At 35.0% G+C, this 70,609-nt stretch overlaps 7 protein-coding genes and 1 long non-coding RNA gene across 13 annotated transcripts; 5 read left to right on the forward strand and 3 right to left on the reverse strand.

Moving 5' to 3' along the window:
- The first annotated feature begins 7,233 nt into the window (after positions 1-7,233).
- LOC122307855 (DNA-directed RNA polymerases II, IV and V subunit 6A-like) lies at positions 7,234-11,422 on the forward strand. Its single transcript, XM_043120965.1, has 6 exons — positions 7,234-7,387; positions 9,593-9,626; positions 9,729-9,898; positions 10,010-10,061; positions 10,947-11,014; positions 11,169-11,422. Exons 1-6 carry the CDS (start codon positions 7,353-7,355, stop codon positions 11,236-11,238), a joined length of 429 nt encoding a protein of 142 aa, XP_042976899.1. The 5' UTR covers positions 7,234-7,352; the 3' UTR covers positions 11,239-11,422.
- Positions 11,423-14,310: 2,888 nt separating this feature from the next.
- LOC122306681 (F-box protein PP2-A12-like) lies at positions 14,311-17,376 on the forward strand. The gene is made up of 3 exons (XM_043119143.1): positions 14,311-14,891; positions 15,295-15,413; positions 16,542-17,376. The coding sequence occupies exons 1-3, from the start codon at positions 14,559-14,561 to the stop codon at positions 16,984-16,986; spliced, it is 897 nt and encodes a 298-aa protein (XP_042975077.1). The 5' UTR covers positions 14,311-14,558; the 3' UTR covers positions 16,987-17,376.
- Positions 17,377-18,953: 1,577 nt separating this feature from the next.
- On the forward strand, positions 18,954-20,151 carry LOC122307840. The gene is made up of 2 exons (XR_006241836.1): positions 18,954-19,076; positions 19,600-20,151. It is a non-coding gene; the product is annotated as an uncharacterized LOC122307840 (long non-coding RNA).
- Positions 20,152-20,745: 594 nt separating this feature from the next.
- Positions 20,746-21,231, reverse strand: LOC122306190 (RING-H2 finger protein ATL34-like). The gene has a single exon (XM_043118629.1). The coding sequence runs from the start codon at positions 21,229-21,231 to the stop codon at positions 20,746-20,748; it is 486 nt and encodes a 161-aa protein (XP_042974563.1).
- Positions 21,232-25,663: 4,432 nt separating this feature from the next.
- On the forward strand, positions 25,664-34,997 carry LOC122307040 (F-box protein At4g00755-like). Of its 3 annotated transcripts, none has more exons than XM_043119643.1 (6): positions 25,664-25,823; positions 26,545-26,710; positions 32,732-33,148; positions 33,232-33,428; positions 33,827-33,945; positions 34,603-34,997. In XM_043119643.1, the coding sequence occupies exons 2-6, from the start codon at positions 26,575-26,577 to the stop codon at positions 34,811-34,813; spliced, it is 1,080 nt and encodes a 359-aa protein (XP_042975577.1). In that variant the 5' UTR covers positions 25,664-25,823; positions 26,545-26,574; the 3' UTR covers positions 34,814-34,997. The 3 variants fall into 3 exon arrangements, with proteins under 3 accessions (XP_042975577.1, XP_042975581.1, XP_042975580.1); XM_043119647.1 differs by having other exon boundaries at positions 33,253-33,428; XM_043119646.1 differs by having other exon boundaries at positions 25,665-25,823; positions 26,549-26,710.
- A 165-nt stretch (positions 34,998-35,162) lies between these two features.
- On the reverse strand, positions 35,163-50,338 carry LOC122307039 (probable transcriptional regulator SLK2). 3 transcript variants are annotated; one of them, XM_043119640.1, is made up of 10 exons: positions 50,186-50,338; positions 48,288-49,552; positions 47,448-47,579; positions 47,083-47,131; positions 44,283-44,497; positions 44,143-44,211; positions 43,136-43,236; positions 37,132-37,225; positions 36,958-37,027; positions 35,163-36,331 (listed from the first exon to the last, which is right to left on the reverse strand). In XM_043119640.1, the coding sequence occupies exons 2-10, from the start codon at positions 49,209-49,211 to the stop codon at positions 35,427-35,429; spliced, it is 2,559 nt and encodes an 852-aa protein (XP_042975574.1). In that variant the 5' UTR covers positions 49,212-49,552; positions 50,186-50,338; the 3' UTR covers positions 35,163-35,426. The 3 variants fall into 3 exon arrangements, with proteins under 3 accessions (XP_042975574.1, XP_042975576.1, XP_042975575.1); XM_043119642.1 differs by having other exon boundaries at positions 48,288-49,145; positions 50,186-50,290; XM_043119641.1 differs by having other exon boundaries at positions 48,288-49,268; positions 50,186-50,265.
- Positions 50,339-61,623: 11,285 nt separating this feature from the next.
- LOC122307672 (protein COFACTOR ASSEMBLY OF COMPLEX C SUBUNIT B CCB2, chloroplastic-like) lies at positions 61,624-66,697 on the forward strand. Of its 2 annotated transcripts, XR_006241796.1 has the most exons (8): positions 61,624-61,886; positions 61,977-62,095; positions 62,200-62,271; positions 63,118-63,261; positions 63,380-63,533; positions 64,796-64,993; positions 65,234-65,349; positions 66,103-66,697. XR_006241796.1 is itself a non-coding variant. In XM_043120703.1 (7 exons), exons 1-7 carry the CDS (start codon positions 61,712-61,714, stop codon positions 66,105-66,107), a joined length of 867 nt encoding a protein of 288 aa, XP_042976637.1. In that variant the 5' UTR covers positions 61,624-61,711; the 3' UTR covers positions 66,108-66,697. The 2 variants fall into 2 exon arrangements, 1 of the variants encoding a protein (XP_042976637.1); XM_043120703.1 differs by lacking the exon at positions 65,234-65,349.
- LOC122307671 (dihydrodipicolinate reductase-like protein CRR1, chloroplastic) lies at positions 65,942-68,957 on the reverse strand. Its single transcript, XM_043120702.1, has 10 exons — positions 68,730-68,957; positions 68,513-68,635; positions 68,310-68,384; positions 68,146-68,211; positions 67,956-68,051; positions 67,697-67,813; positions 66,935-67,027; positions 66,497-66,598; positions 66,315-66,401; positions 65,942-66,211 (listed from the first exon to the last, which is right to left on the reverse strand). Exons 1-10 carry the CDS (start codon positions 68,838-68,840, stop codon positions 66,179-66,181), a joined length of 903 nt encoding a protein of 300 aa, XP_042976636.1. The 5' UTR covers positions 68,841-68,957; the 3' UTR covers positions 65,942-66,178.
- Positions 68,958-70,609: the final 1,652 nt, after the last annotated feature.

The raw sequence follows: 70,609 nt of genomic DNA on the forward strand, positions 1-70,609 counted from the left end.
GAGATAGCATAAAGAATAAGACAAACTATTGTCTCTTCAAATCTTATTTAGTCAAAAGAAATACAAGATATGCTGGATAAACATTGTCAAAAGTTTTCTTACTAAGCCAACGAGATTAACAGTAGATTGTCCCTATTTTTCTAGTAAACGATGAACCTCTGCTGTTATCTGCTGATGTTGACCTTGTATCTGAACCCTTTCTCGTTCCAGCTCCTCTATTCGTGGTTGCAGATCATGAGCATACCAATTTGTAAATTTTTTCAACTCTTGGTTTTCTTGCTTTAGTCTTTTATTCTCACTATCCTTATTAGCAAACTTCTGTCGTAACTCAAATATTTGCATGTTAAGATGATCAATCTCACTCACCCTCGCCATTAACCTCCGAGACATAATTGTAACAGAGACAGCATATTCACTATTGAGTATTCTTGATTCTGCAATAATCTCAGAATCAGCCTTACTTGAAAAACTGTTCTCTGCTCCTATCATGGTATTGACGGCCTCATGAGAGAAGATTGATGATTGATGCGTCAAGGGTTCCTGATTCAAGTCTGGAACTTTAGTGGAAGAGAATTGCTCAGCCATTCTATCGTTGTGGAAAAACAAAACTCAGGTTAAGAAGCGATGTATTTTTTTGGCATTCGATAGATGAAAATGCTCATTTTTTTTATAGAAACTCAGAGCCTTCAATCACGTTTGTCAACAACATCAGGCGATTGTTTAAATCTCCAGCCGCACTGAATTCATAGAGTTAGGCCTTGAGACTTTGTAGCATTTGTCGGGTCACGTACGGCTCCTTTTTCAACTATCTACAATGACTATTAAACGCATCGTTTTCTTTAATCCATTTACTTGCTGCCGATCCTTTTTAATGATGCCAAAAGGGGGAGAAGTTTTAGACTAGAACATTAACATTGTTTAAATTGCTAAACTTGTTATATATGCTTGGAATTATATTTATACTTTTGCTTGAAAAACTAATGCATATTTTCAGTGAGAGTTTAAGTATTAATACAGGTTTCAAATTCTATCAAGTATTTGTCATCATCAAAAATGGAGAGATTGTTGAACCCAAGATTTCAAGTTTCATGTGATTATAAATCTATACATGGATTTTGATGATAACAAATGAATTCAAAGAATAAAGGAGTTTCAAACTCAAGTTGTCCACACAATGGAGTCAAGCACATCAAAGAACCAAGCATGAGCAAGAAGGAAATAAGTTCACATTAAAGTCATAGAGTAATGTTGTAAATCTCTTAAAATTCAAAATTAGGATTAATGCTCAAAATTAATATTTTATCATAAAGCATTAAAATATATTTTCCACATGTGTATGAATATTTTTGAAAATTAAATTTGAAAATTTTGAAAGATGATTAATTGTCATCTTTTACATGTGCATGCCTTGATTAAAAGGTTGAACTTTGAAAATATTAAAGATGATTGATTGTCATCTTTTACATGTGCATGCCTTGATTAAAGGGTTGAACTTTGATGATTGATTATCATCTTTCACATGTGTATGTTTTATTTGAATATTTTCAAAAGTGATTGATGCTTTTTTAGATTTATACAAAAGGTAGATGATTTTGTTTTGAAAATTTTGAAAAGTAAAGTGTGCTCTTTTTGTCATATACAAAAAGTAAAAGATTAGGTTTGAATTTTTTGAAAAGGAAAGTGTGCTCCTTTTGTCATATGCAAAAAGTAAAAGATTATGTTTGAATTTTTTGAAAATGAAAGTGTGCTCCTTTTGTCATATGCAAAAAGTAAAAGATTATGTTTGAATTTTTTGAAAATGAAAGTGTGCTCCTTTTGTCATATGCCAAAAGTAAAATATTAGGTTTGATTTTTTTTTTTAAAAATTAATGATGTTGTCTTTGACAATTGAAAAAGAAGAATCTTTTATTTGAATTTTTTGAAAAAGTGAATGATGTTATTTTTGACATGTGAATATTTTTTAATTTGAATATAAAGTCTCATATGCCTATAAATAGATCATTTGAGAGCTTCACATTCACAACACCAAGAGCATACAACATTCATTCAAAGCTTTCATTCTCTCTTCTCTAAGCATTGAGCCTTAATCCTTGTTCATTTTGAGAGATATAGTTTGCACTGTATTGTTCTTATTTCACTCATTGATGAGTGTTTTCTGATAACCTACCCACTATCAGCTCTTGTATCAGAAAAAGGGTGTGTATAACCCTTGTGCATGTAGAAAGTATTCTACATGAGGAATAGTTGAATCACTACATGTAAGGTGATTGCAAGTGTAGAAGGTGTTCTACACGGATCCTTTGTAGTGGTGTTGTTCAAAGGTGTAATAGGTTTCTATCTCCACTTGAAGGAGGTTGAATAGTGAATTTGGAAATTCTCAAGGGGTAGCTTGAGGCAAGGATGTAGGCAGTAGGGCTGAACCTCGTTAACATACTGAGTTTGCTTCTCTCTTACCCTTACTTTTTATATTTATTGTTATTTCATATTTTGTTTATATTTTATATTATATATTTGATTTATAATTATTATTTTTTTTAATACAATTCAATTCACCCCCTTCTTGTGTTAGTCATCTGGACAACATACACCATTCCACGGCCAAAAATGCCATTGATGCCCTCCTCCTCCACCGTGCAAACACCACTTTGCCCAATGCGAGATTTAAAATGGAGGATGACTTCGGGCTCCTTGACCGGGAGGTAGAGCTATCGACCACCGAAACCGTTTGGCGTTTTATTGTAAATGGAAAAATTAAAAGCAAAAAAAGAGAAGATTGAAACTAAAATAGACTGAAAAACAAAGAGAGATGGAGGGAGGCAGACAGAAAATGCTGCCTTTTTTCTAGAGAGATAGAAGAGCTCCTCTCAATAGGGTTAGTTGTCCGATTGGGTGGAATCTAAGTAATTTGTTTATTATCTTAGTTGGCTTTCTGGGTAAAATGATGAGGTGCCTGCACGTTGTTGCTCGATGCTGCAAATCAGTTTTTAAACTTTATATAATCAAATAGCTGTCCCTGGTTTTGTATTTTCATAATCAAAGAGCTGTGTCCCTGGTTTTGTTTTTTTGACACTTGGTCGTCTGTGACGACAGTGGAAAATGGGAATAAGACCCAACTTGTTGTAGGTTGAAATCTATTCGGTTGGATAGAAAAACAAATATTCCATTTGTGTCCTTTATTAATGTTATTTATAGTCTTAGTTGTACAACTGTCGTGTATTTATTTTTTAAAAAAAAATTTAAAATATTAAAATTTTTTATGTAAGTATGTACGTAACACTTGTACAACCTATTACTATATATATATATATATATTTTTTTTCTATTTGTCAATTTATTTATCCCATTTTTTCCTCCAGGGATTTCAAAGCATAAATGAGTCAAATCTATATTAACAAGCCACCAAATACCAATCATGTGCCGCTCCGAGAGATTATCACCACCTTGCTATTTAGGCTGTGTTTGGGTGTTGAAGTCTCTTCAACACTTCTCAACATTTCTCACTACTATTCATTACTTTATTATTACTTTTCACCTACTTTTTTTACTATTCATTACTTTTTACCTACTTTTTATTACTATTCATTACTTTATTATTACTTTTCACCTACTTTTTTTACTATTTATTACTTTTTACCTACTTTTTATTACTATTCATTACTTTATTATTACTTTTCACCTACTTTTTATTACTATTCACAACTCTCTTCAACACTTCTCAACACCCAAACCCACCCTTAGTTGCGTAAAAGAGTCTCGTTTGATTATACATCACATCTCAATATCTTTTTTTATTTTATATAATTATTATAATTTTTTTAAATTTTTACGTAACAAATTTTTTTAAAATTACGACAAAAATATTAAAAAGTGTTTAAATAATTTTAAAAACTCTTTAATAAAAAATTATTTAAGTGTTATATATTAAAATATTTTTAATCTCAAATAAACTAACAAATCTCAAATGTATTTTTCCAGATAATATAGAATGTAATTTAAATTTTAAAAAGTCTGTTAATTGATAAAAATATTCATATAATTTTAAGATAATTACAACTTTTAAACTTTTAATGATATAGTTATAATCTTTAAAAATTTAAATAATCTTCATTTCTACATCAGAAAGTACTTTTTAATTTGTATCCTGACAAACGTAATATGTTTAAAAGTGTTTTAAACATATGGTTATCAAATAGTAAATAACTTTTTAATAGTAAAATTTATTACTTAAATTATAATCTATATTTTTTACCGTAATTCTAAACATGCACAAAATATAATAAACTATTTAATTTTTTAAAATTTTAAAATAAAAATAATATTTAGAATTATATTAAAATAATAATTTATTTAATTTTTAATTTATATCTCATTTCATCTGTAGAATGAAATGAGGTTTTGAACTTTCAACCCGTGTGTTTCCCATGCACCGCCTTCTTCGCTCGCGACTCAATTGATTTTTTTCATTTCTTGTGGAGGAGCTTCGTGATTCTCTCTCCAGAAATGTGGGCACGTCATTTTATAAAGAGTTTTACTATATACAAGTACAGTCGCGCACTAATCTGTGTACCAATACTGATTTATTCATACTTAAAATTTAAATTAACACTGTTTTCAATAAAATTTATTTTTTGACCAATCACATCACATTGGTGCACATATTAGTACACAATTATGCTTGCAACTATATTTTTCCTTTTATAAAACTACGCTAGGTACGTAGTTACCTGAATTGGAATTTTAGCAAATGCACCCCATAGCAATTTAATATTGGATCTCAACCCCAACGAATATGGAAAAGAAAAAGATATTTCAAGTAGAGAAATGATATTTATAATCGTAGAGTAAATAAATATCATATAATTTTTTTTGAAAAAAAGAGTAAATAACAGAAGTTATATAAAAAAAATTAATTTTTTAATAATAAATTCTACTATTTTTTAAAAAAATCGTGTGGCACTTATTTGCTCCACCACTATAATCCTATTTGGATAGTAAAAACGTTTTATCTCATAATTATAATTTTTTCAAATTTTTATATAAAATATAATAAATAATTTAATTTTTTAAAATTTTAAAATAATAATAATATTAAAAAATAATATTCTAATAATACTCTATTTAATTTTTAATTTTATTTATTTCATTTCAACTCACCATTTATACGGAGCCATGTAACATTATTCTTTCACATAAGAACTTACATTGGGGATCTCAATGTTTCAAATAAATCTCTGCATCAAATTTTATTATGAATAATAAGAAAAATGTTATTTATACTTACAATTTTATTAATATAATTATGAAAAATTATATATACTACACTATCATCATTAAATAAGATATAAAATATTTATTATAATTAAATAATTATTTATCAAATTTTCTTTATCATTTAATGGTGGCGAATGTATCACACTTATTTAATAAAATAAAAATAAGATGAGAGTTTAGTATATAGTATTACTCTATAACCATATATGCTGATGTGTCAGTTATTAAAAATGGTGAAAAATTTGGAATTCAAAATTTAAATTAAAAATAAAGTACAGATAAAATCAGACTGTAAGTAAATAGATATACATATGTATAGCAATATTCAAAAAATAAAGCTGATAGTTTTTTTAATAATATAGTTTTATTTTTGGAGAGTGTTTAGAAAAAAAAAGATATTTACAGTAGTAAAGTGTGCAAACATCACGCAATCCTTTAAAAAATGAATAAATATGATACATATGTGAAAATTAATTTTTTAACAGTGGACATTAATTTTTTTAAAATGACTGTGCAACACCTACATACTCTACAATTATATATAGTATTGAAGCGACTACACGACACTTATCTACCCTACAACTATACATAATATTACTTTTTTAAAAAAGAAATAATCACATACACCTTAGAGCACTAATATTAGACTCAACAAAGTTAAAATTTGGCCAAAGTTTAACCAAAGTGCATAATAAATCACTATAATGGACTTAACAAATTAACAGTAATTATAGCTTAAGGTTATTTCGCTGGCTAGATTAGCTAGCTAAGAGCACTAGTAGTGACCTTAATAAATTTTGGCTAGAAATTTTATTTTTACAAATTTTAACTAATCACTTTTTACTACATTAAATAATAGACTCAACAAATATTTCACAATTCTATTAAAATATTATTTTTTAACTTTCAAATTAGAAAGGGGCAAAATCAAATGATGTATGATAGGGAAAATACTAATAAACAAATTGCAAACAAAATTGAATCGAATAAAAAAAAAATCGCAGCCCATTAAAAATAAAATTAAAATCGCACCAATATCTTACCCAACAACCAAACAATAAAGTGGTAAAAGAAAATAAAATCGCATCATCCAAGCATAGAAGAATCAAATTGAATCCTAGTGTTGGAGTTCGGGAAGATTATTTTTTAGTCTAAAAATAATATTTAGCCAGCTCTTTCAGCTCATCAAATTTGGCCAGCCATATGATCTTAAGTTAAAAATAATGTTCATTTATTGAGCCAGCTACTACATTTTATTTGACACTTTAGTTATTCTTTGGCTAAAATTTAACTTTAGCTAACTCACTATTAGTGCTCTAAATATTATTTTCAGACTAAAATAATTAATATGCCACTATCTCTGCTCTCCCTCTCAAGAAGAAAAAGAAAGAAATTTATGAGTCTGGGTTTCTAGATGTGCTTAAAGATTACAAAAGAAAGAAAAATTTTATTGAGGCTTCTGGAATCTATGTAGAGCCAATTTGCTTTATTTCACTATTTTTTATTCCAAGTCTTATATACATTATAAAAAAAATCTAATAATTGAAAAATCAACCTAAACCACCTGCCTAAATGTAAATGATGTGCAACTCTACCTTTCGTTAAATTAATTTCTTAGCAGTGCTTCAAAAACTAAATAAAAAATAATAAATAAAAATAAATAATTTTGGTTGATAATATTTAATAGAATTAAATTAATGGAAAGTTTAAAATTAATATTTTAATAAAATAATGATAAATTTATTAAATCTATTATTTAATATCATAAAGAATAATTTACTAAAATTTATAAAAGTAAATTTTTTAATCAAATTTTGACCAAAGTTTAGAGACTAATAGGAAGGCTATCCAACATCCGGTGCCATTTAAAGAATAAAAAAAAAAGTATTGCCACATTTAAGTTTTTCAAAAAGATTGGGGGAGGCCGATGGTATATTTAGAACCTTGAGGGAGGTAATTAATATTCACCGAACTGTTATACACAATCGACGAGGGATTTCTAGCAGTTTTCCGACTGGCGAGGGTTTTCGACTTCGAGACCACCAAGAGCAGCGAGGGTAAAGCTTCTTCACCAATCAACGATGGCCGACGAAGATTACAATGATTTGGACATGGGGTTACCTCTCTATCTCTCTGTGCATGGATATATATATATATATATAAGGACGATCCAGGCTTCTATTTTCTTTGTTTTTACGTTTTTTTCTTTTGCTTTCGATTTGCATCTTTCTAATTTCCGTTTGGTTTACTACCACATACTCGATGGAAAAAGTTATCCTCATTCTTCGTTTTTGCATCGTTTTGGACTCGAGAGAACAAATGCCTCGAGTAAAACAGAAGCTGTACTGATTATTTCCCTTTCTGAAACAATAGGGTTTGAGTTTCCTCGGCAAAGAAAAAGTGGGTAACTGGATAAGCTCAGGGTTCTTCGAGCTCTATTTTTTATTTGTTTTCTGTGGGAACTCCTGATTGCTCTGCGTCATTTAAAGAGAATTCCTGATTATTCAGTTTTTTGTTTATCGTTTTATTGTAAACAAATAAGTTAATTCCTGCCGATTGTGAAATTGTCATGATTGTATTTTCTAGATCTCGTTCAGGGTTTTATTTGGATGTGTGGTTGTGATGAAAGCAACTGCCTTCATTTATCGGTGTTTTGTGTACCAAAGAGATGCAAGCACCAGAGAACTAGGGAATATGCGTTTTTTTATAAGCTTGATGATAGAGTTGGTATTCGTGCGAGTATATGTATCACATTTTGTACATAATATTAGGTTAAGAACCTTTTTGTGAGGGCACCCCCCACCAGTAGAAATGTTCTTTTATTAGGAAAATTTTATTAATAAGAGTAGGTGACTAGGTGAAGCCCAATTACGCAAGACATGTACAAGAGTAGACGGTGGACACCTAGTAGAATGAAGAAGAAATAGATACAAGGAAGCCATTAACATTAAGCCCATCTAAATCTATAGCTAATGCCCAAAGAAGTGAAGCGTAGAATAAAATAATTTTGCGGTCCTCCAGGGAACACTCATCTTCGAATTTCCAGGTCGTTCTTTCCACATATATGCATATATAACCTGCAACTATCAAGATTGGTAACTTCTTGTATCACTAGAACACCATTCCCAGGCGTTGCTTTTGTATATGACTCGTGTATTTGGGCTTTTTCCTATTCGTATGATCAATAAAATCTTTTTGTTTTATAATTTGTACCAAGTGTCCGAGAACAAGGTCCTAACTAATCATGAGGGTGCACACGCCCTCAATCGCAAGTGCACCTTGGGTAATTCAAGGGAAAGTTCTCCCAGTCTGGTGGCTCCTAAAAATCATTTGCACCAAAGAGGATTCAAACCTTAGACCTTGAGGGAGCATACCACCAAGACCAAGGCCTTTACTACTTAAGCTCCCTAGGGGTTCCACTTGAGCCAAGCCCTAGGGGTTTGAATCGTTTGATCAATAAAATCTTATTTACCGATGAAAAAAACTTTTGAGATCGATAGCTATATTTAGCATGTCGGCAGACTTAGGAGACAGTCCGTTTAATTTAAGCTGCCATATCTATGTAACCTGCTGTATCCTGTACGTCCAACTCTTCCCCTTCTCTTCCCCTCTCCCTGCTCCTTAAGATTAGATGCATATTGATCATCACCCACCCAACTCTACATTTTTATACATTCACACCCCTTGTTGGGCATTCAAAAGGTGAAAATTCTGGCTTGATCCATGTAAGACATGCACAAAATTTTGACATTCATCTCTTGCTGTTGGTGCAACTATGATGAATATTCTTTAATAGAAACAACATGAGCATTGAAAGTGGTAGGTGTTTGCCTAGAAATTTGTGTAAATGATGTAACCTATGACACACATGCTCTGCATCTTGTACTATTACAAAAATATCACAACATGAGGGTGGTTATTTGTTTTGGATGTCTTTGAAAAATTTTAGGCTATTGTCGATCTAGGCAATAGTTCCAACAATAATATTCACATAGCTCTGCGTCATGATCTCTTTTTTTGATGCACCATTTTGAATGGCACTAGAACCGCTTGCAATTTGTTTTTTCAATCATAATGTTTCTGCAATTTTCTTTGTTGCACTTTTAAGCCCCACATAGGCCATGAAATGTGAAAGCATTGCTAATATTCAATTGTGATTCACTCATGACAGTTCTTGGAGTACCGCATTGATTCATTGCAATCATTTCACATGTCTAGGATCATGCATTTTTAGCTTGTTTCTTTGACATCAGAACTGTACATTCTAATAAAGTTTTTAATAAGAGGTTCCTCACTTTTTCTTTTCTTATTTTTTTTGCAGTTATGAGGATGAGCCACCGGAGCCTGAGATTGAGGTGAGGAGAGAAATATAAGATCTACTTCTGGAAAGAATCTGATGAACTGAAGTTTTGCATTTTAAAACAATTATATCAACATGTTATTTTAATGGTGGACAGGAAGGTGCAGAAGAGGATATAGAGAACAACAACAATGATGACATTCCTGTAGAACCTGAAGCTGATGAGAAAGGAGAAGATCATCCAGTTGAACGCCCTCGGAAGACCTCAAAATATATGACAAAATATGAGCGTGCCAGAATCTTGGGTACTCGTGCTCTGCAGATCAGGTTTTTTTTTTTTTTTTTTTTTTTATATTTATTTTACCAATCAGTCTTTAAGTTTTGCAGAAAGTTGAGTTAGTTTCAATACATACTATCAATTTACTTTTTGGTGATCAGCATGAATGCTCCTGTAATGGTCGAGTTGGAGGGTGAAACTGATCCGCTGGAGGTTAGATTCTTTAACAGCTATGCCATTCTTATACGATCAGGCCTAGATCCATCAGGATACTCCTTATTGTTGAACTCATAGAATGCTCCTATCGAACATCCAACCAACATTGTTTTTGCCTGTTAAGTGCTGGACATGCACATTGTCAACATTTTTTTAACAGAATTTTATTAAACATACACGATGTCAGCATTATTGCATTTATGGGTTGATCTTGGGTTCTTTACCCATATTTTTAATTGAGAATTTGTTGAAGAAGCTCTTTTTTGATTGAAACAAAATGGCATATATATATATATTAAGTAAAATGGCATATCTATAATAGGCTTTGCATTTTGTTAAATTATCAGTCATTTTACTCCATTCTATGTGACAATGTCTTCATAGAAGAAATCCATTTCTAGAGGATGATAGAGTTGGATTTTTCTGTTATGGTGTAATGAACATAACTATGATGTCTAATATGATTCTAGGTACAGAAAATCACACTATAATTCTTCAAAATATCACTCCTTTTGCTGTATGATTTCTTCCCCAATTTGAATCACAGGTGAATTTGCACACTCATTAAGATCCAATCATTAAGTAGAAGAAAAATAAGAGATGTGGAACGATCTTAACGGTTAGATTGTAAAAGTGGGGGTAAATTGCACACAAGAAAGTGACAACTTTAGTAGTTTGGTGATTATTGCAAAAGAAGTGGTAGTTTGAGGGCCTTAAAATTATTCTCCTTTCTATAGAGGAATGGTGAAATAATTTCCTATTAGTTGCGTGCTAGAAATAATTATTTGATATCCTGTGTGGTTATGTATTGAAAGCAGTTGCTAATATTTCATATACCAAATTACTTGGAAAAAAAATGTTTTATATACCAAATCTATCCAGATTGCAATGAAGGAGCTTCGTGAGCGGAAGATACCCTTCACTATCCGCCGCTACCTGCCAGATGGAAGGTAATGGCTTAATTAAAAAGGTTGCTGTTGTAATATAAGAAAAAATATTTGGAAGTTGTGTGCCATTATAATTATTAGTGGAAGCTGCATTTTCTTTTGGAGGGTACGGTCTGATACATTTATTTTTCTGTAATGTTTCTATGAAATTTTCCAGTTACGAAGACTGGGGAGTTGATGAATTGATCGTGGAAGACTCATGGAAGAGGCAAGTGGGGGGCGATTGATCTGTTTATGGGTTAGTCATTAATGGACACTGGAAGTTCTGCATAATGTGTATTGAAACTTTGTAGCTCCTCTTCCTCTTTTGGCCAAAGAAGAAAAGAGTTGATACTCGATAGAGCTGCCGTGTTTAGTATTCACTATTATATACTGCGACTTTATCCCCTTATATATGCTATTTGCCCGAAATGAAGCCGTGTCACTTGTTTCCTTTTATTTATTTATCCCTCTCATTTTCCTGGTAAACCAAATGGTGCACAACTTGACTGGTTGATATGTGTTTTTTATTTTTTATTTTTAAATATTTACAAGTCTAAGTTCTAGAGAGATATATAAAATAGGGCTCACAGTTTTGTTGTATATTTAATGTTGTTTGTGGAGTTTAATTTATATTTATATTTTAGAGAATCGAGTTTGGTTGAGGTGGTCTCCATTTCCAATTCCTGTACGCCTTTCCATCTTTTTTTTTTTTTTCCTTGATATCATCTTCTCGATATCTTTTCCCTTGAAGTAATTCGACGATAAGAAATTTTATAATTGAAGTGATCAATGTGGCTCTCGGCTTCTACGTTCAGGTTTGGGGTCCTATAATAAAGACAAAATATAATAACTTTGCCGATTACTAGTCTCTCAAGTCTCAACCCAACAGGGAAGTTTATGAAATTTGAGAGGTGAGGGGTAATACTGGGATTGTCGAGCCGAATAACTCACAGCAAGTCCATACGATACGTAAACCCTCCGAAGCTTCCTACGGCCACCCAATTTTTCTTCAGTCCACAGTTCCGACGTGCTGCCTGCTCATTTTGGCTGAAAGGGTCATCTTTGAAGTCTACAGCTGATTGTATTTTTTGTTTCGCCTGTGGACAGGGGGAACTGGGGAAGCACGGGAGGCGGGATACTTCGAAAAGAAGGAAAACTACTGAATTTAATAATTTATTATCTCCGATGACTTGACTCAGCACTACTAGATATGGAAATGGGTTAAGTAAGTATCTTGCATTCTTTTTAAAAAATAATTGAATTTATTATTAAAAATTAATTTTATATGTACATCATATATTTATTCAATTTTTTTAAAAAGAGTGTATGGCCGTTGATCACATCGTTTATTTAATTTATATATATATATATAAGCCAATATCTTTTTGTTTCTAAATTATTAATAATAACTAAATTAGAGTAAATATTTCAATTAAAGGTGGGACTATTATAATTAAGTGCATATGTTACGTGGATTATTTATTTACTTTTTTTAAAAAAAGATAAATTATAAATTATTTTTCCCTAAGCCACCCTAGTATAATAAACACTTGATTGAATGCCTAATATATATATTTTTATGCTTTAATGTGTAGTTAGTTGAACCCCCCTGCCTTTAAAATAGAGTTAATAGACAGTGTTAACTGTTAATGTATTTTTTTTAGAAAAAATTCAACTAACAAATTACCGCATAATAATAAATTCATTTTCTTATATATTTATATATATATATATATATATTCCATACGATGGAGCTCCAAATTAAACGCCAATCAAGGAACATTTGGACGTCTTTGGATTTTGCTTTTCAGCATATACCCATGTGATTTGTGATTTGAACCCCTTAATCAACTAAAATATATATTGTCGGTCAATTCCGTTTGTTGAGCTATCTTCAATATCAATTCACCACGTATGCATGCAAACTAATTTCCTGAGCTATCTAGCTGCCTTTCTCTTTCCTATGGTTAGCATTGGAGAAAAATATGTGGTATCAACGAATCAAAATAAGCTAATGTGATGGACATGTTCCGAAGATAATATTCCTGCATCCAAGATAGGGGACAAGTGGATGAGAATCATATATATATATATATATATGTATGTGTGTGTATGTGTGCATGCATGCTAGCTAGCTACATGATATGTTTTTCGACAGTAGTACTCCTGCAGAGAATCAAATCCTACAAAGATTCACAACCATGATCCTTAGATGTTTCTTAGGCAGCATGCGCATACGAAGCATTCATTCATGTTATTAATATATTTTAAATTACGGATCGTCACTCAATATTAATGTTTTCTAAGTAAATATTTGAAGCATGTACAGCCAAATTAAATGGAAAAAAGCAACGGATAACACTAGCAGTATTACTAATAAGTATAATAATAATTAAAAAGAAAAAGAAAAAGAAAAAGAAGTAGGTGATTGGGGGTACTGTTTGCTTGAATGTCTGTTCCGCACGTGTTTTGGGACTATACGATCGAAAAGTATATGATGATAAGAACAAGACTACTGTTGCCGGACATGTGAATCCGAGGTGTCATTTGCTCGAATAATCTAAAGAAAATCTTAATTTATTGATACCTAGTTTTATCGCAGAACACGCGCGAGGGATAATTTTACTTATCAATTTAATTTTTGTAAAACACAATAATAACCAAAAGCTCTATACTGAATGAATACTGTATATTTCCAACAAGCTGGCATCGACATTTATCTTTGGTAAAGGTCGTTTGAAAATTAATTAGGAACTTACAAAAAAAGTAAATTAAAACATCTTGAAAAGAAATTACTTTTGAATTATTTATTAAACCTTCCATAGACCTTTTTTTCCCCCCCAAAAAAAAAAAAAAAAAAAAAAAAAAAGGCAACCTCGTTGCTGGAGCAAAACATGTGATCACTTAAATAAGACGGCCGGGAGAATATGAAAAGTCTTGTGACTTTTTGAGGTGTTGGTTTAGTATTTATTTATTTTTAGTTATTTATTTATATATATATATATATAATATTGGTTCCTAATTAAGCCTGAGATTTGATAAAATTTAAAAAAAAAAAATACTAATCTTCAATACGTTTGACACAGACAAAGCCAGAAAAGACCCTCTACTCTCGGCTGGAAAGTTACGCTCATCACAAAATGTAAAATTGGAATTCAGTACAAACAGGCGAGTCCCACCGATATTAATAAATAATTATTTTCTAAATTATTACCTGGTCCCGAGCCCCAGCCCCGACCCCCTTTTTTTTTCCCACAGGCTCCAAAAACGTGCGCGATTAGCGTATCATTATTCCTACCCACGCAACATATTCCATGCACAATTGCACACACATATCCACGTCCCTTTTAGAAAACTTTACTTTATTCCTTCTCCTCCATATAATCAACTCTCTCTCTCTCTCATGCCAATTGCCCAAGAACTAGGTGTCTAGGCATACTTAATTATACATGAAAATGGCAGCACCATCACCTCTTTCTCATCGAATATATCATCACCTCATTCTCTATCTTCAAATCCCTTTTGTTTAATAGGCTTTGATCGATCCTTTGTCTTGAAGTTTTTCATGTTCTTGTTCATGGGGGCTGGTTTTTCTGGTTTTGCAGCAGATCAGAATTATGGAGTTTGTTCTCCATCGAAGCCCGGTCTGGATGACTTGCCGGAGAATTGTATCGCATCCATTCTCAAGTACCTGGATCCGCCGGAAATTTGTAAATTAGCTCGATTGAACAAAACTTTTCGTGGCGCCTCTTGGGCTGATTTTGTGTGGGAGTCGAAGTTGCCTACGGATCATAAGTTCCTTGTTGACAAAGTTCTTCATGGAAACCCAGAGAACTTGCCTAAGAAAGAGATTTATGCAAGATTGTGTAGACCCAACAGCTTTGATCATGGCACCAAGGTAAATCTCTCTCTCTCTCTCTGTGAGTGGTCGACAGCTGGTAGCGAGTGACGAGTAACGCACTGGTTAACAGCAAGATAGACCTATTTTCCATATATAGTGTTGTTTCCAGTGAGCTAATTACAAGATTTAAATTCCCTAAAACTTCAGATCGATCTTCCTAGTTTCTTACTGATCTTCGTATCACAAATTCCAACTTTTTTCTTGGTTGGATTAGTAAAATTCTACCAACTTTCCTTCTAGCTAGGTGATATATTCATAGAGAAAAACCTTTTTTTCCCTACTATATAAGTAATAGCTTTTTCAACAAGCTCATTTTGTGGGAAAAAATGGAGTTAACAATATATATTTATATACATATATATATTTATGTGATCTTTTTGTTCTTATTCTTTTTCTTTAGCAAGTTTGGTTGGACAAGAGTAGTGGTAAGATGTTTATGTCGATTTCGTCGAAGGCATTGAGGATAACAGGGATAGAAGATCGAAGATACTGGAATTATCTTCCGACTGAGGAATCCAGGTGAGAGTTTCAATTTAATGCGATTTTGTTTTTGTTTCCAAAATGGACTTTTGCTTTCAAGATGATCCAGAAATCATGCTCAGAGCTTCGATCTGAAAGTCTTTGATCAAACTCTCTCAAAAAGATCCCCTTTCTATAGCTAGCGGTGATAATTACGGTTTAAAAATTGCAAATGTTTGAACTGGTTCCCAGGCTTCTTTTAAAAATTGCATGCAAATCTCTCTCAAAAATTGCAAAATTGCAAATATTTGTTTTCAAGTTCCATATATAATTCATGTGGTCAAATGGAACTTTTTGAATTGTGTATGATCTACAGTATGCTGTTGATCATGGGGAAGAAATAAGTAGTATATTAGTACTTTTCCCAATATGACAACATGTCGTTTAATTAAGGACATGATCACAAAGTGTATCTAACCCCTCAAATTAAGTAGATTTTATTCTATTTTTTTATGGCATAGCTTGCCTTGTGGACATAGTTTTTGACTTTAATCTATTTTCTTGTTAGATGGCTTGCTTTGATCAGCATGGCTTTAATCCTTCCCTAATTGAATATTATATATATATATATATATATATTAAGTTCCTTGCTAGTTTAGCTTTTGATCTGTAAGAAGCTGATGCTTCCTTCGGGCAAACCGTTTGATTTTTCAAACCTATTCTGAGACTTTATATTCCAACCGCGTGCTAACGTTTGAGAAAGGAATTACATACTTTGCTATATTTTATATATACATTTAAATATCTCAGATTCAATCAAATAAGGAGGTTTTGATCATCTAGTTGCAAGTATTACGTACGTTATAACTTTTAAAAGATCAGGGACAGAAATGTCATCTACTTGACATCTTAGAAAGACATGATATATAATTTTTTAGAAATGATATTTGCAGTCGTAGTTGTGCAAGTGGTGTGTAGTCGCTTTGAAAAAAATGAATTAATATGGGACTTATATGAAAAAAAAACTAACTTTTAATCGTGGACCCTACTCTTTTTCAAAGCGATTGCGCGGCGTTTGTAATTCCACGACTGTATGTAGCATTGCTCTTTATTTTTTGCTATTTACTGATATCTTCAAGAAATTATTAAAATACTCACTCCCAATGTTCTTAATTTGATGTGTGCTAGATTTCACACAGTTGCGTACCTTCAAAAAAATTGGTGGGTTGAAATACTTGGAGAGTTGGAGTTCGAATTTCCACCTGCGAAGTACAGCCTATTCTTCCGGCTTCAGCTAGGCAAAGCCTCGAAACGATTTGCTCGAAGGGTCTGTAACCTTGATCAAGTACATGGTTGGGACATCAAACCTGTCCGGTTTCAGCTATCTACAATATCGAACTGTACTGGTCAGCATGCAATTTCTCATGAATGTTACCTGCGGGAAACAGGCAAATGGATCCATTACCAAGTGGGTGACTTTGTCATTGATCATGATGATCAGAACCGTAACAGGCCCACGAAGATCAAGTTTTCGATGGTCCAAATTGACTGTACACACACCAAAGGTGGTCTATGCGTAGACTCCGTGTTCATATGTCCGGCTGAGTTTGGAGAAAGATTGAAACGATTTTAATGTTTAGGTTTTGAGCTAACTTCAGCTGCAGCTGGAAATGATAAAAGAGAATGTAATTAAAGTAGTAGCTCAATTCTTTATACCACTTTTTTTCCCTTAATTTCAAATTATTTTCATTTGAATTAGCAAAGTAGAGGACCGGAGTGGGTGCCAGCTTATGTTTTCTGTTCTTTAGATGTTGATCAGTGTAGTGGTGATCTTGGCATACTACTACTCTAATTTGGCGTTGTAAATTAGAAAAACTGGTACGTATCCAGTGCCGATTGGGAGTTGATCGAGTACTGCATGCATACACATCATGGTAATTTGTATTTTGGTTTCTTTAGTTCATGATGAAATGCCATGGGTACTCAATGTTCTTCGAGTACTCCTTATCTTTCTCTGCTCTCATCATGGTAATTTGTATTTTGTTAGCTCAGTTGATTCTATTTTGTACAGAATAAAACGTACGTACGTCCATATATATAATGAGTGGTGCTTCATATATATATATATATATATACTAGGAAGGGCACGAAAAGAAATAGTTGATAAATGAGAAGATAAATAAAAAAAAATTCAAATAGATTTAAAAGAGGTTATAAATTTAAAAAAGTTATATCAAATATAATAAAAAGTGAACAAAAAATATGGAGTTTATATCCAATTCACTGTTCTATTTAAGCATATAATTACAATAGTAAAAAGTTTGACAAAAAGATATTTGAACGTTTATGTTGTTGCTTCAATTACAGGACTGACGGAAAGAATGCTTAACTTCTTCTTATACAATTGTCCAAATTGATTAATTTCTACACCTAGATAGATGATTTATTCATTTTCTGATTATTACATATCATTGATCTAAATTAATTAGTACATCTAAGAATAAAATGAATCTATTAAAAATAGTCAATTTGATGAGAAAAAAATTACAGGAAACAAAAATAGATGGTGTAAACCATCTTTGTTAAATACATGTGTAGTCATATCAATATAAAAGAAAAGATTTTCTTTTAATAATTGGGGTTTTTTAACCGTTCTTAACAAATATTTAACAAAAATATGATACATATGTATTTTATCGATTTCTTATTGTTACAACCATCAAAAATATATTTAAAGACCTAAAATAATGACGATCATAACATATAATAACATTGTTACCAAACAAATAGAATAAGAATTTTCCATATGAGAGAGAAGATAACATACCAAAAAGTATAGGAAAAATAAAAAAAAAACAACCGAAGTAGATAAAATTAACAAGAAGTAAAATGAGAAAATGTGAAACAACAACAAAAGCAGCATATCTGTTAGAAAGAATACATTAGAAAAAAGCAACACAATAATTATATAGTGACATCTGTTAAATAACACTATATTAACAAATTGAGAATAATAAGAGATGTAACTATTAAATTCAATATTTACATAATCCAAAATTGAAGGAAATAAAATGCTGCATGAAATAACATAAACAGACCATATTACATTAAAAATTATAAATCTACATGAAATAATGTTATTAATATCAAATTTGTTATTGAATGATTAAATTTATTCAACAATCAAAAAATATTTAGATTTGGAAATGATGTATCTAAATAAATCATTAAATGAAAGTCATTGATAAAAGAGAAAAATAATATATAAATAACTCAAAATGAAAGCAACTGAAATGCTATAAAACATTACACTTTACTTTTTCAACATTTTATTTCTATCAAATTTTTATCAACATTTAGTATTTATTTAGAAACAAAAAAGAAGAGACTATATTCCAATTAATAAACCTAAACTCATTTATAACATTATTTATTTTTCACAGGCCAAAAGAACTTAATATCTTTTTTTAAAAATGATACCACCTCCTGATCTATAGAATCAAAAAAGAACAACAAAAAACTCAGCCCACCCATTCCCTAATGTGACGCCTTTTAAACAAAGCAATTAATCCTAAGTTACTTTTACTTTTTACCTTTCCATCTCTCTCCTTCCCCTTCTTCACCTACCACATCGAGATTGTCAACATCCTCTCTCTCTTTTTCTCCTCTCTCTCTCTCTCTCTCAGAAGGTCGTTCTCTCTCGCTTTCTCTCTTAGTCGGAAGGTCTCCCTCTCTATCTTTCTCTCATACCCAGTCTCTATTTCTCGAATCGTTTGAAGAATTTTTATTTATTTCTTTTTTTTACATTTTCACATGTATTTTTTTTTTTTTTTGACATTTACATTTACACATGTATTTCAGATTGTGTTTGGATCTAGTTTGCGTATATATGAGCATCATTATTTTGCTGAACTTGTAGAAATTGAAGATAAAAAACCTGTGATTGGTATATAATGGAAACCAAATGGGTTTTGAATTTTTGGTAATTGCTGTCAGTTAAGTTTTTCTCTTGTTTAGCACTGTTAGATTTTGTTTTTAGATTTGGTTTCCTTTCGTGTATATGGGTATGATTTAGTTAGTGAATTTGTACAAATTTCAAAGGATTGTTCTTGGATTTGGTTTCATTTCTTGTATATGTGTATGATTTATTCAGTAAATTTGTATAAATTTGAAAGCATTGCTTTTACATTTGCCTTGGTTTCGTCTATATGGGTATAATTTTTTTTTCTAAACCTGCACAAAACAGATAAAAACGTGCAAATGTAGAAAGAGAAGAAGGTAAGTCGATGGTGGGTGATGCCGACACTGTCTGCGGTGGTCCAAGGCGGCACCAGAGGCTGGGTCTTCTCGAAACCATTGTTGGCATCTCAATGGGTCTTCCTTACAGTGTGCACGGCGACTATAAAAGGGAAACATAGGAGAGATCAAGAGAGAGAGTCGCGACTGCTTAAAGGAGGGCCGTTGTCCAACCTGCTCCGTGACTTTTGATGGCGGCAAGGGACGCAGGGTGGAGAGATAGAAAAGAAAGTCTTCTGTCTGAGTTGAGAGAGAGATGACATTTTCGATGGTTTAACCGAAAAGCATATCGCAAATTTGGAACAAAAGTAGGGGTGAAATGGAAAAAAAAAGTATTAGACGAAAACACTGTTACAAACAGATTCGCACTTTATGTGTAAGTATAGATATAGATATATATACGTGTGATTAATTAGTCACTAGTGACTACAGTAGGCCTGTACGTACTGAAATTAATGAACTACTCTTGCGTGCGGATTGCAGATACTTTATTATTATTTTTTATCTATTTTTTATTATTTATTATTTTATTATTCTTTTTTCACTATTATTTATAACATACCGAAATATCTCAACACTTAAATCCAATCTAAATCAATATTCGATCTTATAATTTTTGAAAAAATTTAATTACAAGTATAACTGTGTATTAATATGTGTATCAATTTAATATGATTGATAAAAAAATAAATTTTATTAAAATTAGTATTACTTTAAATTTTAAATATAAAGAATTAATCGTAAAAAAATTTCTTAATTTCAAGTTCGTGGGGGCCGGCCTGCACAACGTCATGCCACCTAACTACCTATATATATATATACAGCAGTGCTACAGGCAACCCTTTGTGACATCGGCTGCCACATCATTGATTTATTTAAAAAAGAAAAGGAGGTCGTCTTTCATGAAGAAAATGTTCAGAGGGAGGAAAAGTTTCATCAACTAAAAAAATAGAACAAAGAAAATTCTGTGGGTCGTCGTCATCGTCGCCTTCGAGTATGGAAGAAGGCCAAATTCGAGCAAAACGGCACTTGGGTATTCTCCGAGTTCTGGAATCAGGTTGTTCCGACAAACCGGGCACTTTGAGTGAGAAGCCAACTAGGCATCGATGCAGTCGTTGTGGAAGGTGTGGTTGCACTTGGGGAGCAAATGTAGAATCTCTTCATCTTCGAACTCGTTCAAGCACACAACGCACTCGAGCAAGCCCTCGCCCATTTTGAGTCCCTTGATGGTGGAGTACAAAAATGTCAGGAAAGTTTTGATGGTGTCGGTGCCAATTCCACGAGGGAAGTGCGAGCGCAGGACGTTCCTGTCGGCGTTGGTGGTGGCGAGGTCGAAGCTGCCGTGGATGATGCTATTAGTGCACGGCACACGTAGACACAGAAAAATCTGAGGAAGAAGACCCATGCGGGCTATGCGTTTGTCTAACTTGAGGCTGTCGAGCGATCCCTGCGATTGCTGACCTTGAAGTCCCATTCCGTTCTGTGAGGCCGCAAGCGGTGACATCTGCAATAGAACAAATAGTTCGACAACAACCCAAGTGACGACTGGAAAACTCAAGTTTAAAAGCTTCTGGACTGTCATTAGTGCTCAGTTGGGTTGTAGCACTCTGTGCGTTTTTTATTCTAAATGATTTTAGGCGGCGCTGAAACCAGCAAAAAGGCAAAACAAAAGCAATTAAAAATAAATAAAGGCTCATCGTTTACTTTTGGATAGATTATAGTATATTAGACATTGTTTTTTTCATTATTTGTTATGATCCAGGATCCAACTTCTTCTTAGACTGTACGTGTAAGCAGTATCAATGGTATTGGGTGTAGGATTGACTTGGGGATCAGAGGGTGAGAGGCCTGAGAAGGGGACCTCGATGTATTCGGACAATGATGTTGTACTTGATTTGGGGCTTTTGTGGGTGTTCATTGGCTATTTTGTTCATTGTCTTTGACAACTGTGGGGGATGGGGGTCATAGATGGAGAAGACTATAGGAATTGGAGAAGGCTCACATGTTGTCGATGGAGAAGATTAAATAAAATGAAGAAGCCTCAATGAAGTCTAGTGGGAAAAGAGCTGGGCAAGAGGCCTTTGCGCTAGCTGTTAAGAAGAAACCAAAACAGCATCATTTGTAGAAATGCCACATCAGTGGCGATGCCGCAAGGGTGCCCTTGCTCCGTTGCATCAATTATTTTTCATATATATATATATGTTCTCGTCGATTTAGCACCACCCATATTGCCATGTAGGGGTGGCAATATGTCATACAACCCATTAACTCAATACGAACACGACACGATAATAGTAGGTTAGGGTTTAGCCTTAATGGGTTCGAGTCAAAACGGGTTGACCCGTTAAAACACGATTGCTTAACGGGTTGATAACGGGTTAACCCGTTTTGACCCATTATAACCCATTATGACACGTTAAGAAAGTTAAAGTTACAATTATACCCCTATATCTAAAAATAAAATTGTTAGAATTTCAATTTCGATATTTTTATTATTTGGATTATAGTTTTGGACTTATAATTAGTTTTATAATTTTTATAGATATTGTAATTTTAACATTTATATAAAATTATGCTAAATTTAATCAGGTTTAAAAAGTTAATTTCATGCCTATTCAACCCATTTATATAAATAGTTTAAAATGAGTTGTATTGTGTCGTATTAACCTATTTCGTAATATTTTCTTAATTTATTTGTTTACTTATAAAAAAACATATTTCGTAATATTTATTAATGGGTCAAAACAGATTGACACGACACGACACGACATGTTATCTTAATGGGTCGTGTTAGGGTTTGAGATTTTGACACAATAAGCTTAACGGATCGGGTTAGGGTTGACCTATATGACCCGTTAATACGATTTGACACGATACGAACACGATTCGTTGATACGATTTGACACCCCTAATGCCATGCATGCCCTTGATTAGATATATCGTGTGTCTTCTTCGATCGATCGCCAGCATAATTCTCCAGTCCCTTCCGAGTTCGTGATGCACAAGATGCCACCTCGCCACCTCGTCTAATGGATCTAACACCATGAACCCACATATATAATATTGTTGCCATGTTATTATATTTCCTCCTGTCTTTTTCACCAATATCATGATAATGACTAGACCACATTTTTTTTTTTTTTTATTGTTTCCTTCCAATGTTCTCTCTCCTGGAGAGCTAGAAAACCTGAAGAGATCCGAGGAGCAAGCTGCCAGATATTAAAGCATATCCTCGGACCCACGAAAGATATATATATACACACACGTCATATATTGTCGGTTTAATTTGACCGATGATCAGAATTTGCAAATTAGGAACCCAATAATATACTAAAGTAGTCGTGTTTGACCGCATTAATCGATCCCGATTTGTCTGTCATGTGTATTTTTGATCCAACAGAATAAATTATTTTTGATCCCGATCGAGGATATCATTGTTGAAAATTTAGATCTCTCAAATTTATCTCCTATAAGATTTATCTTTTACAGGAATAACAAAAAATAAAAATAAAAAAATAATAATAACACAAAAAATTTATGTGAAAACTTTAAAATAGGAAAAAAATCACCAGACCCAAAGAAAAAAATTTACTATGTAAAAAATTATTACAATCACACAATTTTTCTGCTCACCACACCTACAAAACTATCCCACTAGTAAAACTTTAACTTTACACCTCTTTCCCTTTTTCAAAAGGTTAATAAAGGAATTTAACTAAAGTTAAAAGTTACTAGATAAGTTTTCAACTGGTACACTTAAACTAAGAGCTTAACCCTTTTATTTATAACACATGACATATGCCCTTTACTTTAACCCAACCGATGTGGGACTAATAAAGAAGTACAAGTCAACAATCTTCACCTTACAACTTTAACTGGTCTCACAGTCAAATTTCACCTCAATGAAGATCTTCATAATTTCTGCTATCATATTTTACCATAAAAGCATACCCATTCAGAATAAACTAATTCTAAACATTTTATTTCGAACCCACGTACTAAAAATAAAATAAAAAATAAATTAAAAAAACAGGAGCCAATCGTGAATTTTACACCATCATCGTCACTAACGAGGGTAGTTGCAGCCTGAGATCGAGACTTTTTGGTTTCGATTTGGACCCAGAATACGTAGCCCGTTAATTAAGAAAGCTTTTATTCCAAGGCTAAGAGCATTAATGGATTATGTACACGTAAATCTTTACAGTAGAATAATTATTTTTTTATTATATAATAATAAAATAATATGAGATAAATTTAATTTTAATTATTCATATCAAATCTCAACATTAAATAATTTTACTATTCTATCTATTTATATGTTAATTAATAATCAGCAAAAAGAGAGATAGAGAATTACAGATAAATAATGAAATAAAAATTTACTCTTTATATAATAAATATCAAATTTGATATTCTCTTTATAAACACTGTAATTAAAAGTTATAAAATTTGATATTAACTAACCGTTACAAGTGAATTTTTTGTCTAATAATTAAAAAGTATACTTTATTTTGGATATAAATAATCCATTAACAGTACCCTAAGAATTTGATCTCTAGGCTTTCGCAACAACCTAGCTACCTGCTTTAACTTCTTCAAGTACTCGGGGAGCTATAAGTGTAGTTAATTAAAAGGAGATATATCATTAATAAATTTTAAATATAATTTTAAATTTTAAATACTTGTTTTAAAAATGATGAATAATAATATTTGTTTAAAAGTAAAACAAGTACAAGCTAAGAGTACACCATTCACCAAATTACTTATTATTAAGAGCATTTATATTAGTCTATATATATATGTATGCAAAATCATATTTGCATAATATGAACTTAAATTCATTTATATTGAATTATGTATATTCAAATATTTGCATAATTATGAACAATACCTTTATATATTTGAAGATTTACTATTCACTTTTTAAAACATATTTTACTCATTTTTTCTCTCCTCCCACTCTCTTTTTACAGATTTACCTTTACATATTTTACTACATATTTTACATATTTTACCCATTCATTCCCAAAAATATTTTACTCAAATATTTTATATATTTAAAAATCAAACTCGTGCACCTCTCTCATAGGTTCGGAGCATAGGTTCGGAGCACATGTATTAGGTGTTAATGGAATTTATTTGGGTGCTAATTGCATGTATTAACTTAATACATGTAAATTGCAAACTCTATGAAAAAAAAGGTAAAAAAATAATAAAATGATAATATTTTATTATTATTTTGTCTCAAATTTACATAAACTAATATGAGAATTTTACTTGTATGATAAAGTAGATCTTCAAAATGGGTGATTTTGCATATACATATGCATAAATCAATATGGATACTCTTATACAAATTAATTAAGGGTTGGTTTGAATTTAAAAATGAGATAAAATAATTTTAGATGTAAGATAACAATTGAATCAAATATTGTTAGAATATTATTTTTTAATAATAATATTATTTTAAAATTTAAAAAAATTAACTTGAAGTTTGAAAAAATTAAAATTATAATAATGAAATGAGATAAAATACTTTCTGAATTCAAACGAGATTAAAGAACTAGGGATCAGGGATTAATGAGTAATCTTACAGCAAAGTTGAAAGAATCATTTATCACCAACTGATCAGTATATAATATACTTCTAATCCAGACAACAACTCCCATCTTATGCCCCAAATTCATTAAATACATTCTTTATTATTTTTTAATATCATCTACGGTTTATTATAAAATCTCTCTTTATCTTTTATCCTTTCATATGTTTAGAAAGTGTTTTATTAAAGTCTTTCCGAGCTTGAGATATAAATATGAATTATTTAAGTACTATACAGTCGTTTTGAAATAAATTAAAATTTATTATAAAAAAAATTAAATTCTTTTCGTATAAAGTTTAGTATTTATTATATTTTTCAAGATTTTTCAAGAAATCGCTTACGCAATCAAGATTTCAATTTTCATTTTTTTTAAATAAAAAAACGTTTATAACTTTTATACTTCTTTTCCGTTTCCGTTTCCGTTTCAGTTTCAGTGCGTGGCATATACTCTACCATTCACAATACCGAAAGAAGTCGGTGGCTCCGACCCTCTCTCTCTCTCTCTGGCGGAGAGGTTTCTTTCGGCGTTGCTTTTAGATCCGTCTCTTCTCTCTGTAAGAAAGATTGCAAGGAAGGTAAAATTATTCTCCTCATCTTTTGTTTCCGCAGTATGCCCACTCTCCTTCTCTGTATTCGTTGTGTGTGCGAGTTAAAATCCTTTTTTTGATTGTGACATTGATGCGTTATCTCTGCCAAGATGTTATGAAATTGTATCTGACAGTCCTTTTATAAATATTGGGGCATTTTCAACTTTTTCCTTCATTGGTTTCGGTTCATGTTGATTGTCGTATGAATTTTGCTTAGAAGACCCTATTTTTGTACAAGCTTAATTATAATTAAGAAAAAAAAAAAGGCATCTTTGGTGGAAGAGCTGAAGAAATTGTAGCTTTTATTGCTATTATGCTATAGAACTGCTGCTTTCGTTTTCCTAGTCAAGGACATAACTCATATGGAAAAAGGACTGGAAGAAAAAATATAAAAATGGTGATTCTTTTTTAATTGTAAATATATTTTTATTTTACAGAGATATTAATATAACAAAAGTGATCAAAAAGATTTCAGGTCGCTGTTTTGTGTGTTTCTCTGGTACTACTTGGTTTTTTTAATGAGTAATCTTGTTGGGTTTTTAACAACATGATGCGACTTTTTTAGATTTCACAATGCTAATCAGGTTCTGAGGTGCTAATAACTCTTCAATCATGGTAGAGTTGCTAATTAATTAATGACAAAAAGATTATCTTTTTTATTTTGGAAAATTACTTATTTATGTAATATGCTCTGTTCCTCCGATACTAGTCAGGTTTCAGAAGGATTCATAAATTTAATATGCATAGAATGGATAATAGAGGTGACTTTCTTCAATTGCTTGGACCTTACGTGTCAATAGAGATTCTCAACCATTTGGATGACCCATCTGACCTTGTTCGCGCTTGTTCTGTTTCAAGATCTTGGCACCGATTTGGTAAGCGTTTTGGACTAAATAATCAAGTTCAGTTAGGTTTAATAGTGTGTTTCTTAATGCTCTATAGTCTAGGTGCTGATTTTGTACATTTTAATGTTTGCCACGTACTCTTATGTTTTTGTTTTAATTGGAAATATTGAATTTTACTAAAGTCCTTGATGCTTTTTTATCAACATGCTGGATGCCATTTTCCATCTTATGTTTCTTCTGCACAGTCACAAATCTTAGTGTACAAAGTCAAGGGTATTGGACAATTGAGTAGGCATTTATATACGGATTCATCTATAATTTAATTAAAAAAAGTCTGTATATATGGATTTAATTTTTATTGATAAGTAATTTTATTGAAATAAAAATGGGCATAGCCCAAGTACACTGGAAGTATACATGTGCATACACCTAATTAAGAGCTAGAAGAAATTACAAGGAAATCATGGAAGCTGAGGCCATTAAAATCTAGGGCAATGGCCCACCAGAACAAAGACTTCCAGAAAAACACCGAAACTCATCCGAGGAACGTTCATGATCCTCGAACAGTCTCTCATTTCTTTCACTCTAAATATACCAAAAAATACATATTGAAGCCATCTTCCACACCACTGCGATCTGTGGTATCCCAGTGATCCCTCTCCAACTTGCGAGCATATCAACCACCCTACCCGGCATCACCCTTGCTATATCCATTCTACTGAAAAAGTAATTCCATATCTCCCTAGCAAACTCATAATGTAGGAGTAAATGGTCCACTGTTTCACCATTGTTTTTGCACAAATAATACCAATCCATAATTATTAGGCCACATCTTCTAAGATTATCAATGGTTAGAATCTTCTCTAGACTTACTGTCCATACAAAGAATGCAGCCTTGGTGGGTGCTTTACTTCTCCAAATATTTTTCCAAGGAAAATTGAGCCTTGTTGCACGGTAATGACTTCATAAAAAGAGCGTACCGAGAATTTCCCTTTTCTAGAAGGACTCCATACCATCACATCTTCAGTATTGGTAACAATAGGAATATCATACAGCAAGTTAAAAAAATTCCACTAGAGCATTCACTTCCCAATCATGTGCATCCCTGATATGGCTAAGATTCCACTCCTGTGAGCCTTGATTGATTACCCTCAAATCAGCCACCGTAACTTCTTTCTCCCGTGCAATACTAAAAATTGTAGGATAAGCATCTTTTAAAGCCATGTCTCCCACCCATATATCCATCCAAAAACTGATCCTACTATCATCCCCCAAACACAACCGGGTATTACTAAAAAAGAAACCCCACCCCTTCCTAATATACTTCCATAGCCCTACTCCATATGCCCCCCTACCCTCTTTAGAACACCAACCTCCTCGTTCACTCCCATTCTTCATGTCAATCACCCCTTTCCATAAGCTTCCTTCTCATAATTATAACGCCACAATCATTTCCCCAACAAAGCCTTATTAAAAGTCCTCACATTCCGAACCCCCAGGCCACCATTTCTAAGAGGAGAACATACCTTATCCCATCCCACCAAGTGAAACTTAAACTCATCTCCTATACCACTCCATAAAAAATCTCGTTGGAGTTTCTCTATCCTCATCGCAATTCTAGCGGGGAGGGGAAATCAGGATAAATGGTATGTGGGAAGATTGGATATAGTACTTTTGATGAGTGTGATCCACTCCCCTTTTGACAAATACATCATTTTCCACCCAGCCAACCTACGCTCGAACTTTTCCAACACCCCCTCCCAAATTGACTTTGCTTCAAAAGAAGTCCCCAACGGAAGACCAAGATACTTCAACAGCAACGGAGAGACCATGCAACCCAAAATATTAGCCAACCCTCCAATATTGCTTACGTCACCAACCTCAACCATCTCCGTCTTACTAAGATTAATCTTCAACCCGGAAACAAACAAATTAAAATAGCATTCAGAGATTGGATATGTTCTGCATTTGCCTCACAAAATAGCAAAATGTCATTTGCGAACAAAATGTGAGAAATAATGGTGGAGCTATGGATATCACCCAGGGAAATCCTAAAAAAAATCGTCCCCCTAATGCTGCCGACACCATTCTACTTAGGGCCTCCATTACTAGAACAAATAAGAGGCTTGATAAGGGATCTCCTTGTCGCAATCCCCGTGAGCTATTAAAGAATCCCATCGGGTCACCATTTACCAAGATCGAGAAGCGCACCTTTGACACACAATGCCTTATCCACTTCCTCCATCTTTCCCCAAAACCGCATCTACTCAACATATTTATCAAGAATTCTCAGTTCACATAGTCATATGCCTTTTCCATAACAAGTTTGCTTAAAATACCTGGGACTCCCGTCTTGAATTTGCTATCCAGGCATTTATTGGCGATAAGAATCGAGTCTAAAATTTGTCTCCCCTTCACAAAGGCATTTTGAGTTTTAGAGATGATCTTCTCCGTGGCCGTGCTCATCCTATTGGCTAGCACTTTTGAAAGTAACTTATGCATACTACCCACAAGACTGATTGATCTGAAATCAGGTACCTCCATTGCCCCAACCTTTTTAGGGACTAGAGCAGTAAAAGTTAGGCTTTTTTCAAATTGTCCGTGAGTGAAAAATTCTTGAAAAACCAGCATTACATCCTCTCTCACCTCCTCTTAACAAGTCTTAAAAAAAGCCATAGTGAATCCATTCGGCCCTGGGGCTTTATCTTTGTTCATTTTCCTGATTACTTGGTGTACTTCTTCCTCTTCAAATGGTCTCTCTAACCAAACCCTACTATTTTGATCAATGGACTCAAAGTCTAGGCCATCTACAGTAGGTCTCCATGCATGCGGTTCTGACAACAAATGTTGGAAATGGCTAACCACGTGATCCTTTATCACAACATGATCAGATGAAGTTTCTCCATCAATGTTCATGGACTCAATGGAATTAAACCTCCTATGTGCATTAGCCACTCAGTGGAAAAACTTTGTGCATTTATCCCCCTCTCGAAGCCACAAAGCCCTTGACTTTTGCCTCCACGATATCTCATCCATTAGAGTCAAATCTTTCTAATTAAAAAACTACTTGATCTTTACGGTTGTTCTCATCCCCTACATCCTTCAAACTTTGTAACTCTTGAAACAAGCTCTTCTTTGGAAAGTTTACATCACCAAATACTTGTTCATTCCATGTCTTCACAGGACTCATCGGAAAGTTCTGTGACATCTCCGCAAGGTGGCACCCCTTCTTGTACACCACCCGTCCCTTCGCCATCAACAATGCACAACGCCAAACCCTCCCCTTCTAATATTTCCCCTACCTCCACCTCCGGCATTAGTAGCACTACCGCCGGACTACCCCCTGAGTCACCGCAGGCCACCATTGTCCCTGTCTGCGCCTAACATGGTCCAGGACTCAAGCCCAAAAAGGGAGAGATGGACTCCTTCAACTTAGCCGATACTTAGGCTTCCCCATCTACTAATTCCCCCTCCTCCACATCCGACGTTAGTACCACACCCGCTGGACCACCCCCTAAGACACCTCAGGCCACCATCACATCTTTTTGTGCCAAACATGGCCCAAGACTCGAGCCCAATATGGAAGGATCAGGCATCTTTAACTTAGTCGATTCTAAAGTTTGAGATGGGCCTAGAGCCCAAGCCCTGGGAATTGGGCCTTTCTCCAACCAAGCCATCCATACGTGGGCTTCTGCTCGGGCCCGGCCCACTGTAAACATTCTTCCCCTTCCCCTGTTGTAGCCCACGAGCATGTAGCCCACCAGATGGCTTCTTGCTTGGGCCACTGCCCGCTCCCACACCCAAGCCCTCTCCCACTCCTCTTTTTTCCTCTGCATTGCTTATTAGTAAGTTTATACTAATTTGCAATTGATCCATTTGCAGCTTCAAGTCTTGCAAAGCACGCAGCTCAATTTCCTCATAGGGACTGACAGCGCCTCTGCCACCTCCCACCCAAGCCTAGGCACCTGCAGAAGTAGCGGCACCACTTTGCAGGCCTTCTCCTCCTCTCGAGCTTGCCGAGATGTCAGAGCTCTAGTTTCCCCTATCACTTCCTCTTGACAGTAACGCTTCCCTATACGATCGAGGTGGGGGATGATGTTGAACTCTCACCGTCGCTTGTGGTTGCAGGAACATAGAGCCCCCTGTACCACCAGCCTCCCTTAATGCCTCTGCCAACTTCCTCCAACCCCTCCCTTCCCTATCCTCAGGGATGAACAGAAAGTTCCTATTTACCACCAAACCCCCCCCCCCCCCCCCCCCCCCCCCCCCCCCCCCCCCCCGGCGGCGGGGGGGTGCTTCATCAACGCTATGAAACAGCCTCTTGAATTGATACATCTCTATGCAATGTAGCCCCTATCCCCTTCCCTATGTGCTGAGTAGAACTCCTTCCTCCCAGTCTTCAAGCAATCCTCCAGAGCTTTGGTAAACCAACTTGCCGTATTTAAGCTCAAACTGGCCACTTTCACCACCTTCCATCCTAATGTGTACCAGCCTACCCTCCCTTACTACCTCAAACCCCTTAGATTCAATCACCACCAGCTTCGATGGCCCCATAACTCCCTAGAAACAACACTAAATCACCACTTCATACGCCAAAACATCACTAGGAATCAAAGGTAAAAATTTTCATCATCGAAGTTTTGGTTGTACACAGAGAAAAAATGGGAACTTTTGTATATTGATTTAATTATGCATCCCCTAATATCCTTTTCTTTAAACGTCTATATAATTTAGTTATTTTTTTATGTAAGTAATGATACCACTTTTTTTGAAAAAGTGCAAGGGGCACAACCCAAGTACATTGGAGTTATATGTAGGGGAGATGCCTGGTTTAAGGTTAGGGAAACAAGAGCTAGAAAAATCTATCAAGGATACAGAACGGGATTGTTGTGGATTGTAATCCCCTCAAACAAATATCTAAGCATGGAGGTTCTCAACTCTGGAAAAGTTCTTTCACGATCTTCGTATTTTCACCGTTGCATTCCTTCTAGGTACTCCACATCAAGCACACACAATCCTTCTGACTTTTGAACCCCTGTGAGCATTTCTCCTGCCTCCCCAAGCCAGCATTAGCTCCACCACATGAAATGGCATCACCCCTTCTATTCCAGGAAGTTGAAATATTTCCATCCATAAGGTCATAGCCCCTTCACAGTGAAGCAATAGTGGATTGATGGTTTCCCTACTCTTCATTTACTTGCAACACCAATACATAACCAATATTTGCCCGCTTCCTCAGAGTATATATATTGTTAGGATCTTCTTTGATGCCAACTTCAAAGTGACAGAGTTCACTTCCCAGTCCTGCACGAATCAGCATTAGTAACTTTGAAAAACTCAGCCATTGAAGCCTCCCTGCGCAATGAGATACCATAGAGCCTCTCTCTCCATTGCATATCGCCACAGCCACTTGCCCAGTAACACAAGATTAAACACAAGCAAGCTTCTCAGATGCCTTGCTACACCTACCGAGATTGGAAATGGGGACAAGAAAGAAGTGGGGAGTTTGAAGGGGCTCTTGATAAGAGTGATCTGACTCCCTTTTGGCAAATATAGATGTTTCCAACTTAGGTCTTTGTAGTCCCAAATCGACATCCATTTTCTCAATGATGACATCCCTAATCGAGCCTGTCTTGTATGAAGCCCCTGGGGGAAGACCTGAGTACTTCACAAGCAAATAAAGGACTGCATAACTTAGGTCTTCGTAGTGAGTACACATGTCTGAGCAATGATAGCCCTGGCTCTCACTAGCGGCCAATAACAAATGGTTATATTGTGTGCATGGAAAATTGACATATTTCAGAGATATTAATACAATGATTCTCCCCTAGGGAAGCAAAATCACATGTTGGGCCTAGTCTAGCTTACTGTATTTAATCCAAGTAATTTTAAAGGGACCTACAGTGTTTAAGGGAATATATTAATACTATGTTCGGTTTCTTTTTTCTTTTTAGTAATCATAATGAAAGAAAATAAATTAATATGTTATTGGTCTTTGTTTTGCACTATTTTCTTAATATATAATGATGTGAGTTGCTAATCTTCATGCAGTGATTGAAAATGGCACTTGTAAGCAGCTCTTCTTGAAAAGGTTTCCTGAGATAGATAATGAAGCCCATATTATTGAATTGAACAACATGATAGGACCTACAAAACTCAGCAGTGATAATTCTACAGAATGGGAACGCCTTAAGAGGGATCACAGAGTATATGCCTTCTTATTAGCCCAAGCTCTGAGCCCTTCCATACGAACAGATTGCTTATCAGAGCCCATTAGTGCATCCAGCACTGATAATTACCCTGACGAAAGCATACGGAATACTTTGGAACCGAGGGATAGAGTTGAGGGCAGTCCTTCATACTGGTCAAGTGGAGGGGAAAATGATCCCAATGTTCCCGAGACATTAACCTACAAGTTGGTTAACAATTTGTGTGTTGTTACTGAAATCCGTGTGCAACCGTTCCTAGGTAATTCCTATAGGCTGTATATTTTTGTTGTCAACTTACTTTGATGTTATTCTGACATGAAAATTTTCCTAATTAACTGACAGAAAATTCTGTTTACATATCAGCATATTTTCAGTATGGCTTCCCTATATATTCATCTAAAGCTGTTCGATTTAGAATGGGCTATCCCAGACGTCCATTGGAATTTAACAATGACATCAAAGATGCTTTGTTAGCTTCGCACAAATGGTTGGATGAGATTACTTGGACATATACATCACCAGAATTTCCAATGGCTCAGGTGTGTTGCACTGTTTAACGTGGTTATTAGCTTGCTTATTTTTCAGTGAGGAAGTCAAGTGATGGGGATATTTTGGCACTTTCTTTTGGTTACTTGATTTGCTAAACAAGAATTACTAAGCTTTAGATAAATAAGAGTGACTGTAGAACACTTTACCTGCATTCTTTTGCATGTTCTATACGGTAATTCGCAGCCTCCTTTTTTTTTTTTTTTTTTTTTTTTAATCCTGGAATTGGCACGATTATGTTTATTAAAGGAATATTTTATGATCATCATAGAATACAGTGGTAATTTTAGTAAAAAAGCATATAATTTTTCATTTTAAAGTGCTCCACATTAATTTGCAACTGCATTGCCATATCGAATGTATAGGTTTGCTTGACATTATTGTGAAACAGGAGAACTGCTTGCAAGCGTTTAAGTTACCGGAACCTGTTCTTGGCATCGGAGGTATTCTGCAGGTTGAGCTATTGGGCCGGGTTCAGAGACAGGAAATGGATGAGTTATACTACATATGGTCAGTTTCTAACAATTCTCAATCTCTCTCCCTTCCTGCCCATAGATGGTGTTTTGAATTTAATACTTGTTTCTTTCAAGAGTCCAAACAAAACTTAAAGTCTGTATGAAAAACTGTTTCATACTCCTGAGAGAAAGGGAAGAATGTAGAAGAGTTTTCTTTTCCAAGAAAAAGATTGAACTCTGTTTGTTTTTTATTAGTAGCAAAAAATTGAAACTCAAGTCTCGGAAGTAATTACTTTCCTAGGAAAAGAAATACAGTTCCTTTTAAGCTTAACTAATAATTGTTTTTGAGAAGTGCTCTACAGTCACAAAGATATTTCACAAAAATAAATTATAAATTGGTGTGTTTTAGTATGATACATTAGATTTACAATTTAACGTACCACATCAAGAGATCAATTTGTAGGTTTACTTTTGTGGAATCGCTTTGTGGCTAAAACATTCTCATTGTTATTAGCCTCCTAACTTGGATGCTCTATTAATCTGTTTGCCCCTTTTGGGTATATTTTTGTTGTGTTTGCTGTCCTTTGGAATATATTCCTCTTAAGTCTGGACCACTCTTATAAATTCAAGTCCAACAGGTTGCGTGTGCTTTGCTTTTGAGTATACTAAGGCCGTTTGTTTCTTTCTGTCTGGGTCATTTTGTGCGGTGCAGCGTCTCCCATGTTCAAGTTCTGGGACGACCACTCTTACAACCGTTTGATATCGAAGTACCTGATCCCTCAGGATCGTGTGCCTTAAATTACAACCTGAAAACAGAGGCAATACCTTCTCACATGCACGGATTTACTGATATATCGATGCAGCTGCTCGGGAATGGGGCTGTTGTCGCCGATCATGAATCAGATGAAGAGCCGTCAGCCTGATGTATAACAACTACTTACTTTCCATTTGTTTTTTTTTTTTTTAATCTCTTAAATAAATCCAGCAGAGTCTGGAGATATTACTGGGTAGTACCGAGATGGTTATCACTCTTTTTCAATGTTATTAATGTACTTCCTGAGTTCAACCACTATTATCAATCAACTACTGGACAAAATTTACCTGGTAGAGGCGGGTAGCCCCCCCTGAACCCGACACCTACCCTTCATTTTACACAAGGATAAAAAGTGCCAATCTTATATCTCAATTTTCATCAGAATCAAAGGAAAATGGGCAGTCGATGATCAGGGTTGAGGAGTCGACTTACCGATACAATGAGTAGAACTCCAGAACTGAGACATGTAAATATCATATTAATAGGAAAATGTAGTTTAAGGTTTTGACCAATAGATTACACTTGCAAGATTTGGAGACAGATTGCCACAGAAATAGACGTCTAAATACCTACTTGGGGAACAAGTGCGTGATGTTACGACAAATTCTGCAATTAATAGGGAAAAAGAAAAAGAGAAAGAACCCAAGATCCTGTACAAACAGATGTGATGGACACTTGCCTCCCGCAGCAGCGAATAAATTGATTGAAACAAATTATGTTAGTCACCCCTTCCAGCCATAACTCAAATTATCATCGAAGTCGCCATTTAAAAACCCGTTTTCCGTGAAGTCATGGGCAATATACGGCATTACTATATCATCCGGGAGATGTAGATTCTCTGACATATCTGGAGATCTATGGTTAAATCCATTGCTGCCACCCACTGCCGAGTCACTGTTCGAAGCGGCTTTGAAACTGTTACTCCGACTTGGAGCAGGTCCATTACTTCCCGATGCTGTGTTGAAGGTGGCCATAGCTGTTGCCTTAGGGTTGCCTCCAAATTCCAATCCATTTCTTGCCACACTTCCATTTATGTTTGGCCCGGAAAATGATTGCTGTTGCACTCCACTGTTGTTAGACATCTGAAACAGTCGCTGGATCATCTTCTGTTGCAAGGCCTCGTTGCCCTGGGAGGTCTGTGGATGATTTTGTTGGAATGTGTTAGAAGCACTAAGCGAGCGTTGCTGTGGCTGCTGCGGCTGCTGGGGAGGTAAATGGGGACTTGAAAAGCCACTAGATGGTGAATTCTGCATGGATCCTGATATTAAAGTAGCTGCCCCTTGGAGGCTTGAAGATGGACTCCGATTAGAATTATTGAAGGGAGACAACGCCTCATGTTGAACTGAGTTAGGATTTGAATTCATAGAGTTCTGCCTCATGAGAATATTCTGGTAACTGGTCAGTGCCAGAGCAGCTTGTGCCGAACCACTTAAAGCTCCTCGGCCAGCCATGTTATGACTGTTGCTTATTTGGTTATTCAGTCCGGGATGCAATGCCATTAGCTTATTGAGGGTGCTCCGGTCAGTTGGAAGACCCTGAACATTTGCTAGTTCCTCCATCTCCTGCATCTTATGCATCTCGTGGAGCTTGGCTACAGAGGCACGTCGGGGATAATTTTTCAAGCCCTCTGCAAATGAAGCGTTGCAATAAGATCCAAAATTTTTTTGACAAGTAAACAACAATAAGATCCAAAATGAATCAATGGTTTCATGTTTAACATGCCTATTTTCTACAGACAATAATAGGATAGGCACGTGCAACAGCTACACACAAAAATCATGAGATTCTTCCAAAGAAAATTTAAAAAAAAAGAAAAAACAGTTCCATAAATATCATATTCTTCGGCAGCTTCGGAAAGAGGGAATGTCCACCCAGACCTGTTTAACACTAGTGAGAAAGACTTTTCACAAATGAAGGAAATGAGAACTACATATTCTGACAGATGGGAAATCAAAATAAAATCTACTCCTAGTCTTCAATTATTTTTCTTAAAAAGAAATTAAAATTAAAATCAATAATGGCACTGGTTTAGCTTCTATAATGTTTAAAATGATTCCTTCATGCAGTGGGTAAACATGAGTACGACTTAGATCAAGCTTCCAGCTCATCAAACCGATTAAAGTTTGCATAGTTAATATCAACGTTTGTTTGAGTTTCCCAAGTGCAAGTGTATTTTTGAGTCATGGCTAGCAGTGCAAGTCTTTATTGAGTTACAAAAAGGATAGGCAATAACAAAAGCCACAAAGGAATTACCAATGGGCCCGACTTTGTGCTCACGACAGAAATCTATCAGATCTTTCATGCTACTGACAACTTCAGAGATCTGAAAAAGTTGGAGGACAACTATAATAAAGCTCAAGATGAAAGTATAATAACAATTCCATTTTTACACCATATTTCATGTCAGAAATAGATAAAAATACATACTTGCAAACACCTCACATATCTTTTGGAAAAACCCAAGTCATTCAAAGACTGTAACTCCAAACTCTTTGAAAGCTGGTGCCCTGCTGTCAGTACCCTGGGAAAAATCAATTGACATGACGTCAGTGCAACCTCACACCATTCAAGGTTAGAATTAATCATGTTCAAAGACCCAATCCATAAAACCAATTCCAATATGTTTGATGAAATTCAATAAATCAACTCCTTCCACCAATAGCTAATTTTTTAGGCAAGTCTCCCATGAGATGTATCCAAGAATGGTATGGCTCATAATAATCCATCCTAAGTAGAACCTATTATTTTTCATTAATCCAGTCTAGTCTCAACCTGCAGCTGTAACATAACCCTGGATGGTGGTATTTAATTAGCACTCGGCAAGAAATCACTTCAGCATGCCTTTAACATTCAAAGTCGGTAAAAAGTTAGAAACCAAAAAGCTTTTCAAAAGGCATCTAAGAGTTTACTTTCCTTTCTGGTGCCCCTGTCCTTATAGGGCTTTATCATCCTTGCGGAGCATTTACATAACTGCTGCTCTCATAGAGATATTGTCAATGGACAGCTTTGCTGTCCATATTTGTTTCCATATTTGTTTCATACTTATTTCCTTGATTTACTCTTCCGTGTAATTAGCTTAATATTTGACAGATTGTATAGGAATAATAGTAGCATTTACGTAGCTCTTTCCATGTATAGAATTCCTTGTACAGCTTATATAATAGAAAGAAATCACAAGGCCAACCATTCGGCTATTCATTCATCCTTTTTCGACTTATCTTGACATGGTATCAAGAGCCGGTTGAAAATTTTTTTTCTCTCGGTTTGTTGTTGCCCGCGTGAATTTTTTTTTTTGGTCTTTTTCCTTTCGGTTCTGTGTGTCGGCGTCTTCTGAGTCTCGGCAGCACATCTCGGCATTTTTCTGTTTCTGTTTTTTCACATCTGACGTCACAGCCTTGTGTTTTTCGGCATTCTGTTTCTGGGGTAGTGTTTCTCGGCAGCCTCTGTTTCAGTTTGAGCATTCTCGGCAGCTTCTCGGCATTCTGTTTCTGGGGTAGTGTTTTTCGGCAGTCTCTGTTTCAGTTTGAGTCTTCTCAGCCACTTCTCAGTCTATCGACCCGTTCCTCTCCTGGAGTGGTCTTTTTCGGCAGCTTCTGTTTAAGGTCTGGGTATTTCTCTCGGTCTCTACGTATTTTTTTGGGTGTCGTTTTTTTTTTTTTTTTTTTTTGCCTGGAGTGGGTGTTTTCGGCACATTTTTTTTGGTCTGGATATTTTTTGGGCTTCTATTATTTGTCGACAGCAGGTCCTTCTATTGGTCTCTTTCAATTTTTTTTAGACTATTTTTTGCTATCTCGGGTTCCATTTTTTTGCAATGGACTCTGCACCTGTGTGTGTCAAGTTTACTGGCAAAAATTACTCTACTTGGGCTTTTCAGTTTGAACTTTTTCTAAAGGGAAAAGACCTTTGGGGTCATATTGACGGAACCGATGTTGACGACCCATCCACTTCTGACAAACCCAAGACTATTCCTTCATGGGCTGTTCTTGACGCTCGGATTATGTCTTGGCTTCTTGGTTCGGTGGAGCCACATATTGTTACCAACTTGCAGGCGCATCGCTCCGCTCAATCCATGTGGAATTACTTGAAGATGGTCTATCATCAAGATAATGATGCTCGTCGCTTTCAGTTGGAACATGCGATTGCCATGTTTCAACATGGTAGTCTTTCCATCCAAGACTACTATTCGGCCTTTTTGACTCTTTGGCATGAATATACCGATTTGGTTATAGCGGATGTTCCTGTTGCCGCTCTTTCGACTATTCAGAAGCTTCATGAGACTAGCCGGCGTGATCAGTTTCTTATGAAACTACACCCGGAATATGAATCTGTTCGCTCCTCTCTACTGAATAGATCTCTTGTTCCCTCTCTTGATGTTTGTTTTGGTGAGTTACTTCGCGAAGAACGTCTTAGTACTCAAGTTGTTCTGGACCAATCTCATGGCAGTTCCGGGACGCCCACTGTGGCTTATGCTGTCGAAGGACGAGGATCCTCTATGACTTCTAAAAATCTGCAGTGTTTCTGCTGCAAGGAATTTGGGCATATTGCTGCCAATTGTCCTAAAAAGTATTGTTCTTATTGCAAGAAAAAGGGTCATATTATCAAAGAATGCCGTATCCGCCCTCAGAATCGTCAGGCCCACGCTTTTCAGACTTCTGTTACTGTTCCTCCTGCAGCAACTTCTGTAGCACACGACTCTCCTTCAGGTGCTTCTTCTGATCTTGCATCCCCTGCCACCACTTACTGCACCCCTGAAATGGTGCAACAGATGCTTATTTCCGCATTATCTGCGATGGGCTTTCAAGGTAACAATTCTACTACACTTTGGTATGTAGACTCAGGGGCTTCTAATCACATGACGAATACTCCCACATCTCTGTGTCATGTTCGGCCCTATGCTGGTCACTCTGCTATTCAGACTGCCAATGGCAGTTCTCTACCCATAGCTGCTGTCGGAGATGCCTCATCTACCTTTACTAATGTGTTTCTTGTTCCTCAACTTTCCACGAATCTTATTTCTGTTGGTCAATTAGTTGATAACAATTGTACTGTTAATTTTTCTGGTGATGGTTGTGTTGTGCAGGACCAGGTAACGGGGGAGCCGATCGCGAAGGGACCTAAAGTGGGGCGCTTGTTTCCACTATTTTTACCTATTCCTTCAGTTTCTTCTATTAAGTCTTTTGCTTGTAATAATGTTCCTGATCTAAGTATGGTGTGGCATCGTCGTTTAGGCCATCCCAATACTCAGATCCTATCTCATGTATTGCACTCTGGTTTTCTTGATAATAAAAAATGGTCTTCTTTATCTCTTCAGTGTGATTCTTGTAAGCTTGGTAAAAGCAAAATTCTTCCATTTCTTTTGCATGCCAGTAGAGCTTCTAGCTGCTTTGAGCTTATTCATAGTGATGTTTGGGGACCTTCCCCGGTTAGTTCACATGACAAATTCAAATACTATGTGACTTTCATTGATGATTATAGCAGATTCACTTGGGTCTATTTTTTTCGTTCTAAATCTGAGGTTTTTCGTACTTTCACTGATTTTTTAGCGTATGTTGACAATCAATTTTCTGCGACTATTAAGACTTTACGTACAGATTCTGGTGGTGAATATTTGTCTACTGAGTTTCAGGCTTTTTTGGCTTCTAAAGGTATTATTCACCAACGTTCATGTCCCGCTACTCCCCAACAAAATGGAGTAGCTGAACGCAAAAATCGCCATCTTCTTGATGTGGTACGTACTCTTTTGTTAGAATCTTCTGTTCCATCCATGTTCTGGGTTGAGGCTCTAAAAACTGCTACTCATTTGATTAATCGCTTACCTTCCCAAGTATTACAAATGGAGTCTCCCTATTTCCGCTTGTTTGCTCAGCAACCTAGTTATGATAATCTTCGTATCTTTGGTTGTGTATGTTTTGTTCATTTACCTCCTCATGAGCGACATAAACTATCTGCTCAATCTATTCGGTGTGCATTTTTGGGATATAATGTGTCAAAAGGGATTTGTTTGTTATGATCCTACTTTACATCGTACACGCATTTCTCGAAATGTTATTTTCTTTGAAAATCAACATTTCTTTCCTATGTCATCTGTGCCCTCTTCTTCTACTGTGGTCCTTCCCTCCTTTGAGAGCTCTCAGATCTTCATCATGTCAGTTCTCGCTTTAAACCAGGTATGGTGTATACGAGACGCTCCTGCTCACAGTCTCTTCCGGTGGCTAACCCAATATCTGATCCTAACATACACCGGCATCAGTCAGTTGCTGCACCTCCAGAGCCTTTGGTACGTCGCTCTTCTCGAGTGTCTGTACCCCCGGATAGGTATGGTTTTTCTTCTGGCAATTCTGTTTCAACTCTGACTGCTGCATTGTCCAATTTTGATATTCCTACATGCTACTCACATGTTGTTAAGCATGACTGTTGGCGACAAGCTATGCAGGAAGAAATTGCCACTCTAGAGGCCAATCACACCTGGGGCATTGAGCCTTGTCCTTCCACTATAGTTCCCCTGGGTTGCAAATGGGTTTACTCCATCAAGGTTAGCTCTGATGGGAGTTTGGATCGTTATAAAGCTCGACTTGTTGCTCTTGGGAATAATCAGGAATATGGTGTCAATTATGAGGAGACCTTTGCTCCTGTGGCTAAGATGACTACTGTTCGTACGATTCTAGCCCTTGCTGCTTCCAATGATTGGCCGCTACATCAGATGGATGTTAAGAATGCTTTTCTTCACGGGGATCTTAAAAAGTGTATTTATATGAAGCCACCTCCGGGATTGTTTTCCTCTCCGACCTCCAATGTATGTAAACTTCGTCGCTCTCTTTATGGTCTTAAACAAGCTCCGCGGGCCTGGTTTGATAAATTTCGAACCACTTTACTAGAATTCTCCTTCAAGCAGAGCAAGTATGACACTTCATTATTTCTTCGGAAATCAGACATGGGTATTGTTGTCCTCTTGGTTTATGTTGATGATATTGTGATCACTGGTTCTGATTCTGCTTTACTTGTCCAGCTTAAGACTCATCTCTCAGAATCCTTTCATATGAAAGATCTTGGGTCTCTCACATATTTTTTGGGTCTTGAGGTGCATCGTAGTTCCTCGGGTATTTCCCTCAATCAACACAAGTATGCTAGTGATTTGGTAGCTACAGCTGGATTGCAGGAAGCTACCTCTGTCGATACTCCTATGGAGTTAAATATCAAGCTTCGCAAAGAGGAGGGTGACCTACTTGTTGATCCTAGTTTATATCGGAAATTGGTGGGTAGCCTTGTCTATCTCACTATCACTAGACCAGATATTTCTTTTGCTGTACAGCAAGTTAGTCAGTTTCTTCAGACTCCTCGTCATCTCCATTTGGCTGCTGTTCGTCGGATCATACGCTACGTTCAGGGCACTTCTGCCCGTGGCTTATTCTTTCCTGCAGGAAATTCTCCCCGTCTTGTTGCTTATAGCGATGCTGATTGGGCTGGTTGTGCTGATACACGTCGCTCCATCACTGGTTGGTGTGTGTTCTTAGGTGATGCATTGATCTCCTGGAAGAGTAAGAAGCAAGACCGAGTTTCTAAGTCCTCTACAGAATCTGAGTATCGAGCGATGTCTCTTGCTTGTTCCGAGATTATTTGGCTTCGAGGATTGCTTGCTGAGTTAGACTTCTCTGAGCCTGATCCTACTCCTTTACATGCCGATAATACAAGTGCTATTCAGATCACGGCCAATCCTGTCTATCATGAGCGCACCAAGCATATTGAAGTTGACTGTCACTCTATTCGTGAAGCCTTCGACGCTCGTGTTATCACTCTTCCCCACATTTCCACTGAACTACAAATTGCTGATATCTTCACCAAGGCTCTTACTCGTCATCGACACTGCTTCCTAAGTAGCAAATTGATGCTTGTTGATCAACCCGCATCAATTTGAGGGGGCTGTCAATGGACAGCTTTGCTGTCCATATTTGTTTCCATATTTGTTTCATACTTATTTCCTTGATTTACTCTTCCGTGTAATTAGCTTAATATTTGACAGATTGTATAGGAATAACAGTAGCATTTACGTAGCTCTTTCCATGTATAGAATTCCTTGTACAGCTTATATAATAGAAAGAAATCACAAGGCCAACCATTCGGCTATTCATTCATCCTTTTTCGACTTATCTTGACAGATATTAGAATATTCCACTCATCCCATCATGAACAAGAAACACTTCAGACTTTGTAGTGATTTCCATAATATGATAAGAGGACAAGGGCAGGCAAATATCTCAAATATCTCCAAGTGATCTACTATATCCACCAAAAGGTTAAGTTGGGGAGCTAGGATCCCCACATTATTAATCCACTAATTGAGCAAACTATCCATTTGAAGGAAGAAGCTCCAGCTAAAAAGGATTGAAGACAAAGATCAAGCCACTGAGGAAGTTGATGGTTTGATTTTACTCACATATTGCTGTTTGTTTGTAGATCCTGCTGAGAAACCCCATCAGATCCACTTTCAGCAATTGTACTCTGGCATTTCTGCGCAACCTGAACCAACTGATTCACCTGTAAGAGAAGCGCCATTAGGACTTCTATAATTGTTTCTATTTAGCATTCCTAATACTTTTTAAGCATGTCAAGCATCCTAATACTATCAAGAAACAAGGGTATATGATGTTATACACAAACCAGGAACACTTAAAGCAGGGAACCAAATGACAATCTTACGAAACTAGAAATTTACACCTATAAGATGAAAAAAATGGAAATATATCAATTTCATGGCTAAACCTCTCATGCATAAAACTAAATTTTATGACAAGCTCAGTTTTTAAGAAGGCAAGAGTCTATGAATTCCCAAGCTTTGGTCTGACAGAACAACTAATATTTTGTCGGAAATATGTTTGTGGACTAATGAAGCAAAGTGCACGGCCAAAACTCATATTTTCACTTTCTACATTAGACAAAAGTAAACATCCTTTTTAGAAAAAGCTTCGAGGCCAATCCCCCATATTTGGATATAACCAAAGCCTTTCGTTAAAAATGAACAGTCAGCCCACTTTGATTGCTCACGCATTCCTTCAATCAAAACACTTATCCTTTCTTTCCTTTTTTCCTGAGCAATTCAGTTGATATACTTGTTAGAAAACCTTGCTTTTTCATAGGAATGTTTATGTCAGAAAAATCCTTACAAGTTGGTGTTTTTATTATCTAGTCCTATTGTTCTACAACTGAGCTTCGAATATTTTCCCATAAGGTACTCATGTTTCCCATGTTTTTTGGAAACAAATATCCCATATCATCTCCTGTATGTGTTGATGAAAACTATTGAATACAGCTCCCATATTAAAGGTCACAATCACTGATGGTAACAGCAACATCAAGATCACGACTCCATGCAGGCACCAACTGACAAAGTAATAATGCACACCAAAATAAAGCAACAGTTGGTAACGTGTGTGAAATTAATACCTGTGGTGCAACCAGCCTACGAGGAAGAAGTTCTTCATGCTGCCGTGCACAAAATTCCCAAGACAATATCTGCAAAATTATAACAGTCCAGCTAAGCAGAATATAGAGATTAATTAATATGAGTTTACAAGCTCTATTACCTTCAGATCATGTGTGAATATGATACGAAGCTGACCTTCACGAACAACACGAAGTTGCTCATAAACACTCTCTTGGACAGCTTTTCGATATTCTAACATCATTATTCCAGAAACAAATCTACATTCCCGTGGCAAGTCCAAGAAGAGAAGCTCATCAATGACCCCACTGCCAAACTTGATCTCATTAAGTCTAGGAAGTACTTCAAACGTTGCCTCTGAAATAAAGAAAAAGTATACTTACATTTAGTCAACAGTCCTCAAATGATAAAATCCTGGCACACAAATATTTGAAGCAACCTTACCATTATGGTGAAGTTAGATTCAAGCCCTTGGCATACTGTGAGACTAAGAAAATCAGTTAAATTATTGAATTTAGTTCTAATAGGGCCCTACATAATTACAATTCAATGTTAACTTTATGCTTTTTTGTAACAAAGTAATGTCTGTGCCAGTCTCCATGGAGTTTCGTAAAATTTCCGAATAAGTTTTCTTTAACTTGTAATTTCTCGAGTATTTGGGTACATGAAAGCAGTAGGAATCCATGAATGTTGTCAATACCTGGTTCTCTTTTTTATATTAACAATGTAAATTTTATTAAAAACCTCTAGAGGCACAACCTAATTACATAGGAAGTATACAAAAGGATACACAAAACTAGCAAGAAGAAGAAAAACAAGAATATTGATTAGATTCCAGTAGGCTGGACAATTGGAAACTGTTGCGATTAGTCATTCAAACATAGAGATTGTTGAAAATTATGGCTTTTAATTTTGTCACCGTATCTCAGGGTTTTAAACAGTGTGGCATTAGGATCTTGCCAAATACACTACATTGAGCACAAAGGGACCATCCTCCAAACATTTTATTTCCATGGCCACCACAATGGCTCCGCTAACATGCCACAACTCCCCAACAGAAGGCTCAAACCATATGGCTAATATTCCAAAAGGACTAGTCAATGATACAATTGAAGCCCCATTGGAACATTACAAAAAGCAAGGAATTCTCTTTCTCAAGCAATGTGGGATCCTATACACCGCCTACCCTTATCACTTGAGAGAATGGGGTATCATAATCTCCCCCCCTTATATACCCAATGTCTTCGTCGGGCCAATCCATCGTAGGTGGCATAACTCAAGTCCCATTTCTGGTTGGGATGGCTCTAATACTATTTGTAACGCCCCAACGGAAAACCTAAACCACAAAGCCTATGCTCCAAAAAGACTAGTCGATGATATAATTGGAGCCCTATTGGAACATTAAAATGAGCAAGAACTTCTCCTTTCCAAACAATGTAGGATCTCATACACCGCCTACCCTCATCACTTAGGAGAATGGGGTATCACACGGCCAACAAGTCCACCACCCTCGAGGGCATAAGTCACTCAAGTCCAATGCACCACATTTATAACTGGATCTAACTATGCTTGTTCATAGCAGTTTCAATATTCAAATTTATATGCTAGGATTACTAGGCCAAGGTCCTAGTGCAATTATAACGAGTTTCTGGCAGCCTATAAGTATCTACTTAATCACTACAAAGTTCTTCTCACAAGTTATTAAGGACTATCAGATGCAAAATTAATCCTAGGAGGATGGCCTATGGGAATCCAAGCGCAGTGCCCAGAAACATTCATTCTGGCAGCATCAATCAGTGCTACTATTTCTGAGGAGATCAAGTTTAAGTGATATTCCAGCTGCAATTATATCACAAGTGATTGTATGATGCAATTCTAACCCTAGGCAAGTGATCTAAAGGAATCCAGACATGAAACCAATATTCTTCAGCAATTACCCACATTGTACCAACCCTTTAAGCCTGCCATCAAGACTTGTTAACTAATCCCCAAATACCTGAACACCCTATATCACGAGCCCAAAACTTTACAACAAAGATTCAGGACCCCAAAAAAATCCAAAAACATTGATCTTCTCATCTAAAAACCAACCATACCCATCCTCTTAACATTTAGACCCTATACCTACACATAGGTTCTTCACTTAGCCACCACTAAACCCATTCAAAACAGCTCTAATATGACCCTCTAGTGCTGTCCTAAATCATATACTGTCAACACTAAATCCACATAGAAACTGGAGAATATTATCAAAGGTTACATTCTGTTTTAAACAGCATCTTTGCTACTACAATTTATTTGACTATGAACCTTAGGTCACCCGAAGAGAGGTGGTAAAAAAATAAAATTTGCAAAATAATAATTCAAACAAAATTTCCAGAATATGCGAGAAACGATCCATGAAAAAGGATACACCTAAGCAACATACAAAGATGAGTTTATACAAGAAAAGAGGGGCAAAGTGAAAGAGAATTGATGATGATTTTTTTTTTTTTTATAAGTATGATGATTTTTTTACAGGTGAAAGAGAAATGATAATTAAAATAAAGTTAGGGAAAAAGCATAATTCCAATACATCACAAGCTCTACCGAGCAGTAGCGAGAGCACCCTTGCAAAGTTTGTCAGTGAATTAAATTTAAGCTTTCATTTCTTGTTGGAGGTAATATGACCATGCTATGCATCAGTTGTTCTGAGCTATTTGTTGGTTAACATACACGTGCTCAACAAGCAACTAATGCTTTATTCTAATTCATACTCAAAACGCATAGAAATAATTTTAGCTGTCATTAATACAATATATCTATCAGAATTACTACCAGAAAAGATTAATGCCCCCCCCCCCCCCCCCCCCCCCCCAAAAAAAAAAAGGAATCAACGTATAATCAGTGCAATGGGAAGTTTCCAATTAAATTAATCCCTACCACGATTCTAATTTTCTTACCAAATCCCCTTCCAGATTTGGAACCACAGATATCACACTGCCAAGCATCCTGGAAAATAAAAGAATAAAATTAATTAAAATAATAAAAAAAAAAACGTTTTATATGTGAGAAACATGTTCTAGTATTTAGATTAAACACCGTTGTCTAAATACATACCATTAATAAAGTTAATGAGTATAATTGCAATACAAACATGGATACAAGGTCATGGTTGGTTAATATTAGAATCAAGTCATGCAATGAATAGAAAGAACATTTTAGTTTTCATTATAGGATAAACTTTACCTGAGGCAATTTAAGTTTATGTCATAAGCTTATTTCTTAAAATAGAAAGAATAGATCCCCAGAACAAAAAAAAACTGACCATAGCTGCCTGGGGAAAAACACCAAGTGCATGATGCCCCACGTTATCATATAATGACAAGCACCATCTTTTCTTTGCACGAGGAGAGTAATACTCTGCCACAAACTTCCTCCAGTACAAAATACTATTTTCCTGTAACATGAGGAATACTTAAAACAATGAAAAAAAACCCTTCAACCTTCAGAACCACCCAAATTAACAACTTAAAAGAGAAGAATATTCATCATGTTCAAAACGCACCAGGTCATGAAAAAATATAGAAATTTCATACAAATGAGAGGAGAATGTTAGAAAACTTCATATAAAGTAGAACGTATGTTTTGCCCCATGAAGAACCGATATGGATGAGTCAACTTTTGGAAATCAAATATAAAATTCAGCAGGTAAACTTTTACTGAACAATGTGTAAGGAATGGTTTTGAATATTATGCCAGTTTTCTGTTCAAAAATGCATAAAAAATCATAATTAAAGGACCTAGTCTATAAGCTGTAAAAAACCAAAGCACACATGGTCCATGATCCATATTAGAGATACATAAAAAAAATTTTGAATCTTGAAGTTTTCTTCCTGGAAGATTAGATAATGTATTTTATCTTTAAAGCTGTTTTCCCTACTGAATTCCAACTTTTAATCTGAAAAAGATTCATGCCGTGTCCAAGCAGTATTTTGCCTTATTCTTAATAAATAACTCTTCCTGTTTGCCGACAGATATCCTATATGTACTCCAAAATACCCAAATATGCATTTGGGTCCATATCAGATACTAGTACGGAGGCTATTTCAAAGTATTCATGCTTTATAGGTCTTATCAGATAAAGACATGAAAAGCAACTACTCACATGTGGTGGACGTTGCTGCTGATGATATAGGTATTGCATCAGCCGGCGAGCACATACACCACTGTCATAAGAGCGCTTCACACCTGATATCGGCGGCATTGCTTGTTGTTGCAGCTGATGCCTCAACTGCATCTGCTGCTGCTGTTGCTGCAACTGGGCTCTCTGCAACTGTGGCATAGACTGCAGAAGCTGTTGCTGTTGCCGTAATCTCTGCTGCTGAATCAACGCTTGAAACTGTGGGTTACGGCCCTGTAATTGCATGGTGTCCCGTCTCTGCAGTAGCTGATGTAAAACCTGCTGCTGTAAGATATCTTCTTGCTTGATATCCAGCCGGGGTTTCTTCTGCACCTGGGATAAATTATTTGGATCTTGAATAAAAGCTCCAACTCGTGCACCCATGGAAAGGGAAGCTTGGCCAGTCTGTGATGTGGGTAATGACATAGCACTTGAAGCCCCCTGCAGCTGTCGCTGATTCTGCTGCACATGTTGTGCATTCTGGTCTTGATGAGAGTTTTGCTGCACTACAGAAGACCCGTCCATAACTGAAGAGCCCGAAATGCTAATGTTATTGGATGAGAATGACAAAGGAGATGCTGGTAAACGCAAGTAAGACTCCGTATTGATGCTGGCGCTTCTTTGTAAACGGGGAGCTCCTGAAAGTGCAGAGTTCGCATCTGTCACCAAAGAACTTGCACCAACACTTGGTCCAGAGTTCGCCACACCGTTCAACGCAGCATTGCTCATATCCCCCGAAACAAGACCCAGATTTGAACGGCCATGTCCAGGAATTGAATTAGAGGAGTTCCCAAAAGACGAGCTCAAGTGAGAATTAACTACAACCTGGGACTGCCCATCTCCCTGGAAGAATATTCCAGAACTTGAGGAAGATTGGGTTAACACTCCAGCCACTCGAGAAGGTACCATGTGGGGCACCACCCCCTGGTGGCTGGAGTCTAAGTAGCTCTCAAGAGCCAGACCTAACTAGGGTATGTATGTACAAAAACAATTAGGCTCAACCCAGTTAATATGATCCAAAAACAAAACCCATGCCAAAAAAACCCCCAAAATATCTCCACAAGTACAGCATGGAAAGTAAATAATAGTATATTCCCACTTCACCGACCAAAGATTAAACACATTTTGATCCCTTGTATCTCAGATTTCCCCAGTCAAAGTACGAATTTTACAAATCTAGAAGCTCTAGTGCGTTCGAACTGCACGAAATTTTTACTCTGTTTGAGCTTTCAACAATTTGTCATGTGGATCTAAAATAAACAAACCAAAAGACAACATTAGCTGTAGATGAATATCCTAGCTAAATATAGAAACCAACACGAAACTCTAAAATGCCTTACCCATTATAATCAAAAACTAAAAACACCAAATCATTCTAGAACTAGCCCTTGAAAAAAGGGGAAAAATTTCCCAACAATTCAACCAAAACCCTAATTTTTAACCATAAACAGTGCCTTTCGCACAGACCGATAATTTCCCTAAAAACAATCATACATTAAAAACGCGCATCAGTGATCAAGTTGCGTGACCATAAAATTGAACTAAAGAACCATCCATTGATCAAACTAACCCCAAAATCTATTGCTTTGAATCATAAAAATTAAAATACTTTCCGAAACAGAAATAGCTCAAATCAAATGAGAAGTTACACGGTTTGTTCAACTCTAAAACCCAGAAGTAAAACATGCTAAACTAAATTAAACACTTGTTAGCCGATGCAACTAGAAGATCATAAGCTAACGAAGAAAACTTTAAGAGAAACAAGTTCAGAACAGATGATGAGCTTTTACAGTTCCAGAGATCGACAGGCAGACAAAAAGAATAAAATTATCACCAAGAAATAGATGAAAAAACAGCCATAAATACCAACAGAAGCTACTGACCTTGGAAACGCGAGCTGACAAGAACAGAATGCTTGGCTTTCTTGAGCTTGACTACGAAACTGTAGAATCGAGAGGGAGAGAGAGAGAGAGAGAGGAGACCGCATTGATGAGGCTGTTTATATACCTAGCGGGAATTGCAGAGAGGTGGGTTACCGGCTGCACTGGTTTCGAGCTCTATGCTACCGGTTTTGTCCGGTGAATCGTGGGACACGTGCCGTGTATCTGTTGGCAAGACGTAGACGGTTTTAGATCGCCACGGTCGCTAGCGAGGTCGCTTGACGACGTGGCAGGGTTTCACTGGTTAACTTCGGAGGGTTGCCTATGGCCTATCGTAGATCGTAAGGGCTTTAACCGAGTTCGGTCTCCCTGGAGAATTATAAAGTCTACGGCCGAGGAATCCAATCGTTCATAGAACAGCAGGCTGCCACGTCACTCCCCTCTGGGGACTGATCTGGTAATTTGATGCTAACCTCAGGGGTATTGTAGGTAGTCTAACACCTAAAGGCTAAAGTACAAGGAAAATCGATTTTTGGCTGGGTATTATTCTCGTAAGAACGGTTAGATGCAGTCGATAAATACAAACGAAATGCAAATGATTATACGGAATGAAGAAAAAAAAATTATAAAAATAATTTTTTTTATGTGAATTTCATATTAATTTATTTTTTTTAAAGTGACTGCACGTCACTTACACAATAACGATTACAAATATCATTTCTCTATTCTAGTACCTAAAAATGCTTAGAAAGATAAAGTCAGATTGTCAAGATTGTCACGTGTGAAATCACACGCATAATAGAACCAACCAAACCAACCAAATACTCGTGCGGCTTCAAAATTTTTGCTGAAAATATTTTATCCATTTTAAATATTAGTTAAATATTTTAATCACAAAATAATAAAAATAAGTTCATAAATTAACATATATTGACGTAATATGTTAGATTATTACATAAAACAGTCTATTTATAAATTTATTTTGTCTTGTACCTATCTTGACAAATTAAAAGCTTTGGATCAGTTAACTTAATTAATATTTATTATTTTTCATAGGCCAAAAAATAACTTTGAATCGATGGTGTGATTTTATTTTCACTTCCTATTTTTTTGCATTATTGTAACATGTGTCATGTGATTTTTGGCTTCCCGTCGCTCCTCTATTAATTAGTACAAATTTCATTATATATGTATATAGATGGGATTTTATACAAGCGGGAAATAAAGTTGAATTTAATGAAATGTTATCATATTTGATGTTATACTTTAGATTATATAAAATAGTAGCATGGAACTCATATCTTTTATTTTTACGATTGGTTACCTTAGGATACAAAGAAATTGGTTATTTCTCGTACACAGTACACAGATTGTTGAGCTTTCATTGGACACCGCTAGATTTTGTGACCCAAGTGTTCGACGGGAACAAATTTGGTCATGCATAGAGCCCACACCATATATATGCATATAGATAGCTGATAACTGACAAGCCACACAGACTCGATGATCAACCCATCCCAACCATCGGATTAAGCCATATATAATTGACAAAACAATCTTGATCGTTGATTATGTAACACTATTTTTTTCCCTTGTGTATTTTATTTCTGCATAAAACTAGCTAAGAAGTGCATATATATATATATATATACACACTTTAGTCCATCAAGAATGGTATTCTTTTTAGATTTAAAAGATGATTTCTATTAAGTATTTAAAGTAGTTGCCTGAGTAAGTGGATATTTAGGCAAAGCAGGCGTCTTCACAGTAGAGAAATCCTTCAAACTTTGAATATATGAAACAATCTGAGAATAATCTCAGTCTATGGAAGAAATAATGTCCCAGAAGAATGCGGAATGAAAGCATGATAAAAAAATAATGAAATGAGGACTAGATAACTGGAGATGAAATGCTGAAAGAAAGTAAAAAGATAAAAAGTAAATAGAATCAAGTGATTGGAGGACCAGATAACTGGAATCAACTTAGATAAAAATAAATAATGCAAGTAAATAATGCAGATAAAAAGTAGATAATGCAAATATTGAAACAAATTTTTTGTTATTGAAAAATCATACTCACAAGAGTAATTACAAGGTAAAGTAATGAAAGGCGATAAGAGAAGTGGAGAAGACTTCAGGATAGAGTAGAGAAAGCTCTTAAGAAGTTTAGTTTTCACTCTATTTGGTTTTGACTTGAATTGAAGTGAGATACCCCTTTTATAAAACAATTAGTGCCTTTACAAAATATTAAAAGAGTCAAATAGTAAATAGTGAATATTGAATAGTAAAATTGACTTTTTTAACTATTTATTGAGCCAAAATATCTTTCGGTGCCGACAGATGACAGACTTTTTAGTTGAAAATGTGGGAGTTTGTTTCTTCTTCTTGTTCCAAAAGCAACATAATGAAAGTGTATAAAAATAGGGTAAGGATACCAGTAGTGTAACAACCCGCTAGAAATTTAATTTAAGGAATTTCTATTGGAAACCCCGTAAAAACTCTATAAGTTAGCTTATTGTAATATCCGCTCCTTTCTTCTTCTTCTTTATGAGCCTCGATCCACGTGTCAGGGTTCGGTATAGGTGCTGAGCCTCGTTCTACGTGTCAGGATTCGGTATAGGTGCTGAGCCTCGTTCTACGTGTCGAGAGTCAGTCTATCTGACGAGCCTCGATCTACGTATTGAAACTTATTCTACGTACTGTATCTCGATGGCGTGTTCTGCAAACTATCTTGCGGATTTCAAAATAAAATAGATATTTTAATGCTTACGAATATTTTAAATATTATGAAAATATCTATAGAATATATTTTCAGTATTATTATATAAGTATGTTTTAATGTAGCACAATTATAATATTTTAATGAGCTCTGAAAATATTATAATTGTGGATAATATCTTATATTAAATATTTTAGTTGTTTTAAAATATTAAGAGGTTTAACCTTACGTTAAAAACTCTTATTTAAATTAAATGGTTTTATCTTCTTTGAGTGATTAATGATACATTATCAATTTAGATAATGATGAAGAAATATTATTTTATAAACTTTAGTTTATAAAATAATATTCTATCTTAATTTCTCTTAGTGTTTTATTAAAGTGTTTATTTTAAATAAAATACTTACGCGTTTTCAAATCAGTGTTTAAACTCATCGTTAGATCCTTTTGAGGATCCCGAAGTGTAGGACTGAGATTAAATACCCAGGCTCCTATTCTTTTCCCTTCACTTTTTCCTTTTTCCTTTTTTCTTTTTTTTTTTCTTTTCTTCTTCTTCTTTCTCTTTTCTCTCTCCTCTCTTCTCTCTTCATGGCCGACGTGCTCCACCATAGCCGATCGGTCCAAGCCTCCCAGCCGGCACCACCTCCGGCCGCCGTGCCTCACCTCCCACACCGGCGTGACCCTCTCTCACCGGCGACCACAACTGCACCGGTGGTGTGCTTTTCCGGCCACCCGATCTCTCTCTATCTCCTTCCAAAGAAATGGGTCTTAACCCTTTTTCCTCCTCTTTGGACCACCATACATGGCCGAAACGGCCACCAAGCACCACCAATGGAACCACCATGTCAAGAGCTTCCTCCCCATGTCCTTCTTTTCCCCTAACTCTCACTTTTTCTTCGATGGGTCTTCACACACACACGTTCGGTTGCACTGCCGTGCACCACCGTACACGGCCACCCATGGTGTTTCACCACCACCACTTTGTTCCTCTCATCACCACGAACTTCCCCAAGAAATTTCATGGCCAACGGAGCTATGTAGAGCTCTCACTCTCCCTCACTCTCCAAGGTCGAAAATGGCTTCAAACGGCCTATCCGCCGCCGTGAGCCACCGTATGGCCACCACCTCGCCACCACAGCTCCACCACATGTTCATCTACCTTTCCCTAGCTTCCCATGAAGTTCTATGGCTTTCATCCACCTCAAGCGAACTCCTAGCTTTCGGATTTACTGTTCACGGCATGGTGCCGCCGTGCTCCGCCACCTTCGACCACCACGAGGCCACCATGAGCCTTCCAAGGCCACGCCTAGCTTTTCTCAAGCCCAAACTACCACTTTACGTGGTGGACAGCCACTGTACGCGGTGTTACCGCCACGTACGTTCCTCTGACGCTTAACCGTGACGAGCAGCGAGCGACGCACGGGTTAGCCCGTCGATGGTATAACCCTCTATTTCTAATTATTTACGTTTAAAATAGTTGATTGATTAGATCGTAGAATGCGTAATTAATAATTGTGGAGTTCGCTGCGTAGTTGTGAAGCGAAATGTAGTTGTGAAGTGTTGGGCTTGAATTGTAGTATTGTGGATTGTACCATGAAATGTGGACATGAGATGGATGCCGTAGTTGTGATATGGCATGATGTGTGAAGAGAGTACGCGTGGAGCGTATTCTGTGTAGTACAGCGACGCGTCGTGTGACGTGTGATATAGTGATGTGTGGCGTAGAAGGAAGGGAGTACACGTGGAGTGTACTCTGTGTTGTATGGCGATGCACCGTGTGATGTGCATCGTGATGGTATAACCTTCTATCTATAGTTATTAACGTTTAAAGTAGTTGATTGGTTGGAAACTTTTGGAGTTAGTATGCAAAATCCTTAAGTTATGGGTAAAACGGTCATTTTCCCACATGTAGAGAGTAAAATGAAAATTTTACTCTTTAAGTTAGTATTTTCCATATTTCAAATTATTAGTGATTTAGTTCTAACTTTTAGAATCACTAATTACAGTTCCTCGTGATCGCACTTGAAGTTTTATAAGAAACGCGGAGATCGAGGTAAGTTAGCTTTTAACTTACTAGCAGTCTACTGTGTATGTGTGCTAAGTAAAAGAATTACAGTGTATGTATGTATGTTATCATATATGTCATGCCATGCCAAGTTATCATGTAATTGTCTATTATACAGAATTTATTCTATCATCAATTTTTATCTGTTACACAATATATTCTGTCATGTATTACTATACATTACAAATATGTCATGCTAAATATGTTGTCTGTTATATGTTATGCCATGTTACGAAATGTTACTATCTCAAGTTGGTTATGTATTTCAAATTATGTTTAAGTCACATTATGTTACGTCAGGGCTTCAGTCCTTTCATATTCCAGTCACGTTTCATCTTGAGTATATTCAGTTTATGTAGAATACATGGGGCCACAACAACTGTGGAGTATATATTTAACTGCATTGTGATGTGTAGAATGCATGGGGCCACAACAACTGTGGAGTATGTATTTACACATAGAATACATGGGGCCACAACAACTGTGCAGTATGTATTTTTCATGTTAAGTCAAGTTTATGTAGAATACATGGGGCCACAACAACTGTGCAGTATGTATTTAACTGCATTGTGATGTGTAGAATGCATGGGGCCACAACAACTGTGGAGTATGTATTTACACATAGAATACATGGGGCCACAACAACTGTGGAGTATGTATTTTTCATGTTAAGTCAAGTTTGTATAGAATACATGGGGCCACAACAACTGTGGAGTATGTATTTTTCATGTTAAGTCAAGTTTGTGTAGAATACATGGGGCCACAACAACTGTGGAGTATGTATTTTCATGTTAATTCAAGTTTCAGAGCAAGTTCATGCTAAGTCAAGTTGCAAGTCAAGTTCAGTTCATGTTTCAATTTAAGTTATGTCAATTATGCTATGTTGTATGTCAAGTTATGCTTTAATTACTTATGAATTTGATTATGCATTTATGCTTTTACTGTCATACATACATTATTAGTCTGTATGGAAGTTTTTTGTTAACTTGCTGAGATTTGTAATCAAATCTCACTGTGGTAGTCCCAACTACCATTCTCCCCGAATGGTAGATCTTGTTACAGGACCTGAAGGAGGATCAGGAGCTGACCAACTAGACACAGTCGACTGAACGACGGTGTGTCGTTAATGTTAATATAGTAGTTAAATTACTACTTGTACGATGGAGTTGCATCTCCAGTACTATTGGATCATAACTATTTTGGAATAGTGCTGTGATCTTAGTTATTCAATGGATCTTTATGTATGAAGTATGTTTTAAGTATTGGGATATTTCCAGTTTGGTGCATAGTATTGCTAAAGAAAAAAATTATCCGTTGCGAATATTGCATAATGTTAGATGCATGTTAGGATTATTGCATCTTATATGTCATGAACGGGGGCAGGTAACCTTGTGTTGCATGTCTCGACACTTCAAATGTCCGTCCGATCCCAAATGAAATTTGGGGGCATCACAAGTAGTCTTGTGGAACTTTGTGAAATATATGGTAGTTTACTTTGGTGAATTAATCATCATAAAGCTTTAGCGTACCTTCAAAATCATGACCAAAGAAATTGCTATATAAGTCATTAGCAGCAACTGAAATCTCAACAACGAGAGCATTTGATGATGCATCTGAGTCATATTCAAAAATCTTCCTAGGCTTCATCTTCATTTGCTTCAAGGGAGGCCTTTAATATTTTGATTAACTCTTTATTCTTTAGTCCATCAATAATGATCTTCTTTTTAGATTTATAAGATAATTTCTCTGAAGTATTTGAAGTAGTGGTCTGAGCAAGTGAATATTCAGGCAAAACAAGTGTCTTCATAGCAATGAAATCCCTCAAGATTTGAATATTTGAAGCAGTCTGAGGATAATCTCTGGCAATGGAGGAAATAATGTCTTCTGTGTGGAGAAATTTATCCCACCATTTGACAAAATAGTGTCTAAGTAATATATCACCATTCTTTTTATAACTTAGTTTTAAAATCCAATGAACTTTGTATCTTTTGCATAAATGGAGTAAAGAGAGAAATTTAGAATTATGACTGTCCATCTCTGGGAGGGCCACAGAGGAGAAATATTTTATAGCTATTTAAAATCTTTCGGAAAAGATTTTGGAAATAGAACCAAATTAGTTCCACCAACATTGAAACCAAAGTGGGAAAGTATGCTTAACTTTATTGTCAAAATTGAAAAATCAAGAGTGTGATTGGTCTAGAGTTTGAAACATTGTGAATTTAAACTAAGCGTCAATATAGTTATAATAATAGTAAACTATATCTGATTATGATAATTTTTTAGAAATATAGGAATGGGTTCCCCATTCTTTTTCAATAATCACTTTCAGAATATCAGTACTATGGAAAATAATATTGGTTTTATCAGTTTTATAAAAAATATGTTTAATGGTAAGAGATTCTATTTGAAACAAAATTTCAAAGTAAAATTAGAAATTTTTTCCTAAATTCTCAAGAATCCAATGGAAATTGGAGGTAAAATAAGTAAAAGCAATTTTGAATGGATCTGTATACATGAATCGTTGTGGTTCAATGTAAAATAAATTTTAAAAATATGTCTTTTTAATATAATCTGTTTTTGAAGTAGAAAAATATTGGGTTGGCTTAACCGTATAAATAGGTTTAGCATACAAGTCATAAAAAGTTGAAATAGTTGAAGCAAATGAAATATGTCGGATGGTAAGAATACTACCAAGTGTAGTAAACCTATTAGCAATATCCAATGAGGAAGCATGTTCATGTTTGAGAAGCAATTTATGTGGAATTAGGGGATGAGACTATGGTTTTTTTCTTTTATCTTTTTTCTTACTCAAAGTTTTTGCAGGAATTCACGGGTAAGAAAATCAGGAATGAAATTATCAAATTCCTTTATATATTTAATATCGAAATGAAAAATACTTAAAATAACTTGCCAACATGCAAAAATATGTTTGGATATAATGTTTTCAGTACTTTTACAATCAATGCATCATAAAATATTTTCGTTTAATAAATCAATCTAAAATTTAGAAATGCATAGTACTATAGATAATATTTCTTTTTTAATTGTGCTATAATTGAGTTGAGCAGAATTCTAGACTCCATAACAGAATTGAACAATTTATTTAAATGAGTCTGGTGAAATTATTTGTTCCAAAATGCCACCGTAACTAATGTCAAAGATATCTGTTTCAACTATTTTGAAAGAATCATAAGTAAGGATTCCAAAACATGAAAAAGTTTTGACGTGTGTATTGATTTGTTTAATAAGATTAGTATAAATATCTGTCCAATGAGAAGGATTGGAATGAAGTCTTTCAAAAAGTGAACGACATTAATTTCGCATATTTTTGTAGAATTCAGCAACATAATTAAGGGAACCAATAAATATTTATAACTAGTTTTTGTCAAGAATAACATCAGAAAATTTATCAGCAAATTCGATGGCTCTATTGATGGGTCGAATTTTGCTTTAAGAAATATCATAACCAATAAACCTAATCTCGGTTTGGAATAATTTAATCTTTTTGGCTGAAACAATAAGACTATTTTATCTAATGATATTTGGAAACGAAGATAAATATTTTCAATGTTCATCAATAGACTTTGAAAATATAAGATCATATCAATATAAATAATGGTGACCTCTCTCTCTCTCTCTCTCTCTCTCTCAAAAAATGCTAAAGTCACACATGACTTTTCTCTACGCGGATCCTGTTTAGAATTATTTAGTTATTTATTTAGTGAATAAGGAATTTTTTTGATAATATATTGATTTTAAAAAAATATTTAAAAAATATATGAAAAAATACAGAAAAAATAAAAAGTTTTTGTGCTGTCAGAATCCCTCATATATGATGGTAGAGCAGCTCATATATTATATTATATTATTTGTAGGGTTATTATATATTCATGTTAGGTATTAAGTGACAAACTCAATTCCATGCAAGTGATGTGTTCGTCTTTTAGTTTGCCTGGAATATAGGCTTTACTAAATTAAACTAAGGGGATGATTGGAAATAGTTTTCATCCCATCTCATATTATTTTATCTCATCCTTTTGAATTTTCTTTCAAATTATCACTTAAACACAAATATTTTTAAACTAATCATTACAATTTTTTCAAACTAATCACTTCAAGTTTCATAAACTTTCAAATAAAAAATAAAAAATATTCAACTTTTTTAAATCTCAAAATAAAAAATACGTTAAAAAAATTATATTATAACAATATTTTAATTTTATTATATTTTATTATTTAACTTTTTATCTCTTATTTTCCAAAATTCAAGAAATATTTGACTCAAACTATCTCATTACTATTCACAAATCATTTTACTATTATTCACAAAATTTTCATTTCATTTCATTCCTCAAACATCTCATTATACTGTTTATCTTAATTAATTGGTGACGATATGACGTATCTTTTTATAGAGCAAAATATATTAATAAGTCTTATTTTTTTACACATCCAATACACAGCTGATATGAAAGCATTACACATCAATTATATTAAAAAATATTAATATTTTAATTTTTTTTGAAGTTATAATGGATTCCACTACAAATAAAATGTTGTCACACTAACTTAGAGTACAAGTAGTAGACTTAACAAAATTAAAATTTAGCCAACATTTGACTAGAAAGCATAAAAAGAAGTTGCAATGGGCTCAACAAAGATATAATAATTTTAGCTTTCATCAATTCCACTAACCAAATTTGTTGAGCTCCAGCTGTTGGCCAATTATTATTTTGGCATAAAAAATTCCCTCTCCCTCTTGTTTTTCGATTCTTACCTGCTGCATTTTTGAGTTTTTGTTTATTAAACATATTTAATCTTTTACTTAGCTTTTTACTTTAATTTCCATCTATACTATACTTGAAAAAATATGACTGTTAACAAATATATCGTTGTAAAAAAAAGACAGTTAAAAAATTTTATCCGTTGAAATAATATGAAAGTTAAAAAAATTAATGTGTACTTTTTTAATAACGAATAAATATTTACGTTACAATTAGAATTAAAATAAATGAGAATGTCAAAATCAATATTTTAATATAAAAGTGATAAATTTGTTAAGTTCGTTATTTAGTGTTATTGAAAAATAACTAACTAAATTTATAAAAGTGAATTTTCCAATCAAATTTTAGTCAAACTTTATTAAACCCATTGCTAATGTTCTAATGTATAGCAAAACTCTTTTCATATAACGAAATATTTGAATTAATATTTCAATAAGCAGACTTATCGTGTAAATTTGTTCTTTTTAATATCCTTTTTCAGTTTTTCAATGTTTACATGCAATTAAGCTGACCGAGGACTCCCAAAATATGAAAAATGGTTGAAGTGAGCTATCTTCTTTATTCTTCCACCTTTCCTCTTTTTTTAGAGTATTCATATCCGATTATATATATATATATATATATATATATTTTAAATTATTTCAATGCAGTTCAATTATACCACTTTTTATGTATATTTTACCTTACTAGATATTTTAAAGTATTCAATGCATGTGCTCTAAGGTAAGGAAAATATTAAATTAATTGAAAATGTCACGGCAGACTCTGTAGTCTGTACATGACCATAGATTGTGTTGAGTTGACCAAAATAATATATGTATATATATATAAATAATTAATTTGTTACATGATTATTGCTAGACTATAAACCAAAAGTGATTAAAAATAAGTATTAATTGTTAGGTACAGCGACTAAAGACAGACTATTCTTCTAGAATGTTGAATTGATAATTCAACCAACACTGCCAATCAATTAAATGGGTACTATCAATGTTAGGCGATCATACATTCTTATTTTTGCAAGACTTTCACCTGCTGCATTGATTTTTTTAATAATAAATTTATTTTTTAAAAAAACAAAATACGATATATTTATACAACCTATAACTATATTTATCATTATTAAATTGAAATAGTTGTTGAAATGTTTTCATTGCCATTTTGCTGACTAACTTCGTCTGTTCTAACTCAAGGCCGAGTCCAAGCTTTATCTGGGCCGATCTTGGGCCAGTCTCAGTGCAGCCCAATATGCAGACAGGGCTACACATGATTCTGCTTCACAAGAAAATCTTAACATTGTCTTTTTAAAATAAAATATAGATAATTTTTCTCCGATTCCCAAAATTTTGTAACAGTAAAAATGTAGTTATAAATATAATTATGTATTAATATATGTTAATTTAATGTGATTAATTAAAAAATAAATTTTATTAAAAATAATAGTAATTTAAATTTTAAATATGAAAGAATCAGTATTAATACACAGATTCATACAAGACTTTATTTATGCATGATAAAACTCTTTATAAAATGCCTTCCATTAATATCTTAGGTTTGGTTACACAGATGAGATTAGATAAGATGAGATATTTTAAATAGTAATGAATAAAATATTATTATAATATAATTTTTGAATATTAATTTTATATTGAGATTTTGAAAAGGTTAGATTGTTTATTATATTTTGTATTTAAATTTAAAAAAATTATAATGATAAGTTGAGATGAGATAAAATTTTTAATTTTTATTAAACAAACAAGACCTTATTGGCCACCTTCTCAAAATTTAGAAGAATTATTGGAAATGTTTTATATAAAAATTAATTTATATAATTTTAAGATATATGTATTTTTTAAAATAACAGCGTGCACGAAACTTGCGCATTACTAGCACCAGCGAAAATTTCAAAACATTTTTCCAGCTTCCAAATCCAAAAAGAAGAGAGAAAGGGAAGAAAGGAAAATGAGCAACCTACTCTATTCTAATCCGTTAATTCAGTTCAAAATGAAGATAATCCCTGCTCAGTTCCCCGCCAAAAAATCCACCATGAAACCAGCGTCAATCTCCTCTCGTCTTCAAAACTCGCAAACTCCCTCAAATCAACAACTTAACCTATCCGTTCTTCGCTTCACTCTCGGTCTGTCTCTCCCTCTCTCTATACTAGAGCTTATATATGTATGCGGGTATGTTTGTGCTTTCTAATGTATGATTGTGTTCGGGCTTTCAGGGATACCTGGGTTGGACGAGTCCTATTTACCCAGATGGATCGGGTACGGGTTCGCTTCGCTTCTCATTCTGAACCACTTCCTGGGTTCGGATTCTGCTACACCCACTCCGGCACAGCTTGTAAGCAAACCCTTTATTTGAGGGTGTCTTCTTTTTCGATTCTTATTAGGCTTGTGCTAATTTTCTTAATTTCGTTTTATCTCCTTGATTTTTTCCTTTTATAGAGAACAGAAGCTATCGGCCTTTCTTTGGCTGCATTCTCCGTTATAATCCCCTATCTTGGAAAGTTTCTTAAGGTAGTTTTCCTATTAGTTTTGCTGTTATTTTATCATCATCGCTTGTGCGGGTATAATTTCTTAGTCTACGAATTCAATTAAGCTTTAGACACTCTTTTAAAGTTCACGGCAATATTATTAGCTCGGGTTTGACAGATTGATAGTTGTGTGCCCGAAAAATATCCGGTTGACCTGTATTAACTTCTTGTGTTTACTTGTTGGAGAGACTTTTATTCAGGTAATTTTAGGGCTTAAAACTGTTTTTGGTATTTATGATACCAATTAGGGCACCCCGACCAATTTGTTAAAGACTGAATATTTTGGTTGAGCACTATATTTGTAGCTTAATTTTATCTCCCCCAATCTCATAAATTCCGACGCAAATTCTCTCTGGTTACAGAAATTCAAGATGTATTTTACATGACAAAAGTTCCTTTCTGCTTTGCACCAGGCCTGCCATTGTTTAAAAATTATCAGCTGAAGGGTCGTAATCCACATGTTCTTGAAACATTTGATATCTCAAGGAGTATCACCAATAATGTGGTTAATGGTGCTGTTTCACACATGATGGGTTAAATAGGGATACTGAGATTGTTTTATGATTTAGACAGATTTAATCACATTTCCATCGGGAAGTATGGTTAGGAAATAAAAGATATTCACCCCCAGGGCAGCCTAGAGGTACATGAGTCAAATTCTTTTTGGTGGTAAAAATTCCTCTCGCTAAACTGGAACAAAGTAGTTTGGTATTGGCAATATCATCTATGATAGTACTTTGAGAGATTGAACCCGAGAAATATCCTTTACCTGGAGCTCTGTTTATGTGATGCCCAAATTTGTAAACCGGTAATGTGGAAATTTTTGCAGGGTGCTAGTGCAGCAGATCAAGCAACTATCCCTGAAGGTACTGAGCAAATTTTTGTCATGTCACAAAACATATTGGATACTAAGAAGGAAGACTTGGCTTGGGCAACTTACATCTTGCTTCGCAATACCAACACCATTGCTGTGGTATATCATCCCATAATCATGTAGTATTTATGAATCAAACACAACATTCCATTATAAATATGAACTTTAATTTTCCAGTTACTGATCTTTCTGAAGAATATTTTGTCTCATCTTTCAGTTAATATCTGTTCAAGGTGCATTATGTGCACGTGGCTACTGGAATATACCAGAAGAGGCATCAAGAAAAAATTTACTTGAATGGTTTGAGAAACAAATTGAAAGGATTGGCCTAAAAAATCTGAAGGACACCCTTTATTTTCCTCAGAATTCAGGTAGCCATAAATTGGACATTACTTTAATTCTTCATCAAAGAACTAATCTAACATTGAATCTAGTTTCGACATGTTGGCAAAATGTACATAATAGTGTGTTTATGGATTATACAAATCCAGTTGCAAAAAGGTTTTTTTTTTTTTTTTTTTTTAACATACATTAGCAGACTCAAAGAATTTTTAGTAGGATAAATATACCTTCTTCTTTTTTTCTCTGCACATAATAAACACTCTACATGGGCCCACTAAAGCCTTCCTGGATATTCCCTCTTGTTTTGAATTAGAAACCACCCTCTTGAAATAAAAATTGTTTATTCAAAGCACTAATATTCACTAACTAATGGAATCTTTTGTTTGATAGAAAGATTTAGTTAGAGACTGGTTAAAATGTTGAAGATACCATTGGTGCTCTTGAAAATGCAACGACCACTGAATAATGCTTGGCAATCATTTTTCTCATCAATTGCCTTTAAATCATTTAAGAGAAGCTTATTTCAAACAATTCCTGCTGTTCTGGAATCAATTTATTTTTCCTGATTTCTAGAAAAATTATCAATTTCAATCCAAATATCTTTCAAATATTAAAACACAACCAAAAATTCTGAATAGTGAAAAGATGTTCAAAGTCAAACATGCCGTTCAACTTCTCCAAGTTATTACTTCACAAATCTATCACTACTCTTATATGGAGGTTTTCATTTGAATTTAATTCAAATTTTCTGAAGCATTTTGCTTCTTTTTGGAGAAGTGGGAAGGGGGGTTGACAAAGCTGTTCTTCTTATCTCTTATAAATCAGTAAATTAATTTGAAAATCTTAGTTTTTAAGTCCCTTGAGGATGACAGTGGTATAAGATTTTCCAATTTAAGGGAGCTTCGTCTTTTTGTTTTTACATTTTAAATATTTAGAAGAAGAGATGGTCAAGAAGTTTGGCTGCAATATCCATTATATTTATCCTTTTCTACTTCAGCATGCTGTATAACATTCCAGTGTATAAGTCTGATCACATATTACCCCATAAGGTTCTAGTGTTTTATTGTTAATGGACAAATGCCATCACATTTTAATGTTGGAAAAATCAATGTGAAACACCATCAGTGCATTTTTCTCAGTGATTCATAACCAATGGAAACAAATTTTGGAGTAGTGCTTGCCAAATTACTCAGTGATTCATATACAGTAAAGTTGTCTTATTTAGATGGTGTTTTTCAGACTCGACCTCTAGTTTTCTTGGAACAATATGAATGTTTGATCATTATTTTAGATTCTGTGCTTTGGGAGCTGTTACCCAAGGGGACTCGTTCTCTCCTGGTACAACCAGTGCTACAAGTTCCAAAACCTGGTGCCAATCAGATGGAAGGTATTGAAGGTGAAGGTTTTGTCCTGTTGGCTTCAAGCAGGGGCTATGCATATAGCGATAGAGATAAAGCCTGGATAGGAGCTCTTGCAAACAAATTTGGAGGTAAGAGTTTGTAAGGGATTCATAACTCATTTTTAATGTATTAAATGAGAAGGCAAGTTCTATTTGGAAGATAACTCATTTTTGTATAAAATGAATAGGCAAATTCTATTTGGAAGTTTGTTTTCTCATTACTGTGTGGTTACCAGTCTCATGGCTGGTTATTCAAGTGTAATCTGAAATCTGTTAAATTCTAAATTTAATCAACCAGTTGCTAGTTTGGCACCCTTTTTAATCTTGCAGAAAATTAGCTGGTAAGTACCTGTGCATGACTTGCTTGAGAAGAAAGCGAAGTGTCTTGGTTGCTATCTGCTTTTAATTTGCTGCACTAACAAAATGAGGGAGAAAAGGAAATAAAGGTTTGTATTGCAAATTGAAGTAGCTTAAAAATTATAAAGAAGACATCAATTAGGAAGGGATGAAAAGCTTTTTGGTAGTAAGCAAGTCATTATTCCTCTCAGATTTTCAACATTAGAAACTCCAACACTATAGTTATGTTAATTCTCCCTTGGAACTTTCTTTTCATTTATGTAATGGAGTAGAAACAAGTGATGTACCTAAAATAGGCTTTTAGACTGGACTGGCACTAATCCCCATTTATTTACCAGGAGCAAGAACTACAAAAAAATAGTGCAGGATTAAAGCTTATTAGTGATATTCCATATCTCAATAAAAGGATTTGTTTTATGTATTTTTTTTCCCTATAAGTAGGATTAGTTGCCATAAGAAAAAACAAAAGGCTTTAATTACGTGGATTAATAAAATCTCTTTTTACCTGTACAAAAAAGAAAAAGAAAAAGAAAAAGAAAAAGAAAAAAATTAAAGGCTTGGGACTTTTTATTTTTTGTTTTTATAGCTGGTTGCTTAAAGTGGATCTTGTAGAATTTTGATCATTCCTCGATTTAGTCCAATGAGTCAAAAGCAGTCTGTTGATATCTGAGAAAAGCAGTATGAATGAAATTTGGCCTTCATCATGTTCTATTTGGACTGAATATCACATAACTTTTAAAGTCTCTCAAAAGCTCACTGAATATTAAAAACAAAAGAAAAAATCTCTTTCCCCTCTGCTGTTTCTTGTATCAAAGCGTTCTCTTTCTAATTTTTGTCTTCAGGATGATCAGCTATTGATCTTCAATTGATGAACACGTTAAAGTTCCAGATTGTGGAGACGGAAAACGATATGGGTTTCTACAAAAATTTCTCCAAGCCATACACCAGATTCTGCAAGAAAAATTTACAATGAAAGGGGCATTTTCATTTTGGAGATGGACTAAAGCAAAATGCTTGAAGACATTAAAAAATTAAATGGCATTGGATTGGTTACCTTGAGGCGCACAACCTTTCTGATGGCCAAGATTAGGCCTGGCATCAGACATTGCACATTGGTAATATCATGTTTGAGGCAGTATACCTGTGGTAAGCAGTATTTATGGAACAGATTGTGATGTTCGTAAACTGTTCAAGCTCATGCTTCTGAAAACAAGAAAAGGAAAACCACTAACACACCTCTCCTGGGCCTGAGAAGTGGACTGTTGTACTTGAAGGAAGTCCTGGAAGGACTAAGCTATGTACTCGAACCCCATCTTCTCCTAGAACTTGACCCCTCGCCTTATAGGATGAAAAGACAAGTAATGAACTGCTTTTGTATCATGTGGACCTCTGTAAATGTTTGCTAGTTATTTGATTCTGTGAGATCTAGATTTTCCACTTTTCATCTTGTTACTATTTTTGTCGTTGTTATTATTATTATTATTATTATTATTTTGCCATCACTTATAAAAAAATTATTATTTTTCCATCTCCGAATTTGGGATAATCTTATGGTTTTGATGTTTTCTCAAAGCCTATACGGGTTCAAAAATTCCAGTTGGCATGATGGTAAGATCTTTTGTGAGTTGGATTGAATTAGGATTCATATGTGAATCAATTCCCTGTTGGGCTTACCAGAACGTCCGTTGAAATATCTTGTCTGTTGTAGATCTGACCAAGATTAGAGAGGTTTTTGGCAATCTGGACTGCATCTGGCGAAGGAAGATCCTGGCCATCAAAGGCAAATTTAGCGTCAACCCGCACAAGGTATTGTTACCTCTCTACAGCTTGGATTCAATTGTAAAATATATGAACACAGAGAGTAAGAGCATAAACAAATTGATATGTATTGATGTGTGTAAGTGTGTATGCAAGGGGCAAATGAAAATTTAATGGGAAAAAAGAAAACATCTGAAATGGATTCCCAATGAGGTACATAGTAGTATATCCAAGGGCTGTAGTTGCCTGGCCTAGCATTTGGACTTATAAGTTGACTAACAAGGTGCTAAATATTAAAATGATCCAAAAATGAAAGTTCGACTTATTTTTTCCTAATGCACAAACTTTCACCCTATATATCAACTTCATTGACCCCATAAAACAACATATAAAAAAACTACGAAATGTATTGATTGCAGTTGATACTACCCTTTTTCTGATGCTCCATACTTAAATAGACGTGTTGGCATTGACTGCAGAGCTTTCAGTGGATCATAAAGATGTTCTAAAGAGTTTGCTTTTTGTCTATATTATTATTAATTTTTTCGTAGTGTATTTTACAAAAAGCCTTTTTTGAACTTTCTTAAAATTAATGTCTCGAATATTTACAAGATATCCATGGAAGCTGGATCTCTTCTCGACTTGTTGGAAACTTAAAAGTAGGTTGATCTAATTTACCTTCGCACTGGCCCTTGATTCCACAATCTCTACGTTGTTGTAGTAGAAGGAAGCTGATATTGCTGCCTGTTGGAGAAGTATAGATCCTATGGATAGAGTTGGCGCAACAAGACAACCCTGAGAACAGTGGAGTGTACAACAGAGCAAAAAAATAAATGAAAAGGCTTGACGATGTGAAACTCAATCTATAACATAAAAGCTCGAAAGATTGAAAAATCAAAGTTGAATTTGTTAGTGAAACCTCTCACCCTGTGCTCACCATGCTGGCTTTCTCACATAATACAGATAATGCAGTTATGGTATCAGGCTTAATTCGAGGTACGTACACCACACTTTTCATCCCAAATGCTGTTGCCTAAAGGGACATGCAAATGAGCAAAAATACAATTAGAATTATTTTTTCTCCGACTGATTTGAAGTTCAAATAGTGTAAGTTGGAGAGTTTTTACCTGTTTCACATTGTCGTATACAGTCGAAGGGTCAGTGAAATCAATGACAACTCCTGTTGCTTTTGACTACCAACATGCAATACAAGGTTAATGTGATAATCCCAGAGAGAGAGAGAGAGAGAGAGAGAGAGAGAGAGAGAGAGAGAGCATTTTGAGTACAGTACCTGAGATATGGAACCCAATACCATGGTGAGGTCATTTATTATGGGAATTTCTAGTGGCTCTTCCATGTCACATACCTACTCTAGAAGAATGGTGGAAAGTGATCAAAAGGATGTGGGAAAAGGGCAAAAGTTTCTTGGGATAAAGACAAACTCCAACAAGAAACTAGTATAAAATAGAGGGGTTGAATAAGAGAAAACCAAACCTTCCCAATATCTTCTCCCACAAGATGGGAATCCACTGCACCAGCCACCTCCATTCCTCTAGCTCTGGTAACTGCAATTACTGCTGCCCTTCCTATTTCTTTTGCTGCTCCATTCACAATAACCTAAAACTTGCATGCCACATAAATACAGAGGCAACTTCTCAAATATGATTTTTTGGATGAAAGAGGTCCTTTAAATAGATATTGAATTTGTTACCTTGGTATTACTTTGAGAGGGCTGCATTGAGCAAGAGATGGAAGGTCTAGCTTTAATATTTTGAGAACTCTTGTATACTTTAGGGTGAAATGGGCAGCTCAAGGCCGCCATTGCTGCGCAAAAACTCTACTACTTCTCAGCCGAGCTAGTTTGTTTCTTCTCAAAAGATAAGCCTATTTCCCGTCACCACATGCGACTCGATAAGGTTTCTATTTTTCTAGATTACACCTCTTTGGAGGGAATTCAATATCGTGACAAGGATGTATGTTTTGTAGTGGGAAAATGATAAGGCCACCTCTGGGAGCTACTGTTGGCCGATCTTTATTTTTTTTAATATTTTTTCTTCGTGATTAATGAAGTGTTTTTAATGAAGTTTTGATTTTTTTTTTAAATATTTAAAAATGTTAAAAAAATACATGTGAAAAAAACACAAAAAATAAAAAAAAATATAAATTGCCAACGGTAGCTCCCAACTGGAGCTGTGGTGACCGTATCAGCATCCTTTGTAATGTAATATAAACAAGGATTTTAGTAAAATCGTTATTTTTTTATTCTTTCATGCTAGTCATGTAATTTTTATACCAGGATATATTATTCGTGACCAGAGATATGAGGGATTACCAGTTTATTCATTTATTATTATTTTTAATTTGGTAGAAAAATTACTCTTTGGTTTGAAATACACCCAACTGCAAATAAATATATGAATCATAAATAGAATACAATAATGATACACTCCCACGAATGGGGAGTCTTCAACGGGCTGACATGGCTCATAGATGTGTACATGCCACTTCATCCCAAATGGTAACCTTTACGAATAAAGTTTGGTGGAGTCTTAAAGACATTTCTATTTAGTGGAATTCAGTTCCAGCTTGCATTTCGCAAAGTGTTTGGTCTGATTTACTGAGTTTTCAACTATGAATAAAGTTTCTTATTCCTACAAAAAAAAAAAAAAGAAAAAAAAAGGAAGGAGATTCTAGAAAGCTAAGAGTTTGATGGCGTATAATTTAGTTTTCCAAATAAAAAATCTGGATTTGAAACCCTCCATCCTCTTGAAGAAAAAAAAAAAAAATTCAAGAACAGACAGGTTTTCTAATGTATATCCCTTTATATTATTAGACATTAATTCCATGAGATTAGTGTAACTAAGTCGGCCATTGGAGCTTGGAGGCACCATCTCTTAACTTAATATTTATATACAAAGAATGAAATGGGAATGCTAAGGATGGATTATTTTGGATCATTATGAGATGAGTTAGACCTATAAATTTATTCATAATTACTCCAATAATAATTTGAGAAGTATTTGGTCCAACAATAATAATTCAATGGTATGTAAAAATAATGAAGTTTAAGGGTAACAAAACGATCTTGAATCACTTGATATTGAAATTTAAGGCCAATATGTAAACTGCGCGTGAACTATGGCACTCATGGACAAGTTTGACTATGAATGAAGAATATTAGCCGTGCAACATCAGCACATGGTGCCCCATTATTCTCATGGGTTATATCGAGCTAATGTACGGCTGTTGCTTTTTAGGCAATTTTTCTTGCCAAAATGTTGCATAAAATGAAAAAGTCCACAAAAAAATTATTTATAATCAAGGTGTGGATTGACATATCAGATTAAAAAAATTTATATAAAATTTTGAATTTTGAAGACTCTCTTGTAAATCAACACCTATAATGGGAGGAATGTTTTCCACCCGGCGCATAATAGTTGGGCTAGGGTAAAATAATGAGGCCCAAGGCAACTTGGGCTTCTAGTTGCATCAGATGGAGAAGCGTGCATCATGCGAAAAACCAGAAGAAGGGAAACAGATGGGATGCATTGAGTCTAACATTCCTTACGACACCAAGTATTAAAGGACATG

Source organism: Carya illinoinensis, chromosome 4, assembly GCF_018687715.1.
Source record: "Carya illinoinensis cultivar Pawnee chromosome 4, C.illinoinensisPawnee_v1, whole genome shotgun sequence".
NCBI lineage: Eukaryota > Viridiplantae > Streptophyta > Magnoliopsida > Fagales > Juglandaceae > Carya > Carya illinoinensis.

Excerpts from the sequence above, each read along its gene's own strand:
- LOC122307040 (XM_043119643.1), top strand. The coding sequence starts at position 26,575 with ATGCATAGAATGGATAATAGAGGTGACTTTCTTCAATTGCTTGGACCT. Across the intron at positions 33,149-33,231 it reads CCGTGTGCAACCGTTCCTAG|AAAATTCTGTTTACATATCA; the intron begins GTAATTCCTATA and ends ATTAACTGACAG. Across the intron at positions 33,946-34,602 it reads GATGAGTTATACTACATATG|CGTCTCCCATGTTCAAGTTC; the intron begins GTCAGTTTCTAA and ends TGTGCGGTGCAG.
- LOC122306190 (XM_043118629.1), bottom strand. The coding sequence starts at position 21,231 with ATGACAGTCCAGAAGCTTTTAAACTTGAGTTTTCCAGTCGTCACTTGG.
- LOC122307855 (XM_043120965.1), top strand. The coding sequence starts at position 7,353 with ATGGCCGACGAAGATTACAATGATTTGGACATGGG. Across the intron at positions 9,627-9,728 it reads CACCGGAGCCTGAGATTGAG|GAAGGTGCAGAAGAGGATAT; the intron begins GTGAGGAGAGAA and ends AATGGTGGACAG. Across the intron at positions 10,062-10,946 it reads GTGAAACTGATCCGCTGGAG|ATTGCAATGAAGGAGCTTCG; the intron begins GTTAGATTCTTT and ends AAATCTATCCAG.
- LOC122307672 (XM_043120703.1), top strand. The coding sequence starts at position 61,712 with ATGAGCAACCTACTCTATTCTAATCCGTTAATTCAGTTCAAAATGAAG. Across the intron at positions 61,887-61,976 it reads CGTTCTTCGCTTCACTCTCG|GGATACCTGGGTTGGACGAG; the intron begins GTCTGTCTCTCC and ends TCGGGCTTTCAG. Across the intron at positions 62,096-62,199 it reads CACCCACTCCGGCACAGCTT|AGAACAGAAGCTATCGGCCT; the intron begins GTAAGCAAACCC and ends TTCCTTTTATAG.
- LOC122307039 (XM_043119640.1), bottom strand. The coding sequence starts at position 49,211 with ATGGTACCTTCTCGAGTGGCTGGAGTGTTAACCCAATCTTCCTCAAGT. Across the intron at positions 47,580-48,287 it reads AGCAGCAACGTCCACCACAT|GAAAATAGTATTTTGTACTG; the intron begins GTGAGTAGTTGC and ends CTCATGTTACAG. Across the intron at positions 43,237-44,142 it reads GTAGGCTGGTTGCACCACAG|GTGAATCAGTTGGTTCAGGT; the intron begins GTATTAATTTCA and ends CTTCTCTTACAG.
- LOC122307671 (XM_043120702.1), bottom strand. The coding sequence starts at position 68,840 with ATGGCGGCCTTGAGCTGCCCATTTCACCCTAAAGTATACAAGAGTTCT. Across the intron at positions 66,599-66,934 it reads ATATTTCAACGGACGTTCTG|GCGAGGGGTCAAGTTCTAGG; the intron begins GTAAGCCCAACA and ends TCATCCTATAAG. Across the intron at positions 66,402-66,496 it reads ACTTCTCAGGCCCAGGAGAG|GTATACTGCCTCAAACATGA; the intron begins GTGTGTTAGTGG and ends TGCTTACCACAG.
- LOC122306681 (XM_043119143.1), top strand. The coding sequence starts at position 14,559 with ATGTTCTTGTTCATGGGGGCTGGTTTTTCTGGTTTTGCAGCAGATCAG. Across the intron at positions 14,892-15,294 it reads GCTTTGATCATGGCACCAAG|CAAGTTTGGTTGGACAAGAG; the intron begins GTAAATCTCTCT and ends CTTTTTCTTTAG. Across the intron at positions 15,414-16,541 it reads CTTCCGACTGAGGAATCCAG|ATTTCACACAGTTGCGTACC; the intron begins GTGAGAGTTTCA and ends GATGTGTGCTAG.